This window comes from Antedon bifida, chromosome 5, assembly GCF_963402885.1.
Source record: "Antedon bifida chromosome 5, ecAntBifi1.1, whole genome shotgun sequence".
Lineage (NCBI taxonomy): Eukaryota > Metazoa > Echinodermata > Crinoidea > Comatulida > Antedonidae > Antedon > Antedon bifida.
Genome location: NC_136230.1, coordinates 17,391,608 through 17,463,696, shown reverse-complemented (window position 1 = coordinate 17,463,696; position 72,089 = coordinate 17,391,608). Strand labels below are relative to the sequence as shown.

Genomic DNA, 72,089 nt, shown 5'->3' with positions numbered 1-72,089 from the left:
AGTCATATTTTGGACGGCGCCCTCAATATTTCATTGCCATGCGAAACAGACTTTTACTGGCTTACGAAAACGAATACGTGTGCGTGACGTATCCGTTTTCGTTATCGTATTCGTAAGATTGCAAAACCTCCCTATTGTACCGTTTGGTATCGTTGCATAGCTTTTTAAATTCTGAATCTATTTTATTTTTAGTAGTCTAAATTTTGTTTTCGTAAAAAGAAAATGCTACGGGTCATGGTATCATTTGCGTAGCGTTCAAAAACATTTGTATAACAGTGTTATTTTGTCAAAGCGGGTACCACACAATATAAAGTCATCTGTCGAGCAGGGGTCGTGAAACACACGGCCAGTCTGTGGTTCTTTTTTGGCCACCCTGTGGTCCGAGGGCGCTAGACTTTTGGCCAGCCTGTGGTCCCGAGGGCGCTAGAAATTGTCAGCAGCACGCACGTTTTCTTTAAAACTATAGAGGGCGCTACCCAACGTTTATTAACACAGTTTTGAATCCCATCCAAAATTGGCATCAGTTTATGGACTGATTATTTTTTTTTTAATAACGATTAGTATCAATGTTTCAATAACAATTGTCAATCGTAATTAGCTTTTATAGGCCTATAAGAATGATTTTAATGCTATATTAAAATCGGCTTGGTTAAGAACCAGCAATCTAAAATAATAAAAATATCCTCTATAAACATTTATTAGTAATTACTTCAGTTCAGTTTTTATTGACATTTTGTTTTTGCATATTAATTATCATTAAAAATGTAATATTTGAATCGTCATCTTTGGTTATTAGTTTAGAGATGTAAGCAGCCAGTTTGTAGTTTAAACGGAACAGCACGTACAGTCAAGCAATTATTTTGAAGTAAATTTAACGTGGTATATGATATAGCAGCCAAGAACACAAACATAATTTATTAATTCATTTTAAACTTTATTTTCCTTCTTTGTAGTTTAAGTTAGCTTTTACTCTAGAAGAATGAACAATCAATTACTAAGAATATATGCAAATCATTGTAATAAATGTTGAATTGACATATGTTCTAAAGTTAGCTTTTACTCTAGAAGAATGAATAATCAATTATAAGAATATATGCAAACCATTGTAATAAACGTCGAATTAACATGTTATAATGTTCTAACGTAAGCTTTCACTTTAGAAAAGCATGGAAAAGTTATCTCTAGCGCCCTCGAGACCACGGGCTGGCCGATATGTCTAGCGCCCTCGGACCACAGGCTGGCCGAAAGAAAAACCACAGACTGGCCGTGTGTTTCATGCTAGCGCCCTCGGGACCACAGGCTGGCCCAGAGCCATATAGAGAGAGTTTCGACATTGAATGGATTAGAAGCCGTGTTTGTGTCCAACTATTCCTATGTAGCGTATGGAGTTAAGTCGTTTGTTTTAAAAATGTATAACGTTAAAAAGACTTTAACTATCGAATTTAATATCAAACAATTAATTTGTTTAAAGGTTTTTGTTAGAATAATAACGAAGTTATAAAGTTACTGCGAACATGATTTTAAACAAAAACAGCTTTAATCCATTCAATTTCCGACTCTTTCCAATAAATTGCTCTGTGCGCTCCATGCACGCTCTACGCGTGCGCGTTTAGTTTGTACAGCGATTCTCTATACTAATGCATTGTTTTTACATTTTGTTGATCATGTTTGCAGTAACTTTATAGTTTCGTTATTATCTTAACAAAAACCTTTAAACTGATTGTTTTGATCTTAAATTCGATATTTAAAGCCTTGTGAAAGTTATACATTCTAAAAGCAAAGGACTCGACTCCATTCTCTACATAGGCATAGTTAGACACAAACATGGCCGGCGTGCACACCACGTGACTTTCTAAAATCCGTGAACGCAATGCCGTAACTCTTTATATATATGGCTCTGGGCTGACCAAATGTCTAGCGCCCTCGGATCACAGGCTGGCCAAAAAAGAACCACAGACTGGCCGTGTGTTTCCTGACCCATTTAGCATCTGTCCAGAATGTCCAATGTTATTTGGCATGCCTTTCTCTTTCAACGTCAGATGAAATGCAGCAAACAAAATGTTTGCATTTAAATTATGCACATGGCTACATATGTTTTGGGAGAAATCAAATATGACGTATTTTTTATTTCACACATATATATTTCCATGGCAACGGGCAAATTTGTGATTTTGACAAATGTTGTCCTTTTTTAAGGTCTTTTTTAAATGGATATTGGTAGTATTTTGATGAACGATATTTTTGTTTTGTTCATTTAATTATAAAAATAATTAGTGTAAGCATAATAACAATGCATTAATGTACCTATTTCATATTTGTTTTATGTTTTTAATTTCATACCTTGGGAGATACCATTTATTTAAAAAGGGTGTTTTCAGTTTTTTAAATTGTTAAAAACAATGATTTATTACAAATATGTAGTTCTAATGTTTAATAAGTGATTTCTAAAATAAAATACAGGGGCAATTTAAAAATCTACAAGCTGTGTTACCAGAAACATTTTTATTTTAAAAAAAACATGGTATACAGTATTAGTAAAAACATTGTGTTTTCTTTGATTATCTGATTATAAACCCATTGGTCTGAACTATTCTTATTGTTTTATATAATTCTAGTTGTGTTGTGAGATAGTTGTGTTGTGAGAAAAAAAATATTTGTAATTCCCAGTTTTAGTGTCATTTTTCTAAGTTATATCCTCTGAAAATTGGAATAAATTATACCACCCCGCCAAATTTAAAAATTGCAATGCAAAAGATAGGACATAAAGTTAAGTTCAGATCTTTACTTTTAATTGTTAAAACCCTCGCCTCCAACCATCCCCATAACTATTTCAAAATCTGGATCCACCACTTTCCCCTCCCCAAAATTGAACCATTCAAAAGTCAATGATATGCTCAGGTATGTTAATGCTACATAACAAATATTAAAGCTCTGATGTGAAATGCATTTTTATCATTAAATATTTAATTTATTATAAAAAGGCAAATAAACGTTACTGTTTCAATGCGAATTAAATGTAGGCCTGGACCTACCTTTATTTAATCTGATTCAAATGACAGGAATCTACTTAGATGTTATATAAAACAAATAATTATTTGTATAATATTTCACAACATATTAAATTAATAGTGTTGAAAACTAATTGTTACTGTACATTGTGTCACACGTGTAAAACACAGGAGGTACAGTAGAAAAAAATGCCTTTAAGAATAATACAATCACTAAGTTTCAGGAAAAAATTGAAATTACTAGATAATGAAATTACACATACTATTTTAGGTTCATAACATGATGAATATGATGAAAGTATATTTTAATAGATTAAAATTAAATTAGCACGTATAAAAAAAGAATGCTTGTAAGAGAAATACAATAAGTTAAGCTAAGTTTCAGAACATAATGAAATGACACATAATATTAGGTTTATGTAATGATGATTTTTTGTTAGGTTGTTTGTCTTGTTAGTTTTCTTTTAAATTGTATTGGTTAATTTTTATATGTTTTTCTTATTTGTATTATATTTTGTAATAATATGAATATGAAACAAATAAATAAATGATAAAATGACTTCATAGTTTTATATGTTTGGTCATTGGTCGAAATCTAAATCATTTTCAAAGCAGACCGATGATTGCACCGTACACATTAGGAAACATCTATATAAACTAAGGAAGTTTAAAATGTGGAAATTGTAAAATTTAGATTGACGGTTTTAAAAGAATAGGATTTAACATGAAGACGAAGACCAAGCTTCAACAATTATTCATTCAACCAAACTTTGGCCATGATCCACAGGTTGGGAAATCCTTCGGCGGTTTTTGAATATCATCTTCTTCCCCTACTTGCAATACCATCGCCATTCCATCCTATTGTGAAATTAATACAAATGAATGAAGAAGAATAAATAAGATGCAGATCTTTATGCTGTATCAAAAATTGATTGATTTCTTTATTATTATAATAATAACAACGTATAATCAAATTATGCAAAAACCAGGTCAAATAAGAGCCAAATTGGTTGATATCCGGATATTTCAATATAATAATAAATGTATTTCTCATTGCTTGTAGGTTTATTTATACTGTATTTGGTTAGGCTCAAGTGCCGTTTTTTAATAATCATAGATAAATAAGAAGGAACAAAGAATCCCTAAAATAGACTAAATGTGGTGAAATTTTTGAATATAATACCGTACTCACCTCTAAATGGTTTTCTATGTGGCAGTGAAAAAACCATATACCCGGGTTAGTAGTTTTCCACCTCATGATTGCATAACCATTGGACGGTATAATCACGGTATCTTTTATAACAGCATCTTTAGCATGGATTCTTGTTAAATTTCCTATAAAGGTACATAATATAACATTAGTGTAATAAAATAACATGTAGGCGCATAATGGAAATACAGTATATTGAAACTATCAAACTCAAAGTTTTATAATGGTAAAAATGAAATCAATATCTTGTCAAGTTTGGGGTATATTAACTTTTCAATATTATTTACTGAAACATGTCAGAATATGTGCATTTATCCTCTATGCCAGAAAGCATGGTATTGTTACCGTTTTCGTCAAGTTGCACAACTTCTTCTAAAGACTGTGGTGTACCATCGAATACTCCAAGACCAACAATACGAGTGGCTTGACCATGGATATGTGTAGGATGATCAGCTGACAGTCTTTCACTCTTGAAGTTAGCTATAACAAACTCTACAACCTATGCAGAATTGTGAATAAGAATACAATAATACATTTATATATTTTATGGCTTATCACTCTCATTTTTATTGCTCTTTTTTATTATTTTATTTATTTCATGAATTACTTTTATTTTATGTGAAGCGCATAGAGGATGTATGTATGCTATGCGCTTAAAGTCCACATTTATTGTTATTGTTATTTTGTTCTTATTATTGTTATTTTATTGTTATTCGATTTGCGGGGTCTGAAGGAAGTGGAGGGTACAATTCCCTTTCCATAAAATAAAATTACTGTGCAGAAGGCCTACACATTATTTTTTTTGTTAAATTGATTGTTAGTCCCGATCATCATCGAAGCTGAAAACCCTTTGGCTCACCACCACAAACTTATTTGAATTTGATAGGATAGATAAACCAGAAAATGAATAAGTTATGTTTCGACCTCTGAGCATTAAAGATGAAATATTAGCGGCATTAAAGAAAATCAGTGGCTTCCAGTACTGGTGGCTCAGGTGATGTTGGGGTTTGGACTATTTCCTTCTTTTTAGGCATTCTGGCTTAAAATTTCACCGTGTAATTAAGATGTAGTATACTACAAATGAAATACTCACAGTACAAATATACTTAAACTTGATGATAGTTAAATATTAGTAACGTTTTAGAAGATATTTAGCGGAACTGCTATGATTGACCGTTCAATTCACATGCCATCAACTAAAGATATGGGAAGATGGAAACCTATTTGAAATTGATAAGATAGATAAGCCAAAAAATGAATAAATTATGTTTGGACCTCCGAGCATTAAAGATGAAATATTAGCGGCATTATAGAAAACGAAAAGCGGCAAAATGTTAAGTGAAATAGCTAATGAAGTAAAGAAACATCTGTATTGTTTTACAAAGTCATGCACGAAGATCTTTATGACATTATAAGTCAACCTGATTTGTATATTAAAGATATTCGGGTTATACGCAATTTGTATTGGAGGTTGTTGTACGACGAGTCAGTAATAGAAGACATTTTCAGATTACATCTCAATCAATTAGAGGACTTAGACCAGGTTGTGTGCTGTCCACAGACTTATTCCTACTTTATTCTACAAAAACGATAAGATCCATTTAAAGATGTATTGTCCCTTTGACTAATTCCAAAAAAATGTGTAAAAAAAATATTTCGAAAAAAAGTGAGTCATTTTGAAGTATCATAATACAGACGTTTTTTTGTTCAAAAAATAACTTTGACTTCCAGTCAAAGTTTTTGATCAAAACATATCTCATAATGCAACGCGCTTGTTTGGCTACTCTGTATGCATAATCATAAAACTTCCTCGCGATCTGTGTGAAAACACCTTCTCAACCGTGACGAGTAAGTTGTAAACAATCTATAACGCATAGGCCCCTACTCGTACTCGAAATCTTTGTTTACTTTTGCTCGCGATTTTCTAGACGAAATGTAATCAAATTAATTTACCTGTTAATTACGTAATTTAAGTACGTTCATTTTCGACTTAAAGTGAATAACTTTAATATTACTTTGATATGGCCAATTTAAATTTAGAATGTGTTGACCTTCAATTTTTGTATTTCAAGAGACAATACATCTTTAAATTAAAAAATCATACCATACTGAAGAAAACATCAAAGCTAAAGATATCTAGCTCGAGTTGGTAACAAGTAAAACCCATTCATCACATAATCCATAAATGGGAAAATTATTGTAACAGTGTAATTAACTGGAATACTGATGTTATTAAAGCATACATAATTAAAGAAAAGAAGTTGAATGAATTTTAGCTATTATACATGTCAAAATGAAGAATAACCCTAATTACGTCATAAAGCGAGCTGACAAAGGTGGTGCTACTGTTGTTTGGAGGAAATATTTGTATATTATGTCAGAAGGTAGTGACAATGACAAGATAATTTTAATTGTGTTTCTACCAATGTGATATAATTATGCTATTATCTGTACGAAATTTAATGTAATCTACGTTGGAGAAACCAAAAGAAGACTTGGGGGATAGATTTGTAGACATTTACGTTCCTGTGGAATTGAAGAACATTTTCATGATAGCCACAATATTAATGATATACGCGTTACTTTATCAAACAAGGCAACTCATCCGAACGAGACCGTAGACGACTAGAAGAACGTATTATTTGTCAACTTGGAACTCTCAAACCCGATGGACTTAGGCCTATCGTTTAGGAATTAAGTACTATCTTGTCTATCTGATTGACATGAGTAATTATTATGTAATACCTTTTGTTTGTCAATGTTATTGTCAATTTGTTATTTGCTTGTGCATTGTTACGCCCATAAAGCCCATAATAGACTATTCTACCAGTACCTGATGATGACCTATGGTTGAAAGTACTAATGCAATAAATATTTTATTTTGAGGCTGATTATAATCATATGTTTGTTTCATGCTGGGATGTAGTAACTGTTCCTACACAAGATAAAACTACCATATTTTTATTTCCTTGTGTACACTCATATGAGTCAATACTAAAATTGATAACTTTTTATACTTAATATTTATTGCTTTCTTTACAATTTACAAATTACACTTGACCTAGTGTTTCAGTTTGTTTTTTTGTACTGCCCATTATTTTTTATGGTATTTTTATATATATAGTTTGAATGTTTTGCTAACTTTTTATTTTTAAAGTATATTTGTACTGTATATGGAGAAATCTGAAATAAATAATAAAAATACAGTAATTGAGTTGAAAGAAAAAAGCATGCCATCTGCAGTTTTTGCTTTAACAAAAATAATGCATCTCATTCGGCATGGGTAAAGTCCGACGGTTACACTACGAAGAGTTTTCCCCCAAAACCGCGAGAATTGTTTCATATAATTATAGGCACAACTCAGCACTATAAGCATATAATAGGATGGCATGGTTGGCAGCCGTCTGTCTCGAGAGACAATAGGTATGCGCCCTCTATCTATTAAATTCTAGTTCTATTTGTTTCTGTTTTTTAAGGAAAACCAACTTAATTCCACATTTTGGTGTAACCAGATTATCCCAAATAGTTGGTTGCTACTTTGCTGCCACCAAAAACTGGTGTAAAAAACATTTCACTAAATACGTGGGTAAATTTAGTTTTTCCTGGCCGAGGAAACATCCACTTTCGCAAAGTGGGAAATCAAAGTTTACTCCACTAATTAGTGGCAGCCACTTTATGGGGTAAACTAAGAATATATTTTTTTGCAGTGTATGAAGAAAGCATGGTTGAACTTACCTCTCCTAGCTTTAATTTTACGATATTTGTGCAATAACAATTGCTAAATTCACACTCTTCCATCAGAGTAGTATTAAGGTGCGGCTCACATATTTTCTCTGGCATTTTTAATAATACTGGTGTTTCTGGAATTGAGAAGCCCACTCTGTTGATTTTCGGTATTGAAAATGAGAAATTGTTGCCATTGTTTGCATTTGTAACAGTGTTTGTAAAAAATGAAAACAGAAAGTAATGCCGTGAATCTACATAATCCAAATCCGGATCCATTTCGTCTGTGGAAATAACAAAGTAGAGAGATAAATACATGATACCGTCGGTACAAGGAAATTATATATTAAAATCACAGCCTTTTCAGTGTTCAAGTGTGGAAAATGTTGATTTTGAAGTAGGCCTATTGAGATTTATTTTTCGTTCTGATAATTAGTACGGTCGTTCAAAATTCCTAAAATAATATGCAGAATATTCCTGCGCTTTGATGGGGTTTTCCGCTGTATTTCTTAGCCTCGTATCAATGCTTCGGTTACGTCTTCCTAGCTGAAAAATGATCGCTGACCATGTTTATTTCAATGTAGATAATTGCTAATGAAGTTTCAAATTCAGGAAAACGGAATTTGTTTATTTTCACTTTTTTGTTTCAAAATAGAACTTGTCGTTATTCGTTTTGAAAAGCTTCTTAAATGAAATGGAGACTAGAAGTTGTTGTAGTAAGCTGTGATACTGTCTCATTGTGATAAGTTCAAGTTGAGCATCAAAGTTAAAGTAGTACTTACCTAACGCATGAGTATCAAATAAATTCAAGACATCCGAAATTCCTTTTCGATATTTAAACATATTGTGTTCTACAGGAAATGTAGAGAATACGCTTTTAGACTGCAATGAATGTATTGGTGGTGTGGGATCGATACAAGGAGCATCGCGATAACATAACAGTGCCTCACCGGAAGTATTACATAAAACAGATAACCCCTCAACACGTATGAGATATGATCTTGGTATAGAAGATGCAGCTATCACAAAATCATACCTAGAAATAAAGGTAATGAAAGAAATTTGAATGCATTTAAATCAATAAATTAAAAACAAGTATAAAATCAACTATTATTTTTGTCATTGTTATTATTATTGCATATACATAATGTACATTTTGTGTAAAAACAATTGCATGCATTTACCTTTCACCGGATCCAATGATAAACGAATCGACTTTTATCGGCTTAACGTCTGATCCATCCGTTGCTACAATCCATATAAAGTGGCCGTCTACAGATATTTGAATGTTACATGCTTCGATGGCGCTGCTGATGACACGAAACCGATACCGTAAACCTGGTTTTACGTGAAAAACAGAACGCGGCGTATAAACAACATTTCCGTTACTATCCAAAAACTCACGCCCTCTACTCTTTCCATTGACCAAAATCGTCGGGTCAACTTCATGTCGCTCACTTGAAGTTGTTTGTTCAAGGTATGATTCTAGTGCTGTATTTAACTGCCACTCCGTGAGTAGAATTGTGTGCTCAGGTAAATCCAGATCGTAAAGATACCAATTGTTTTCTTTCTCTATTGGTTTTCTAATAATCAATGAGCCATATATGCCGTCAGCTCTGTATAATCCGGAGTGACCATGCCACCAATGCGTGCCAGCTGGGTCTGCGAGAAATTCATACACAAAAGATGTAGCATGCGGTATAGGACACTGCGTTACCATTGAAACACCATCCATCCAATTTGAACCAACTTGATGCGGTCCATGCCAATGTATTGTTAGACCACCATGATCCTGGAGTTGGTTGTTAAGTTTCACCCGAATTGTATCACCCTCGCAAACCTACAAATAAAATAAGAAATACATTTAAAGTTGGCCTATAAATGTAATGCCTTGTACAGAGTATTGTAAAATTACTTGGGCTGGTACGCATTATTTTTTTTCCTACGCAATTAAGGCAGAAATCATGAATAATTCATTAGAATAATTATTACATAATATGGGACATTATAGAGGGCGCTATATAAGCATGCAGAGATTTGTGTAAACAGCGTTTGCCAACCGAAATGTGTGGTGGTAAATGATTTGACCTATTACACTGGAGCCCTCGGTTCGGGGTCTTTCAAGAACATGTTTTTTTTAATAGTTGAGAGATATTATTTAGAGCGTTAGGTTTATTATATTTAGGAAGTAGATCAGCTATCTTGCAATTTTTTGTAATCTATATATAAATTATGGTTAATTCTGACATAGGCGAGCACAATGCAAAAACTTCGGTATAAATCTCAGCCTTGGATACCTACCTTATCTATCTCAGATGCACCGCGAAACGTAGATTTGATAACATTAATGTGCAGTTCGACGCGATTTTTCCATATTTCTAACTTAGCAAGATATTATAAAGAGTTTTTTAACAACATTTATGATTTCAACAGTAGATTTTCTACTCAATTTCAATTTTTGGCGGTCAAGTTATTTCCGGGTTTATGATAAGTTCAAGTACCTTGCAGCAACTTGGTTTCAACTATTTTCTCTCTTTTATACACAAGGGAGCAGTTAAAATAATAGATTTGACCCTAAAGGTGACTGGAAACAGGCACTTTCCATCAATCAATACAGTGTCTCTTTGGAAGACTAAAAAAAAAAAATCAGATAGGACTGGAGCTTAAGTTGGCCATTAGTCATAGCCATTTTAGTTTTTTGTTTATTTTAGGAACGGACCGCGCGTGTGAAAGGTACAGTAGTTAAAAAATAAAAATTATACTGCAAATTAATAAAGATCAAATTAAATATACGCCATAAAGAATCGGAATATATTGTGGGGAATATTTTAATATTAAATAGGGAGATTTGATGATAAGACATTAATCGAGTGAAATCCCGATAGCTGGCAGGAATAACTGTAGGCTATCTGTGTCCTGTTAGGACCGAGATGTCTGCCCATGTTGCAAGCCGTAATGTCTTCTTTCTTGGGCCGAAATGGCCCACTCTGTCACGGCAGTTAGTTTCAAAAGATGTTTAAATTAAATAATGTATTAATACTTATTAGGATGATATTTATTTGAATAAACGCCTCTCCAATAAAACATCACTTTGAATAATAATCACCCCGCCCCCGCCAACCCAACTATCTAATAAACGTCCATCCCATCCACATTTATAATAACACAATTATACTATTTGTAGTAGAATTCATCGCACTGTTATCTACAATTTACCAAGCATTTGTTATTCTTTTTTACCACTTTTCATATCTATTAGATTAGTTTTACCAATGTCAAGCATTTTCAATAATGGTAACCGACAGAAAACGTAAAAGAAGAACATTATCATTCCGAGAACCATCGTCTACACTTCCTAGAGGGGGAGCGAGCGAAGCGAGCTCACCCTCTAGTAGAAAATAATTAAGGTAACGAATTATTCATGATTTCTGCCTTAATTGCATAGGAAAAAATTATGCGGCCGCTACATTCGGAAACTTATGCCCCTGAACAAAATATTCAATATGTTTTGGGGGGATTTTTTTTAATTTAGGCTACTTGTCATTAGCTTTACAAGCTTACAACTTGTAGTAAGTAAATTGTACTTAATATATGTTGACCTCCTTTCATAAATTGATAATCTTATTTGATAGTCTGGCTATGGCTTGCGGCGACCCTGCCTTGTAATCTCACGACAACTAGACTTTTTTTTTATACGGTTATATGTTCATCTAAAGCGTGTGCTTATGAATAAATCGATTTAATTGATCAATAAAATTGTCTTAAAAGATAAAATGAGATCATAAATGTTACGGAACGTGTATGCAAAGTATAATATTAGAGATATTGAAGATATGCCATTTATATACATCAATGGAAGAGATCGGTACCTTCCACACCATATCGCAATCATGTTCTACCTACTACTTAGATGTTCTTAGTATTATACTGTTATTAGTTACTGTGTTTATTAATTATACGTATATTTTCGTTGTCTTGCCCACGCCTCACATCTACCCTACCCTCCTTGATTATGTTTAATTTCAGGATCCACCAGGGTGTGTCTTTGTGACGAATACGGTACTGGTTATAATTAAACGCTGTCCATGCGGTAGTTATAAGTTAGAAACATGTTCGGTAGTTCGGAATGTAAACGCGTCAATGTAAGTTAAAAATAAGTTTGAGACATGTTAATCATAAGTTAAAAACACGTTTTATGTACGCTGGAATATTATCTTGGCGTCTGTCAGCGTATGTCGACTTAGACCTACTTATAACATATTTCAAAATGAATGTGAACTTTTCTAATGAAGGCTGATGGGCCTTCTAGGACTGCAGCATATCGCCGAAGTTTTGTGTCGTCATTAGTTAAAAAAGTACCTTTTCTTGTAAATCGTTAAAATGTCAATGTTTACGTAGAAGATCGCCGATTATTGTTAACGATAGCGTCGAATAACGTCGACAGGAAAACGGGTTTTAGAAAGAAATATGAAACAACATCGCAAAGGCCTGGTAACATGTTGTAGAATATACCTATCGCGGTACACATGGAACAGCAGTAGGGTGAGTAGCTGACACGGAGTTGGTGACACGCGTTTTACATTGTGTCTACCTATTCCAGAAATAAGCATAATTTATATATAAATACAATAATTGTTGTTATACAATAATTGTTGTTATACAATAATTGTTGAAATTAAAATGAATACACATTGTTTATGCTAGACAATAGGTAAAAGTCAATACCTGTATACTTGGCCCAGGAGTTGTTCCATTGGTGACCGCTACCACTCGGGATTTACCGTCCATTGTAAGACAATTTGTAAGTTTACAGTCGTCGGGGTTTAGAGGACAATCGAAACAGTATCCTGACATAGAAATCGTCCATTCTGCTGTAAATTCATAATCACATATTTTCGGTTTTGCTGGATTTTCACAAGTTCGATAACATGGATGATTGGTATAGTCGACGTTTTCAATTTCGTCTCTATAATCATAACCGTGACTGTCCCTCTGTCCAATGTTGTCAGCCATTTCCTTATTTTCTTTACATTGTAAAGATGAACTTTCTACAAAATAAATAATAAAATAAAGATTATTAATAATTATCGAAAATTATCGACAGTAATCGATAAATAGTCCTAACTTGTTTATAGACTATCAAAATGAACTGATTTGGATTGATTGTCCCCCGGAACCACCGGTAGGTGGCGTTGTACACTCTAATTACTTTCGTAGCGGAAAATCAGGGAATGACTTAAAATGCCGCAGATATGTATTTTGTAGCCAACATTTTGACATTGTATCGCATGGAACGCCTTACAATGGTTTCAAGAGGGTTGGAAACTCTGAAAAACATACGAAACAGTACATATCTGCGCCAAAAAGTGAATTTTATGATTTTATTTAAAAGAGCCTTGACGTCACAAAGAACGTCATCTTCGGCACGTCTTCGGAAGCATTAGGACGCTCGGAAATGTCAAACAAAGTTCAAGAAAAGACGTCAACCCTGTTCTGATTGGTCGGTTAAAATGTTTACGTATAATGTATGTTTTATTCATTCATATACAAAGTAGGCTTGTATTGAGGCTATATCGATTCTCTACTTGACATTTTTTTTTTAAATATTTTTTTTTAGTTTGAGAGAGATTATTTAGAGGGTTAGGTTTTAAATATTTAGGACGAGTTTTATTATTTATGTTTTTCATCAAGACAAGTTCATAGTTGATAAAATCAAGCCGTCAGACAGATAGATTCACTATTAGACTAAACAACACCGATGCCACATACATGACCAATGTGAGTACAGATACTATCCCAGCATTCACTTCCAACAAAATCATACGGGGAATGCATCCTTTGTCAACTACAGTCATTCTCCAAGCACAGGAACATAACACAAAAGTATGTGCAACATCAAAACAGTTCAAGACATGTATCAGTAGATTGAAATCCCTTCACCATGCCTTCAACAAACACTGCATGTAGCCAAAGTAATTGTACCTGGTCATTTTGCTAACACCTTCATCTTTTAATAGCTGTGCAACGGCACAACATCTATAAATGTACAGGTAGTCCCTTTCATCTTGCCAGACGCAACATATGGCATCTAGTTCCGAAAATCTCTGGATATGAAACTCATGCTGTGTGAATATTAATCTAGGGTGCACGTTGAGAGGGACATGCATGAAGTCTGTCAATCAGTCGGCAGATTAAAACATTTTAATGATAACAATTAATTAGTAAAATATAGAATTAAGATTAAGATTGGAATAATAAAACTACAGCTGCTTGCGGACTTTGAACACAACACAAAAAGTACACATGGTGGTAGTCGAAATTAGATGATGCGCTCGGACACAAATTTTACATTTTGGGTCTATTCATTGATTGATAATATTTTGTAGAAACACCACATCCATTTGGATTCGTTTTATTTGTGTGTGTGTTTTTTGTATTTCTCATTTACATTTTTTATTTCAATGGTTTTTTCAATTTTTTTGTGTGTGAGGTTTGGTATCTTTTTTGGTAGTTTTGTAGTTACATTGTGGTCTAGTTTTGATTTTTAGATTTTGATACTTATTATTTACACTATCGTGGATTTGAACGGACTAAGCATTGATATTAATAGCCACGAGGTTTTACTCAATTCGCCAAACCGTGATTTACGAAAATCATTCTGTCCAAAAATTCGGTAAATCGCGTGTAACTTCTGGAATTTTTACACAATGGCATAAAGTTGGTACATACTGTCAATACTGACTTTTAACACCTAATGAAAACCATAACACTAATTAGGTTAAGTTAGATAATTAGTTATTGACAATTAAAACGAATTAAGGTTCAACGATTTGCCTCAAATAGGGGTGTTTTCCGATCGTGGTATACACTGTCTAATGGATGTCGATGCTGAAAAATACCTTCGCACAAGAATACGAGGATGCTTCGCATTTACCTCCTCCTTCTACGATATTTGAATTTAATAGCTGAAACCCGGTTGAACATACAGTATGAATGTAGTATGAATAAAACATTCCAAATTATTTGGTTTAACCAAGAAGGTATACCTCCATGGTTCACACGTAGGTAAATTTATGGGCCCTTAGAGAATAAACTTAAAACCTTAAGAAATATTATTGCAATACTACTATACAATACTGTAAATATCTATTAACCACTTTTGGTTGCTATTTGAATCGCAAATTTCTTACTGTGAGTGTTTGTACTGTTAGATATAGTATAAATAAACTGTATTACTGTGAGTGTGGGAGGCCCTACTGTTAGATTGTAAACACATAATATACAAATAAACTATATTACTCAACGTTTGTAAATTAAAAATTACAACAAATATAAACGTCGTAGTGGTGTATCGTCACATGTACTTTACTAATTCAATCGACTATGACAGTGACAGTTTTAACAAAGTATTAAATCGCAAATGTTTTACTGTATTTAGTGGTATATTATTTATAGGCCTATAAAACATAACAAAAATATTTCGTTGCTGAGTGGATAAAGAATATATTTAAACAAAAATTGGGTAAATGAGTCCTTCTTTCGGAAGTAATTCCCAGGGTGCTAATTTTAATTGACTGCGTAAATCATCGTGTCTATTTATTCGTTTCTGTAAACGACAATGTATTAGCCTATAGTCCTGCGTACGTACATTTAAAATCGCCAGTTTTTTTACGCTGAAATTACTGTGTATTCTGTGGCCACGGCCTAGATGGTATGGTACCATCTAGTATTTATTGTTATTGTTCCTCTTTATACCCATCCTCTTCTCCATCTCTCAACCCGAATGTTACATATAAAACACAAATTGGGTTTGTTTATAATAAAACATGTGGACTCATTTTGTGGAAGTTTCTCTTTCGTAAGTAATTCCCAGAGTGCACATTTTAGTTAACTACATAAATCATCATGTCTATTGTTCCTGTAAGCGACATGTATTATAGTCCTGCGATACGTACATTTGAAATCGCCAGTTTTTACGCTGAAATTACTGTGTATTAAGCCCCTTTTGCACAGAGCTGTGTGCCAGGAATATTGCGGGAATATACCATTACCATGCCGGTATGGTTTTCTGTGAGAACGTCTTGGCATCATGCCGGCATCGACATGACCTGCTTTAGACCTAGTAATATTTCGTAGGGATATTCCCCGCAATGCCAGACGGGCATTCTGTGAGAACGTAACGCCGTTATATACATATACATATATATGTATAACTAACAAACAAACAAACGAACAGACAAACGTACAACAAACTCTCTCACTTATAATATAGATTATTATACAGTTTCCAGAAATTGCATGGATGAATGTATTTATATAGCGCCCTCATTCATTTAGATTTAGCCTAGTGTTGTAGTCATTATTTATGTCATTAGCACAAAATCAGCTCGTTTTTTTAAGCGGACACAATTGACAGACCTATTTTATTTCTTATATTGATGATGTGCTTGGTCAGCATAAAGGCCAGTTTACACAGTCAGACACTGCACAACAGGATCTTATTCTGTTTAACTACTGCGAAGTAGCTTAATTGCGTCAGGGAGGTATGTAATTGGTCAGATGTTTGCCCTACTCTGACGTAATCTAACCCTAAGCCAGTAGTGTGTGCTTCAATTGTAACATCGCTTGCCTGGGATGATATTGCCTAGTGTTAACATTAGTTTTTCATTAAATTATTTTAAATATGCAAATGAAAAGCTAGGATATGTAGGCCTATGCTAGCCAGGCCACAGTAAAATATGCTCTGGACTATCCTTAGTCTTAGACTAGTCCAGGACTAAAATCTCCTTCAAGAATTCGGGCTAGATATCATTTTGTAGAAGAAAAAAATACAGTTAAAAAAAGTAAATCCTATCTATGAGTGTTCATATGGTTTTGAATGTTGTTACAAATATTAATAGATTGTCCCCATGGAAGAGCGAGTAATTTCACTCTTCCCTGATTGTCCCAAAAATTCTAGGCAAGTCGAGACAAATAAGAAAGTGTAACAGTCACCGTGATTGGCCAAGTCGTAGACAATATATATAATATAAAATTAAAAATATGGTATAAACAAACACGAATGTATTTGTTCAGTATACGTAACTGGAATATAAATGATTGATTTTGTTATTGTCATTATCCGCTATAATATATAAAATATACTAGTATCGGTCTGTTAGATGTTTATAATAATTCCCGGGTTGTAAAGTAAAACAATGAGTTGGCACCACATTATCCGCCTTTGTCGTCACGCCTGTATGTATGTACAATCGCAAATAAACTAGTATGAACAATTCAAATGTTACGGGAAAATTTGCTGCTCTAACGTAGCCAAATGTATCAAATGTGTTCCAGTTCGAGCATTAAAAACCAAACTTAATGAAATGAACATAATGGACATTGAAACACATCGTCTTCTGCTTATGCATATTGTAGCTATAGAAACTTATAGAGATTTCAAATTAATAACAACCATACAAACAGTTTGGACTAGTGTTATTGCTTTGCTCTGATATTTTAAATCTTAAACAAATGAATGCAAATTAAACTTACCATTACAATGCATTATAAGTATAGTAAACAACGTCCACAGACGCATCTTTGTGCTGTATTCCTTCATGTTAGATACTAAATTAGAGTGTGTGAGACGTATCTTACTTATATGCACGCTGCCATAATAATATTTTATTTGCAGTCTTTATGTGTTATCTCGAGGTTTGTTGCATGTTTTAAAGATAGTACTATAATTCCATTTATACGGGTAGAACCACGGCGTTAATGTATGATTAGGCTAAAAACTTATGTCGTATCATAAAATGTTACTATTGCAAATTCATGATATCCCATAAATCATCAGCAACCGTGATATTTCTAATTTGTAATATTATTATGTAGTTTCTTTCTTGTACTAATTGTAGATATTTATCTTTTATTTTTATAATAGATCGTAATAATATATGTTATGTTAATATGCTAATTATCTTTGTTTGTTATTTGCTAATTATGCAAACTACGTTACGCTCGGTGAAGTAATCAAACAGTTGAATTAAAAGAACCGTGTTGACGAGTCACACTTGTAATATGGTGTCAGAATAGTGGAAATTCACTCAAAATGGAATCGTTGAAATTTAAGCCGCCTCCACCCTTCGATTTTGATGGTCCTAGTGTGTCTGCTGCTTGGAAAAGGTGGAAACAGAGATTTACATTCTTTCTGAAAGCGACTGGCAGTTCACGTAAAAGTGGTGAAATAAAGGTAGCAATTTTAATTACTACACTGGAAGGGCGTGACTTAGATATTTACAACAACTTTACGTTCACTGATCTTGTAGGCGAACCGGGTCAGGAAGGTTATGTCCCAGCAGAGGACAATAATGATTTTGATACAGTAATGTCGAAGTATGATGAATACTGTAATAAACGGGACCCGATAATGGCGTTACGAGCGCAATATTGGCAATATGAACGACCCGAATGTCAGGGTTTGGATGAGTTTGTGAATGACTTAAGAACAATGGCGGTGAATTGTAAATTTGTGGATCAAGACGGTACGATTCGTGATAAGCTTTTCTTCAGTGTAACAAATCCAGTGATGAAAATGAAAGTTATGGGCGATGATGGCAACGCTACACTTGATACTGTGATACACCGAATGAGAACTTTTGAGAGTTCTAGACGCGAGCTTGAAATGGCCGGTGTTGCGAGTGATTATAAGCCGAAGGTTCATGCATTGAGAAAAACCAAATCGCATAAACATAAGCCAAGGGTTAGTGGTCAACAGAATCATCAGTTTACAGATGCAGCCAAAATTAAATGTAGCAGGTGCGGTTCTTCACATCTACCTCGTCAGTGTCCAGCTTATGGTAAAACATGCTACGGGTGTAAGGGTTTGAATCATTTTCAATCTGTGTGCACTAAACGTTTTTCCCGAGGACGCGGTCGTGGACGTGGCAGAGCTGTACATACAATGGATGAGCAGTATATTGTTGCCGAAGGTGTAAGTGATCCTAATGACTTATACATTGACACTTTAACTGTTGAAGATAAAAATGAGTACTTTTATATTGACACTCTAAGAGATAACAATGACAAGAACGCTTGGTTCTATGATGTGTTTGTGGGAGGTAATGTGTTAAAGATGAAGCTTGACACGGGAGCAGGTGTTAACTGCATACCACTGGAAACATTTAGAAAGTTACCAGGACATAAGAACATTAAAGTATATCATTCTAAAACTAACCTATATAGTTATAGTGATGAAATTGTAAAACATATTGGTAAAGTTACTCTAAATGTAAAAGTTGATAACACTCAAAATGATTATGACTTCTTTATTACTAATGTTGATGGTCCACCTATACTTGGATTGAAAGCATGTAGGGAGCTTGGTCTGATCAAACGTGGTAACAATATGATGTGTAGTGATAATGTTATAAATAATAAATATGTACGTGCACTAACTAAAGATTCTTTGATTCGAGAGAATCGTGATGTATTTACAGGTTTAGGTAAATATCAAGATCCTTATGACATCAAGTTGAAAAGTGGTGTTTCTCCAGTAGTCCATCCACCCCGCAGGGTGCCACTTAGTCTGCATACCAAGCTGAAAGAGAAACTTGACGATATGGAGAAGAGGGGTGTGATTAAGCGGACAGACAAACCAACAGATTGGGTCAACAGCCTAGTGATAGTGGAGAAACGAGACGGATCCTTGAGGTTGTGTTTGGATCCACGTGATTTGAACAAGGCCATTAGACGTGAACATCATATGATACCGACCGGTAAGGACGTAGTGAGTCACCTGTCAGGTAAAACACTTTTCACTGTCTTTGACCAGAAAGATGCGTACTGGCAAGTTCCTCTTACTGACGCTAGCGCAGATATATGTACATTCAATACTCCCTTTGGACGATACAGTTTTCTAAGAATGCCATTTGGTATCTGCAGTGCTAGTGAGGTGTTACAGAAACGAAACCAGCAAATATTTGGTCATATACCTAATGTACACATAATATCTGATGATATGATTATAGCTACAGGTAGTGAAGCAGAGCATAATGCAACAATACAGAGGGTGATGGATACGGCCAGAGCGAACAATGCCAAATTCAATGGAAGCAAGCTCAAGTATAAACAGTCTGAATTGGTGTTCATGGGAAACGTGGTGAGTGCCGATGGACAGAAACCAGACGAAGAAAAGGTTAGAGTTATCAAAGAAATGCCCGACCCACAATGTAAATCTGACTTACAACGTATAATGGGAATGTTTAATTATCTCTCACAATTCATACCTAATATGTCCAATGTGAGTGCGCCTCTCCGGGAATTGCTCAAGAAAGATGTTGCATGGTTTTGGGGTCCAGAACAAGCAGAATCCCTGAGGCAGTTAAAGGCGTTGATTAGTAGCAAACCAGTCTTAAGTTTCTTTGATCCACAGAAACCAACCATTATCCAATGTGATGCATCATCTACAGGGCTCGGAAGCTGTTTGCTTCAAGAGGGTCATCCGGTTGCGTTTGCCTCTAGGTCGTTAACATCAGCTGAAGTTAATTACTCACAAATCGAGAAGGAGATGTTGACGATCTGCTTTTCTATACACAAATACCACCAATATGTATATGGCCGAGCTGTTGAAGTTCACACTGACCATAAACCACTCGAAACGATCACACGTAAGCCACTTCATAAAGCTAGTCCTAGAATACAACAAATGCTGCTCAAATTGATAAAGTATGAACTTGATGTTAAGTATGTTCCTGGAAAGTACATGTACATAGCTGATGCTCTCAGCAGAGCATATCCTGATAAGGTTGATCGTGATGCCCAACCCCTTGAACAGTTGAAATATAGGGTGCATAGTCTGGACGTAATATTGCCCATGAGTAAAGCAAGAATTGAAGAAGCAATACGAGCTACACAGGCAGATGTGGTACTCCAAACTCTAATCCTAACATGCAAAAACGGGTGGCCTAAACATAGATGGGGTGCACCGGAGCAAGTTAGGCAGTATTGGCATCTTCGTGATGAGATACATGAAATTGATGGTCTTGTGTTTTTAGGTGAGAAGTTGATTGTTCCTAGCCAAATGAGAGCAGATATGCTGAATAAAATTCATGAAAGTCACCTTGGGATGGAGAAGTGTAAGGCGAGGGACAGGTCTATTATGTATTGGCCAGGTATGACCAACGATATAGAATCAGCAGTGTCAAGATGCCCTGTTTGTGTAAAGTTTATGCGTAGAAATCAACGAGAACCGATGATTCCACATAAAGTTCCTATGAGACCATGGGCTAAGCTGGGCGCGGATTTATTTACATTCGCTGGCAGAGATCATCTTATTGTAGTTGACTATTTTTCCAAATACCCTGAAGTAGTTACACTCACCAGCAAAACGGCTGGAGCAATCATCAAAAAATTAAAATCCATATTTTCAAGACATGGCATCCCTGAAACATTAATGACTGATAACATGCCGTTCGCTAGCTACGAGTTCAAACAGTTTGCTAACCAGTGGGGGTTCGATTTAGTGACGTCCAGTCCGACATATGCCAGAAGTAATGGGCAAGTTGAACGTTTCGTCCAAACCATTAAGCAACTCATGAGGAAGTCCGTTGATGAGGGAAGTGATTTTCATCTTGCTCTACTAGACTATCGTGATTCACCAATTGCAGGGTTGAATTGTTCTCCTGCTCAGTTGTTGATGAGCAGAAAGTTAAGGTCAACACTTCCAGTTACACATACATTGCTGCAACCACAAGTTATTGTCGGAGCTAGAAATTGCCTTCAGTCACGTCAACAATCTATGACAAAATATTATGATCGTGGTACACGTGTATTGACGAAATTAAGAAAAGGGGACAACGTGAGAATATTGAAAGGACGGCAATGGGAACCTGCTGTTGTGGATAAGGAACATGAGCTACCCCGTTCATATGTAGTGATGACCGAAGATGGAACGTCGTACAGACGGAATCGACAACATTTATTAAACACTCAACAACCGGATACTTTGCAGAAGGGCGTACCAACTTTGCAGAAGGTACCAGAAGCACCACCCTTACGTAGAAGTGATCGTGTTAGTCGTCCACCGGATCGATTGGATTATAAATAAATGTATCAATAATTAACTTCATTTTATGTTTATTTTGCAGATATCATGTTTATTTTCAAACCATCCTATAATGTATAAAACATATGAATGTGATCTAAGAAACAATTTGAAACATATGAATGTGATCTAAAAAACAATTTAAAACATATGAATGTGATCTAAGAAACAATTTGAAACATATGAATGTGATCTAAGAAACAATTTGAAACATATGAATGTGTTCTAAGAAACGATTTATGTTAAGGAAAAGTAAAGATTATTTATTTATGAGAAATGTGATATATCGTGTCTAATTTACTTTTGATATTAATTTTTTAAAAAAACTTTAGAAATTTATTTTGTTAGAAAAGGGAAGATGTCACATATGTTATGTTAATATGCTAATTATCTTTGTTTGTTATTTGCTAATTATGCAAACTACGTTACGCTCGGTGAAGTAATAAAACAGTTGAATTAAAAGAACCGTGTTGACGAGTCACACTTGTAATAATAAGTATAGTAAACAACGTCCACAGACGCATCTTTGTGCTGTATTCCTTCATGTTAGATACTAAATTACAGTGTGTGAGACGTATCTTACTTATATGCACGCTGCCATAATAATATTTTATTTGCAGTCTTTATGTGTTATCTCGAGGTTTGTTGTATGTTTTAAAGATAGTACTATAATTCCATTTATACGGGTAGAACCACGGCGTTAATGTATGATTAGGCTAAAAAAAAAAACTTATGTCGTATCATAAAATGTTACTATTGCAAATTCATGATATCCCATAAATCATCAGCAACCGTGATATTTCTAATTTGTAATATTATTATGTAGTTTCTTTCTTGTACTAATTGTAGATATTTATCTTTTATTTTTATAATAGATCGTAATAATATAATTATATTGTGTCAACTTGGTGATCTTTTTAAAGAGCCTTATTATTTTTTGGTGTTCAGATAACTACCCTACAGAACATAAATAAAACAATTTTAGTTTTATTGAACGCAATAGGCCTACACCATTTGTGTATAAATCTTCTGATTGAACTCTTCAAATGCATTGCTATATTTACCACTTCACGTGATCTACGATATCATAATAAATAAGGGGTAAGTAGCAGCGTATGGAATACATACAACCAACAGTACTAGCGGGCATTAGATAATGGACCTACTTAATTGTGTATCGTATGGTAAAATTGATTTTAATTGTGTACCGTATGGTAAAATTGATTTTGCCGTTTTGCAAAGCACGCTCGTTGAGTTTGTGCACTCTTTGTGTTCATAATCAGTGTACCATGTCCCACATAACTAGCTATATATTGTGCCAGTTCTGTTCTGCGGTACATTTCATTTCGAAACCTGAGCTGCATAGACGAGATCTAATAAGATCGAAACAGTACTGTCTGCAGATTGGATATTACGCTCTTCTACTTTCTGCTATATACATATATAGTATGTTGTTTTGTAGAGCACTCTTCATTTCGAAAAAGGTGCATTTTTGTTGTGAATACTATTAGCATTTTGCAAAGCCCGCTCGTTGAGTTTGTGCACCCTTTGTGTTCATAGTCCGTGTACCATATGCTGGCTCAGCCAATTAAATTGTGCTAGTTCTGGGGTACATTTCATTTCGAAACCTGAGCTGCACTTACGAGATCTAAATAAGATCGAAACCGTACTGTCTGCTGATTGGATATATATATATTTAACATATTTCTCAAGAACACCCAACAAAAATAAAAAGAAATAAATGAAGACATAAACGTAATAGAACATTAGGTTCCAATCCCTTTTCGTGATTAGCCTATCAACTTCCGCCAATGTTACTAACAGGGTATTGTGTTTGAATGATCGCTTTCTAAATCTGCCATTACAATAGCCATATTACAACAACGTAAACTTCACATTAAATGAGGACCTAATCATATTACATTTACAGCATTAACTTAAAGTTCATACTTTTTATTGTCATCTCGAGGTTTACACTGTAGGCCTACGTGTCTATTTTTTAAAATTATAGATTAGATTATATTTCTACGGGTAGGACGCAGAACATGGGAAGTTCGTGACGTGTTATTATTATAGTGTCGCAACAACAAGATTAAGTAACGGCGGCCGTAGGTCTAACGCGTCTTTTTATAATTATTATTCTATAACTATTTCGGTTTAATAATACAATTCTATTTCAGTTCTAATTGTCATAAAGACTATTATGTTTTTACTTTTATTTTGGCTAACGAATGTTATGGGGTTGTGTTTTTTTTCTGTTATCTGAGTAGATTTACTGGGAGTCACGTAACCGGGATGTAATAATTGGAAAACCATGTGACTCGATTCTTCTATTTTTTTGTTGTTTTTTTAAAATTAATATTCATAACATAATCGTATTCATAGCGTGACATTATCACAAAAAATGAAGTTATTCATAAACATGAACAAAGTTAAAACCTTTATAAGACCATCAATTACATTGTCGTTTCAATCAAATGAACACGCCATAACAAAACATCTTGAATAAATCGGACCTACTCTTATGCTCATAAAATTAATTTTAAAATAGTGTATGTTTCAACAACAAAGAGAAAATTAACAATATATATATTTATTTTCCTTGGATTCGTACAATACGAGGGAGCTTAATGAAATGTTTACCTTGTTGCTAGCCTCTAAAGTAAATAAAGTCTACGAAAAAATCAGCTCAGGCTTCGTTTCAGACTGGGACCGGGATGAGCCATCAAACAACGAAGATGAGCATTGTGGTATGATGAATACTAACCTTAATGGACTTTGGAAAGACATGGTGTGTAGTTGGTCTAGATATACTATCTGCGAATTTAGTAAGTTATAACTAATTACCACGTATATAGCATTGAAACGATTGACTGACTATGAATAAATATCATGTTTATTGTTGACGTAATTTATTTATTTCAAGAACAGTTCGTTTATTTTCAATAATGTACCAACAGAGGGAGTCATTGAGTTTATTACGACAACGTTTGGGGCAGCATTTGTGGCGATAATTTTGGTAAAAACGAGGCTGATGTATTGTAGTTTGTCGGCAATTATGACTGGGTTACATTACGAATTAGAGATACTATGGAACATCAGAAGAAATTTGTCCTAAGTTTTAACCACTCTATGAATTGTATTATTTACTTAGTCTTTTAGTCCACAGCTGTCACAAAATAGGTACATTAGTCCTGGAGGGGTCTGGTTTAACATCAACGTGGAAATGGTAAGTTACTGACGTGTTATTAGGTTATTTATGTCAACTAGAAGGAACTTCCTCTAGGAAGTGGTTCTCGGAATGTTAAATAATGACTCGGGTAGAAAGGTTTTAGAAGGACAATGAAATGCTTGATATTCGTAAAACTAAACCTACTCTGTTTCACAGTGTCTTAGATGATTAATAACATTTTAAAGTACCGTGTCATTGATTGTTTGTTTTAAGGGTTGGGAGGCGGGAGGCGGAGTTCATTTGAGGGAGGTGCTTATTCGAAGGAAGCGTTTAATTTTTAGTTGTAATAATATGGTAAAATTTATAATCAAATCAATCAATTCTCCTAGCGGATTTGAAAAGTGGTAAAAAAGGAATAACAAATGCTTGGTAAATTGTAGATAACAGTCCCATAAAATCCCCTATCTTTCAGAGAAAGTCTTTGGAGAAAACAATTACGCTAATGGAACCCAGATGCCCGCTTACTCAACCATCGGGGTTTCACTCGATTTCAAACAAAAGGTCTTATCATCAGTTCTCCCGATGTAATTTTATATACTGTTCCCTACAATATACTCCGATGGTTTATGAATATATTTAATTTGATCTTTATTAATTTGCAGTATAATTTTTACTTTGCCAACTTCTGTACCTTCACGAACGGCCAACTTAGTTGAAACCAGGAAGTCGCAAGGTGATGACTCACCGTGAACCCGACGGCGGTTAAACATCTACCGATGAAATCCAATGGAACAATATCATAAACGCCTACTAAAATGTTGAAGAATATACCTATCGCCGTACACAAGGAACAGCTAGGGTTAGTAACCGACACGGCGTTGGTCACAAGCGTTTTACATTGTGTCTACCTATTCCAGAAATGATCATCGTACATTTCCAAGTATGATTGATGGAAGTGGTAATTTAAGGCCACGTCTTTTTAATCGTTGGCGTATGCCTCCTTTTCTCCCCCCGTTTTCTAATTGACCGACTGCTACTACTGGGCAGTTTCGAATCCAAGTTTCTGGGTCTAGACCCGGCTTTCAATCGGTAGCTCAGAAGCTCGTCACGCGTATACGTTTTTCGTTGTTCTGCTGGGTAATCGTTGTTGTGCAAATGCACTTTAAAACCTAAACAAAATTAGTATTTCAATTCCCAAAACGATGACACAAATTAAAACGGGTAAAAGGTTAAAACTAAAAATTACTAACATTTGGTAAGACAATCTCGAAAAAGCTGACGTGTCGCCACAGAGCAACGCCATCCTTTTGATGTTGTTTCATAACCACCCTTAAAATTACTCAAAATTGTTTCAATTACACTTCATCCAACCTACTCACGGGTTATCTAAAACATCCTGTGCCAACGTTGTAGTATTATGCTCTTTACGCGCACCATACTTATTTTTGTTGTTTTTTAGTTGTTATACCTTTACGGTTGATATTTTACATTCAATGAGTTATTGGTTATAGTTGATTGTTATAGTCTTATTAACCGTGTCTCATTGATTACTGTGTGTGGAGCGTTGATCACAAGTTAGCGACTGTCACAGGACGAATAGGCGCTCGCTACTGTTGGATCTATTTGATAGCTTTAGGCTCCACCGTAACTGCTCACACTAGAGAGCAGAAATAACGCACACAGCTACTGTGCATTTGATACTACCAACATTAATAATAATCGTGCTCCAAAACAATGGAGCCTATGACGAAAATAAACAATAAGTTCATTCGAGTGTTGGCGAAACAACCTCGTATATACTTTGTCTTTAGACCAGACTTTTACTCCTTTCCTCGAGGAGGTATGGCAAAAGAAAAGCCGGTCCCAACCACACAAAGGGTTTACAGATGACAATGAGAACATACCATGATTCCATTATCAAGGGAGCCACCTCACTCGCCGCCATATGGCAGCTCATTAGGCAACACTATGGTTTCATAAACAGTGGAGCACACTTCTTAGACTTTGACAATATAAAACTGGACCCGGATGAACGACATGGAGACCTGTTTCAAAGACTATGTTCATTCATCGAAGTCAACCTTTTAACGTCAGAGACCAACATCAGACACCATGGCCAAGCTATTACAGAGGAAGAAGATGTAACACCTTCCCTAGAGAATGTGATAGTACTTACTTGGTTACGCTTACTTCATCTTTCGCTGCCTAAGCTAGTAAAGCAGCGCTATGGTACAGAACTTAGATCCAGGACTCTTCTTCTTCTCGTACAACCAGCCACACTAACAGACAACCATCTTGCCCTCTTTACTTACAAGCAAAAAGACCAGACACACGACACTTTTAAGTGCAAACATCTTCCTGAGTTCATGGCGCGTGCTCGCGAAACAGACATAGATGAACCAGAAAAAAACGATGAAGATGCGTTTAAGCCAACGGACTCTGCATGTAGAGTTCGCAGCACATTGTCCATACATAGATATGTTCCTTGGTCATCTGGCCGTCCGAATTACAATAGACAGAGGCGCCACAGGAAATATGATTAAATACACTACAGCCAAACATCTCGTCAGCAAAGTTGCCAAGTCCAGTCAGTCAGCCAGCCAGATCTTCACCATCAAACCAAATTTACCCTATACCGTAACAATGTTGCTTGCTCATTCGAAGGCCTGGTTATTGAAGACATCGACACTGACATAGCAGTTAGACCATCCAAGTGTGTTATATACATCAATGACACCAAGTTTACATATGGTTCCTCCAACCCAACCTCTAATAGCCACGACGTCCGGCGCACACACTACTGTTTGGCCAGGTGAATTTGTCGAGTTAATGTTACCTCATACCACACCTGGCGATTGCGAGATAGCGTTGGAACCACGACATGATACCCACTCGAAAACATCTGGCCGCCTCCTCTTGTCACTAATAGCGTGGGAGGGAAAGTCAGAATAGTCAACGATACACAGTAACCGCACACATTATGAACAACTTTGCCAAGTCACACAGACATAATCCTCTGGGGACAAACATACCACTGAAAGTACCACTCCCTGCCAAGTTAAGACCACTACGTCGTCAGTGGAAGACGTTGTCATCGATCCAGACAAAATACTATCCGATACGGTAAGACAACAGCTACACAATGTCACTACTGATTTTTCCGAGATATTTGGCTCAGATTTAATTTACATGGTTACAATGGAGCAGAAGGTTCGTTCACAACGACCATCAACATGGGTCCTACCCAGCCACCACACCGGAGAGGCCGATTGCCCATGTATAACAAGAACAAGTTGCTTGAACTCCAACAGAAATTTTACGAGCTGGAACAATTTGGCGTATTCATCCGTCCAGAAGACATCCCAGTGTCTGTGGAGTATGTCAATCCTTCCTTCCTAATTAAGAAGCCAAATAGGGGTTATCGTCTCGTCACCGCATTTGCTGAGATGTCGGAATATTCAGCCTCAACCATCACTGTTACCAGATGTGGACTCCACTATCTGAAACATTAGTCAGTGGCGGTACCTTATTAAAACTGACCTCACAAGTGCCTTTTAACATAGCCCTCTATGAAACACTGCGGTTTCGTCACACCTATTCTGTCCAAGGTCAAGTGGAACGATTTCAACAAGTCTTCATCGTCTTGCCACTCTGGCAACGTGCTCCATCCCGAAGACAGCGAAGGGCCTCCGTGCATTTATTGGAGCATATAAAGTACTTTAGCCGTGTGTTAGTGATTCTTTCACCACTCGATAGTGCCACCGCAGGAAAGAAGTCACACTACTCAGTAGTCTGGTCAGATGACCATACACAAGCTCTTATCAACGCCAACATCAGTCCGCATCAATTGTTAGAGATGGTTCTGTAAAGCAACACAGCGTCAGTGCCACTATGTACGTACCACGCAATGACAGACTCCTCCTTAGTGTATTATACAGTTCAAAATTACATAACCACCAACCTACCTGGTTACCTTGTGAAGTGGAAGCCCTTTCTATCGCAGGAGCCATCAAGCATTTCAGCTCACCGAGTCCGAACTCCACCCTGCCGTACTCACAGACAGCAAACCGTGCGTTCAAGCGTACGAAAAGCTTTCTAGAGGAATGTTCTCAGCAAGTCCTAGAGTCACCTCATTTTTGCCCACTGCTATCTGTTCGCCATTTGTCTGACAAAGCTAGTCGTAATGCTCAGGAGTGTCACCATCCTACTTGCCAACAATTAGAAGACACTACCGTTCTAAGAGCAACCACGAGCGAGGTACTAACTGGGAAAGCCAATTACCATTCACTAGCCGACCAGCATGGGAAAACATTCAGAGTGAATGCCCTGACCTAAGACGGGCACATGCACATTTACAGCAAGGGACTCGACCATCCATAACGTATTACCAACATCTAGGATGTCAAACGCTATCTCCAGGTTGTTATTATTGCCAATATTTTCAGAGTTATGGAATTTTATTTAATTAATAGTTCAAAGGTCAACAGCTGTAGAATCAACCATTTATGATAAATCTAGGTCAAAGGTCAAAATGTCAAAAATAGCACTTCCATTGATTTTTGGACAAAAAGTTTCATTAAAGTGAATATAAAAACATATATTTTAAACATTTTGACACCATAATTAATTATCTGTGACTAGCGGTTTTCAAGATATAGAGTAATTATAGAAAATGGCCGCCATTTTGAATTATGCAAATTAGGCTACTTCCCGTTGTCGAAAAACGTCCTAACGTTGATAAATGTGTTCAGTAGGGTCTAAAGAACACATTTCATCAAAAAAACCTTTTCTTGCAATTATAGCCCACAGTTATTCCTGTCAGCTTACTCAACAACTCGACTATCGGTGTTTCAATCGATTTCAAACAAAAGGTCTTATCATCAGTTCTCCTGGTGTAAATTTATATACAATTCCCCACAATATACTCCGATGCTTTATAAATATATTTAATTTGATCTTTTGTTAATTTGCAGTATAATTATTATTTTGCTAACTACAGTACCTTCACACGCGCGGTTTAAAAATAAACAAATAACTAAAGTGGCTGTCGCCACCAACGGCCAACTTAGTTGTTGAAACCAGGAAGTCAGTAATCTTTGTAAATTTTAGTTAATAGCAGGCAACCATGTTGAATGTATACTTTGTGGGGTGACAAAAACGATAGGGGTGGATGCCATCTTCAGATTTGTGTTTTAAGGTCAGTTTATGTATTCAAAAGGTCAAAATATAGGATTTTTATTTTATTCATGGAAAAGCATGACAGACAGATAATGAGGAAGAGCTTATATTTAATGTAATAACTTATTGAAAGAAAAAACAGTATTTTCATTTCATTTATTTTTGTCTCCATAAAAATACAATATAAAAAATCGTAGACAAAGAACAAGGAAACATTATACAAAACCAGGCAGAGACAGGATTCCTAAAAAGCGAACTTAATCACTATCTTGTATAAAAAACATTTAGAATAAAATTTGTAATTAAAAATGCATATAAATACTATATAAAAATAAATTAAAATATATTGCAATATCATTAAAAATCGTCAATGCATAGCAAAATCTTATTTATAAAAGTTTTAATACCTGTATGTAAAATTAATGAATCTCTTATTTCTTCGGGTAGTTCCTCCCATGCACGGAGAAATATGTGGAAAATTGAGTATTTTAAAGAATTTGTCCGAGCAAAAGGGTGTACGAATATGAGATGATCACCGTGACGAGGGTTGATTGAAATATGGTTTAAAATATCCACAGTATATATGCCATAAAGACATTTGACAATAAATGACATGGATAAAAGTTGGAAACGTTTTTCAAGTGAACTTAATCCTAAAACATTAAGACGCCGTTCATAGGAAATATCGTCCCCATAGAAACAAGTTTTAGTCATTCGGCGTTGGACTTGTTCCAATGAGTAGAGATGTCTTTTTTCGTAAGGTACCAAGCAGGTATACCATATATTAAAAAATCGGACGTATAAGAGCACAGAATAATTTTGGAATTACAATAGTGTCCCTCCAACGAACAATGCAATAATACAATAAAATCTATTAATTTATACGCTTTTGATCTTGTCTGAGACACATGTAATACCCAATCTAATTTTGAGGTAAAAGTTACCCCAATGTACTTGTATGAGGTAACTTGGCTCAAGGTGTCAACACCTATTTTATCATTATTATCAAGCTAGTTTACTTAACCTAGATGACTGATCCCTGAGGAACGCCAGACTGGACAGTAGGCCTACAGGTATTAGAAGCAGTTCCTCGAAATAATATTTGTTGTTGTTTAAACCATTGAACTTCGTAATCCATAGTCATGTAGCTTTTAAAGTAAAATAGGATGACTTATGCGATCGAAAGCTTTGTTCCAATCCAAAAAAATTACATCAATTGGAGGAGGGGTTCTCTCATCTAAAATTTTAGCCCAATAAAAGTAAGTGGTGCTAATATAAGTATCGTTTGACTAGACCTTCCAGCTACAAACCCATGTTGACAGGTTGACAATAGTTTGTGAGAATCTAAATGATCGAACAAGTGCCTACTGACCACTCTTTCTAATAACTTGCCAACTGTTGAACATAGGGAAACCGGTCTATAATTGGTGATATCATTGGTTGTACCAGCCTTGTGTATATGAATTACATTTGTCATTTTCCACTCCGAGAGGAAAGCTCCTAAGGAGAGTGACAAATTAAATATTTTGGCCAGATGCCCACAAATGTATGCAGCTGCTAATTTAAGCATTGTATCGTTGTGGTCATGGTGTCATTTGAATATTAGAAAGAGGACGTAGGCCATTGAGATTACTGCAATAATTAATACTAACGTCAAATAAGGTTACACAGTCTTGGGTAAAATTTGATTCAAAATAATCATTAAATGATTTGGAGATTAAAACAGGATTCTTAACTAATACATTATTTATTTAAGTTTTCAGAACTTGGTTTTGCTCTTGATTTGCGTACAAATGACCAAAAACCCTTATCGCTATCATCGGATTTCAGAGCTAAGTTTCTAACATAATGATGGTAGGATTTATTTATACAGGACTTTAACTTGTTTCGACAACGTTTATAAAGTGACCAATTACGTGGATCATGCAAAGATTTGCTTTTTTATACAGACGGTTATTCTTTCTAGAAAGTTTGATTATTTCCTCAGTAATCCAAGGTTGTTTAGGCTTTCTCTTTTTTTGTTTTGCGCTTAGGAACAAGAGAATAGATCGTTTGAAGAAACTCACATTTAAACTTCTCCCCGGTTAAATTTATATCATTAGAAAGGAAACATGGTTCCCAGTTGATTTCCGAAAACGTTTTTATGAAATTTGGCACATCTATCTTAGAATACTGAAGGAAATGACCAGCAGGAAGAGCATTATTTGGAAAAGTAAAGAGATGATCAATTATGGTACCATCATTACTTGTTTTATTATGTCTTCTATTTATAAAAGGGACAACTTGAGTAAAATTAAAGTAAGTTTCTTAAGTAAATTACATGAGTTAAAATAATTGTTTGTATATTTCATATTAAAATCACCAGCAAGTATTACGCTATAATACAGATGCACATCAGCAATACAGCATCCATACACATTTCAAGTTTATCAAAAAATTTCTTGTCAGAGCTTGGGGGTCGGTATAAGCAACCTGTTAAAATTTTGATTTTTTTTGTATATACGATTGACCATACGTCTACTTCAATTCCATTAATATTGTATTGATGTGCTGAAACTAGATGCAGGTCATTGTGAGTGCCGATAAGAACTCCACCCCCATTGCCATTCCTGTCACTGCGAAATATAGTACAGCATCTTGAACTGGTACCAGTTCAGAATCCAAAATAGTGCTGTCTAGCCAAGTTTCAGTTAAAAACATTAAGCTAGGAGCTTCATTGGCTATTGTAACTTGAAGTTCGCTTAGTTTATTTACAACACTACGGGCATTAAAATATAGCATGCTGGGTCTCAATCCAATTTTTCTATTGTCACCGTTTAAAACAGGACCGGGATTATGATGAACTTCTCCAGACATTTCTATATATCTATCAAATGTAGCGGTATGTTTGCTGTAATATAATGTTAAGCCGAGGATTTAAAACATTCCTTCCTATGTTGGCTTAGCCTGGAGAAATTAAAAGTCAACTGCTGTAGAACTTCATGACCCACTGAGAAAGCATCGCTCTAAACCTTTGCTTTCAGTGGGGGATAGTTCAAATTACACAGTAAAATCTCTTTTGTACACAAATGTTGTAAATAGAGAAACATTTTTAAAAAACTCTGAAAAATAAACGGTGTGGTAAAAAATGTTATCAGACGACTAAATATAGGTAAAATAACTTGAATTTTACGTTTCTAGTATTTTTATTCAACTTTGCTGTAGCAAAAATTATCCACCGTATATCCACCATCTTTTTTCACCTTCTGGGAGTCACCAGACATGTTATTACATTACATTAGGTTAAACTACCTAACTACTGAAAAAACTTCTTCCTGGTTTTTAAAGCAGAATTTTGTCAAATTTTGTATTTTAAGGGAAATTTTTTTGTCTTTTTTTACAAATATTTGATTTATGTACAATTAATCAGATATTATATTTAAAATTAATGCCTGTACATGAGCATTATAGGTTGCAGCACGTCATTATTTGCTGGTTATGGGAAGAAGTCATACCGGAGTGAGTGGCTGATCAAGTGGTTAAGACAGTGGAACCGTAATACCTTGCCATGTTAACATCGGCAAGGGTTCGAGTCTCACTCACTCCATGGTTCTGGTGGTAGCATGAGCCTTCTCGGATAATAACTTTAAACCGTAGGTCCAGTGTACACATCGGCCGCACTTTAAAGAGGTTACCCCGGTGTACTAGTATACACACAGCCACTGTCAATCATCAAGAGGGTCCTTGATTGTCAGCATACGCTGTTTAGGGTCACCCTCTATAAATAAGGTGTAAAAAAATAAATAAAATGGAAAACGCATCCATTTCTTATAAATGGAATTGAATAAGATTATGAATTTGCACTTACAATATATGGTACTCTTGAGCAGATAACTGTATAAACATAGTCTTTGGAGGGTCTTGAAATGCTACCTCTAAATAGACTCATCGATCACACTTAAGTGATATATTTCCCTTAAATATTAAGTATTTCACTTTGTACTCACATTACTCACAACCCATCTGTGACAGTTTTTAAATGTAATTAAAGACATTCCAATTCCGGTTATTTTGATACTTTAGGACTTATTCTCCTCGCCCCTGAACAATTTCCAGGAGTGATTCAAATACTTTCAAGTTTAAAATCTTCCCAGTACAATTCTGGTCTTTTTGACACCACACTATAACCATCAGCCCTAACCTATCCTCATGAAAATTATATTTATTTCAATTATTAATACCGATTATTTAACAGGTTTGTGCTCTATTTTGACCTTGAAAATGGCCTTTAAACTTGTAAGTTGAAAATTGAATTAAACTGTAACATTGTGGGCGGTCCGCGGTCTGTCGGCGAGAGTCAAGGAACCCTTGATCTCACGTCGATGCATATCCTTCTATTCTTTAATCCATGGTTTAACCCACTAGGCCTATATCGTTTCGGACATCATACATCAAAGTTAGTTAGACTATTAAAGAATGAAATACCGAAATCGGGAGAACGAACCAGAAATTAATGTGGAACAGCCAGGACTATTTTTCGAAAGCTAGCCTAGACTACTAGACACTCGATCCACCAAAGGCATCATGCACGACCTTCTTACGAAAAGGCTGACACACTGCTATTAGTATTTGCATGCACGCCGCATGCATGAGATTTTTATAGTTAAAATCATGTGTTTTGAAACCTAAAGTTCTGCAAAATTACGGAGTTATTAGGGAGGTTTCGCAACCTTACGAATACGAAAACGAAAACAGATACGTCACGCACACGTATTCGTTTTCGTAAGCCAGTAAAAATCTGTTTCGCATGGCAACGAAATATTGAGAGCGCCGTCTAAAATATGACTGCGGTAAATTTGAGCGAAGCGCGGGTACGTGTTGCTTGGTGCTTGGCTGCCTAGGCCTAGCGTAACATCAAAGCGAGTGAGGGCTTTAAAAACTGCTATTTATCAAAACTGACCTAGCATTTTAGTAAATTACTCTAGTAGGCCTAAATTACTTTCAATAAATCTATAATTATATTATAAATCATGAATCGTTCCTGATTCAAATGCAAAATGTGCAAAATAGATCAAAAACTATACTCGTTTTGTAGTTACGAATATGACTGGTGATATTCGTCAACACGAATACGCTTTACGAATATAAAATGGGGATCAGCTCAAAAGTTTCACAAATGTGTGACGTATCCGTTTTCGTTATCGTATTCGTAAGGTTGCGAAACCTCCCTAATAAATATCATCATCGATTTTGAACGTTCTTTATTACTGCCGAAATTGTAACAACTTCGGAAAGGCAATTCCGTGAGTGAGGTGAAATTAACAGACGGGCCAGGTTTGTTTTCAAATTAATTCACGCTCGCTACTTAGTTGAACATGGTTGAACTTTGCCGATTTGACTGCGATGAATCGGGGAGCCTTCCCGATTGCGTCGGCGACATCTGCGTGTGTAGCGATTTTAATGGAAACGCTGTAGCGACGGTGTAGCGATTTTATGAAACCAGGCTTAAAATATTGTTTACTGCACATGCTTAACAACCGTTAATCTTGTTGGCTATGCTTTCGCGCTCTCTTATCTTGGTGGCATGATTGATATTTCATATCTTAACTATTTTTAATTCGAATTGAACGATCTCCCAGAAATATTTAAAAAATAATAATAAATGTAATTACAAAATTAAATACAAATTGTTTGTAAATTGTAGTACCCTTTGGGTTTAAAAAAATCATTTTGCCAAAATGTTTTAAATCTGGCGCGATTGATCTACACGAATGTTTTTATGACCTTAAAGCCAATTTTCCACTAGGCGAATTTGTTCGCGCGAATCCAACGTTTCGAAGAGAAAAAAATCGCCTACTCTCTTTCCACTACATGAGCGAATAGCTGTGACGTTCATGTTCCTCGCGTGGTTGCTGAGCATTTCGATTCGCATGAGTGCTCATGAAAGCGTCATAGCTCATTTCCTGAGCTCTGATTGGTTGCGCAATATTTCGCTTCGCAAAAAGTAGAAACAATCGAACAAGTAAATTTCGTTGAAGCGCAAAATCAAAGGAACTAGAATTCGTCGAAGAAGGGAGTATGACAGACAGAAACTCGAATACGCATGCGCATAGCATGACGCTTTCGATTCGCGCGAACAAAGTAGCATTTTATGACCTGTAGTAGCCCTACATCTGAGACAACTAGTTGTCTCAGCCTACATGTAAAATTACAAAATAATAATATTATTAAAATTAAAAAATAATAATATTATTATTATTATTATTATTATTATTATTATTATTATTTGTTTGTTTGTTTATGATGGTTTGCCTTGCGTCTACTTTTCAAAAAGAGTATTAGAGTCAGTGACGCATCGCAAACTATACATAGCTAGCCAATCCCGGATCAGGGATTGCAATTTTGATTCGATAAGGCCCGGTGATTGGCTGTGATATGGATGACATAACCACTAGCTAATCACCAGGCACTACAACTTAAATATAATCACTTCGATAATTAAGGAGATTCATGAAGAAACCAATGCTTAGCCATAATATTAAAAACACGTTTGTTGTACTGTAAACCACAGCAGACGGTAACAACATACATGGTCAAATGCAAAATATAATATTCTATAGATTAACGCAATATTTAATTTCAGGAGGTTGCAGGACAATATGATACTGCATAGAAATTGCATAATTTATTAATATCAACTACTTAAAATTACGGTCGTAAGAAAGTGAACTTTTCGTAGTCTGATTGTGATAAAATTAAAACAAATTGTCAGCCATATCTTGTTGTTGTCAATTAATCATCGACGCAGACATGTCAATAGAAAAATCACACTGCGCATACTATTTCTACATGGCTACGTTTTGTTCTAAAAAATGTAACAGTTGATTCGCAGCATCCTATAGAGGGCCGCGGTTAGAGACACGTTCAATAGCGTATTTGTTTGATTTTGCAGCAGAGCTTTAGTATAGGCGAGCGCGTTGGAAAATCGTTTGATGTCTCCCTCGATGTATATCCTTCTATTCCTTAATCCATGCTCTGATGAAGAAGTGTTTCTAAAGCTAGGTATATAATTTATCTATCTCTGTCCAATTAAGTGTAAATAAATAAAAATGATAGGTAAATAATATCACATCAACAAGATCTTTGATAATATAAGGCCGGTTTTTTTTTTTTCTCAGATCTCAGAATTTCCTTCATCGTTTTAAAACACACAATATAATATTAGTATACAGTACCATAATTGCCTATAACTAACATTAAATTGAACATTGCCTATCAATAAAAGATACATTTTTCATAATATAACAAGGTCATAAACATGGCTGGCCCAGTCGCGTGACCAAATTGAGTTAGTGTTTACCGACCGACCGACATAGTGAGCTATAGAGTCTAAAAACGGAGTACTCACTCGAACGTTTCGATCTCTGTCAGAGATCTTTATCAACTGACTGCTTGTTGTTTTTTTTATATATACATCTTTCAAAAAAGAAAATTTTATTTTTTTACTTAGAAGCTAAATTAAAGTTAAAGAATATACTTGATTGCTTAAATGGTGTAATTTTTAGTGTGAGATTGTCTGGATAAGCATGCAACCGATACGAGAAAGGTATGCAGTAGTAATTAAAAAATAATGCACAAGTCTAAATTCGTACGTTAGGGTAGTGGAAATGCGGCGCACTGTCGGGTATTTACCAGACCAACATGCAGCAACATTTTAAATACCCTTGAATGCGCCGCATCTCCACTAACGGACTCTGACTTGTGCATTATTTGTATAACGTCGAATAAATCGAACGTAATGTAGAGAAAGGTATGCAGTAAGTAATATCGAAAGAATCGATAAAACAGCTGTTTTGGTAATTTCAGATATTTTATATATGGGTTCAATTTTATTTCGAATATTTATCATGAATATATTTTTCCAATGGTTGTAATCGAATACACTATGCAATTGTGCAACATTGTACGTACGCTTGCGGTTCTCATTTAATATGTGTCATTCCATACTATCATTCTGAGTTTCTTATTTCAAATGTTGCATTTCTTTCTGTTCATCTCACATCTCCGTAAATCTTTTAGTTCAAAGAACACCTTTTTAATAGAGGGAAATTTCGAAAGGGATTTCAAATAAAAATGTGATTAAAATTAATTGGCCATCTGAGGGAAATGACTTTTTAGAAAGAAAAAAGGAAGAGTGTAATGACAGTTTGTTATAGTATTTATGATACATTCTGTGGAGTTGTTGGTTCTCGGCGGCTACTGCAGGCTTCAAATTCCGTTTGTCTAGATTTTTGTCATCACAAAAAAACTCCGTTGTGTTTGCCACTTTTTAGTTATGACGTCATTTATTTATCAATACATATACAGATGGACAAATATAGTAATAAAAAAAATTGAAAAGGATGTTAATAAAAAATTGAACATCTATACATCTATATAGTACTTTCATAAAGATAAAGCCATGCATGGCTGCTTGATTTTATAACTTTATCTCTAAATTTCAATTTTAGATTTCGGTGGGTCTATTTCGTGCATTTTAGCTTATAAACGCATTATAACGAATGAATCAAATGAGTATACTTACACATTCCGGAAATGATGTGCAGTCGTGGAAAACTGACATATATTTATTTTAGCATAACTACTTACTCCGAAGTTTAATGATTGCACAAAACAGAATACATGCATAAATCTCCACAATACTTACATAATGCTCCCTAACGGTATGCAATATTTATAATACTCAATTAGCTTTTTTAACAGCGTTAACTCTGACGTCTTAATAAGGTCTACATTGCATTTGACTTAGATTCATTTAAATAATTTTACGTGATGCCTGGCATGACAGTAAGAGTAATAATAATAATGTTTGCTTTGGGACAAAAAGTTTCATTTATACATTATTTTATTCACTGTCTGAAGATTCTCCAAAGTGATTGAATGATTGTAGATAATATATAAATTTGATAAAAGATTAAGCAGGCTTACAAACTCGCTATATTCATTTTTCTTAAAGACTAATGTCATTGAAGGTGAAGTCAATTGATTCATTTGTTGTTAGTAATTTAATTAGATTTAATTTACGACATTATTGACTGGAAGTAACTTCATTAGTAAATTGACTGATTTTGGATGTCAATCATTCATGTTCTAATGGAGTGAGTGGTGCACATATTTGGATAAAATTCATAAGTATTCCTCTGGTACAAGTTAAGCCCTAATAAACTGACTAATAAGGTCTACGCGTTTTTCTATACAGTATTACAATTGCCAATAAATGAAAATAGTTTGTCGTGTGACTTCTAAAATGTTTTGAAAAATCCTGTACATGCCCATTTATTAAGCAATTGTTATTATGAACAATACCATTAAATGTCGTGCGTAATGATACGATGATGGTAATGATGCTGTTGATGGAAAAAACAACAATTGTAAAAAATGACAATATATTAGCACAATCATGATAGATTTAAAGTAGCCTATATTAATTTGGTTTGTTTTTAAATTACATGAACTCTATGTTTCTCTTAATCATTTATACATGTTATATATTTTCATTATTAACATTGATTTTGTCTTTATCATTTATATGCCATTTATGTTTTGTAATCAATATTTTAATTCATCACCTTCCAATTTACTATTATTGCATTGTTGTATACTTCTGCTTCATTTGAACGAGTAGAGTTAGCATGGATATCTTTTAGACATTTTAAAGGAAGGCGTTATTGGAATCAAACAGACCACATTATTATTTATTTATTTATTTTATATTATTTTATTCATTATTATGTAAATAGGCCATATAATATTTACATGTTATAAAAGATTTTCCGTAAAAGATCTATACCTGAAATATTTATTAAGCACAATAACGAGAGATAATGAGATTGTTCTAAAATAGAATAAATTTCAAATTCTATTGAGAAGTTGCATATTACCAAATAACAGGACACATTGAATATCCAATGAACCATGAATAAAGATAAATGGTAAGTAAAGTACTGTAAGTAAATGTCCTACGACATCGAGTAGTTAAATATTGTACAGTCAAATTCCATATTGCATTCTATTGCATCGTGGTCGTGGTTTGACGAAAAACTCCTTTCTCTGGCTTTGCACTCGTGAGCATCATAGAATATAATTGTTTATATTTGCCAGTGTTAATTGCTGTGGTATCCTAAACTGTTCATTAATAAAACAACAAAATATTGTTAACTAATGTAAAAAATGTTATTCGCAGAGACATGTACTACGTATGTATTTCGTAGGCCTATAGCAATTCATGGATGAGATTGAGAATGAGTCGAATTTGAATTAAATCAAGGACCATTGTTAATACGGTTGTAGATAATGAAGCTGGATTTGCGTTGCCTGAGGTTCGATCAATAAGAAAGTGGTAAAGTTTGGGTCACATAATATCGATAGCTCGCTCATGCACATTATTATCTGTGTGTAAAAATAATAGATGTGAAAAATGATTTATAAACCAGATTAAAAAAATAATTTAATGTTTGAATAGGTTCATTAGGCCGTTAGATACATATACCGAGGAATTCGACCGACTAAAAACGTATTTATTTATCAACACATCAACGATACAACGTTTGGTACCTTAAAATACCTTTTTTTTTTACATTTTTTAACTGTTACGAACATGGACTAAACTTGATGACAAAAAAATGCTAAAGCCATAATATTTATTATTCGAGAAAAATGGGTTTTTTTTAATTAGCCTACTAATTCTGAAATGTTGTTTTGATGTTGTAAGTTCTTCTTGTAGGTTCAGGTGTTTTGCCCTACTCTGACGAGAGTACCACCTGTAGAGTATTCTCAATGTAGATATAAAGTTTGCGATACATTCTCTCATTTATGATACATGTTAAAAGTAGGTCCCATACATTAATATAGCTTATACTGTATATACATAAGATGATTGATTTTGATGTTAACAACCACATTTGCCTTCATTTACATTTTTGTAAATATAATATTAATTAAAATATATAAATTGACAATAAAAAGACGGTAAAAATGTATTACAAACGTACTTATGAAATTATACATTATTCTATTCTGTTTAGAGAGGCTATAAACTCAGGGGAGGAATATAAAATACTCTCTCTTTTCACCAAGACAAAAATGGATGAGATGAATGAGAAGAATGCAAAAGTTTGAGAATAAGATATTTAGAATGGATAGCATGGAATGATGTATTTAATGACAACCGTAAGGTTAGAGCCCATACACAGTGCAAGTCACAGATAGTAGGAAGAATGTAGGCCTACATTTACACTGAGCTTTAAAGCAGTAACACTTACTTTAAATGTAATGCTTTACTTCAGTAATAAAAAGATTCCAGATCTTTTGTTAGACCCATTGGCTGGCAGCCAATTTGACTATTTTTTGCATTACAGTTTTTTCAGGTAAATATAAATTGTTTTCATCAAAATTTTGGTCAAAATGACCAACTATTATGTGACATTAAAATGGCATATTCAACAAAAAACATTATAATAATTTTTCAGGTGGATAATACATCTTTAAGGGACCGCTTCTCATAATCAACCACCTCTCTTAAACGACAAACACCTCTCGTAAGGGACCGCGTCTTATAATTGACTACCATTCGTAACTGTGACCACTTACCTCCTCTCGTAAGGGATCGCGTCTTATAATCGACCACCTCTCGTAAGTGACCACTCACCTTCTCTCGTAAGGGACCGCTTCAGATAATCGACAACCTCTATAAACGACCACCTCTCATAAGGGACCGCTTCTCATAATCGACCACGTCTCGTAAGCGACCACCTCTCTTTGTGACCACTACCTCCCGCCAACTGAGTTTAAATAATTTATAAAATCTTATTAACGACAAAAATGTGATTATGCCTGTAATAAAAATAAGTTTGACCTCATTCTGTTTACTATTAAAATTGGGATGAATCATTTTATTTCCATTTTACCAGTAACATTATTAGTTCAGTAATTTGTGTTGATTTTGTTATGTTCACTTAATTTTTGTTCAATGACAAATATATTTTGTTGATGGTACAAACATTCGCCCATCTCGGCATCATCAAGAGATACAAGCTTAAGATCGCATCATTCCTGTGCCAGGAAATTTGATATTAACGTATATCCAACCATCGTAAAGATTAGTGTCATAAATCCGTATCTTAAGTATGTACTCCATTGATGAACTTGAAATATCAGATAGGTCAACGGGTCATTATCTGCGTGTCAAGTAGTTTATCAACGGAAATCGTAGATGTACATCTAATCGAATTAGATATTTCCTACAAAATACGCTAAAAGCCGACTAAGCATATATTAATGAAAATCTCTTTTTGGTCTCGTTACACAGATTTTATGAATGAGCAAAACCTTTTATTGGTTAACGCTTAGATTTTACAATCTGATATCTTTCTACGCTCTTACAAAGTCAGTGTATAAAAAACATGGTTAACCAAAGGGAGACATAAACAGTTATAGTGTCTTTAACACCAGTTATCGAGAATCCTTTATGTAGGCCTACACGAATAAATAACCAATATTACTCGGGAATCCAAGAATTTATTATAATAAGCCGGGAAGAGTAATTTCCCTCTTCTCTGATTATAAGATAATCGATTTGAATAGTGCACCGTACTGAATTGTTATTGACAAAAGCTTTTATTCATGGCTCAAAATGTAGAATCAGTGTTATTTTCTTATATTCTTCTTCTAACCTTTGACTTCAATTTGTCAATTTGCTGATTATAATAATTCTTATTTATAGTCCTATCCTGGTTTAGAAGATTGTTAAACAATCATTTAAATAAGATTGTTGAATGGTCAGTTATTACTAAACTGCCATTACATTAAATGCTTCAACATATTCAGCTGTGTGTGACTTGATCTAGTTGTAAAAACCCACTTACATGCCATTATTCCATAAATTCAGTATCAACAGAGAGATTTAATGAATTAAAATTACGTTCATGTCATTCTCATGTACATAATAAAAAGGCAATAAGGTTATTGTTTTAAGGCGAAGCAAGGCAATGACTTGGTCAGCAATGCGAAATCTTATAAGCTCCGGAAAATATTAAAAATTGCACTTGCACTGTTGCTAACTCAAATAACTGATCACCAGATTTTAACTTATTATTTAGGCCTAATTCATGTATTCTTTTGTATTACTCCAATTGGTGGTCTAGGATGGTTGCAGTGAAAAATAATTAAAATTGGTATAACAAGTTATAATTAATAATGAGAACATGCTTTGAAGTCTAGTTTTAGTTAAAGTTTAGTTTAAGTTGTTTTAAAATTATGTTTAAATGTGCCGTAGGGCCCCTCGGAAGAGCAGTTTTATTTTATTACTGAGAGGGCTACCCTACTGAAAGAAAACGAAATAAAATAAAAATAAAATAATTGTAATTTATGTAATTATCATCATCGTAATCGTCGTCGTCATCATCATCTCCATCATCATCGTCGTCGTCATCATCATCATCCTCATAATCATCCTCATCCCAATTATAATCATTTGAAATCTTTTGTAAGAGGACTACTATGGTGACTTGCTACTCTCGCCATAATGGACAGCAGAATACTGCACATTTAAAACGCTCGTTTGGATGATATACACGTTAATGACATCATTTGATATTCGTAATAGTCCGCAGGTAGTAAGCGACTTACAACTAAACGATACGTTCACTTTCACATATTATTACAGTAGGCCTACGGTATAATACTATACAGTACGCTTCTAACACGCAATCATACTTTCCCACAAAGTCAATTTGCGTTTAAGTAATCGGTGGCTGATGTGTCCCTCTCCAGTGCTTTAAAATATTCAACCTAGCAAACGTAGGCACTGCCTAATAATGCTTGATTTACATCTATACACATCATTTAATTCACTAATAATGACATTATTAGTGAAGTGGAGTTGTTAAGATGCATGCCTACTAATATCAGGTTCATGGGTTCAAATCCACTCAGAAGCCGGGATTTTTTCCCATGACAAAAATAACTTTTACGCCTATCTGCATCTTGTATACCTTGTGTTTATATAATTGTCACATTTGAGAAGGACAGTGAATGGAATCACTTAGGCCTACATGGTTATTTTGGTAATATAGGCCTATGCTTAAATAAGAAGCGCTCTAATAATAGTGCTGGTATCAAAACTTTCCAAGGCTACAACATAATATTATTATTTACAGTGAGCGATATTTAATAGAACGGACACAGTTTCTTACACAGCTGGCTGTGGTTGAAGATTGACAACGGATAATAATATTAATTAAAACTGACTCGTCAATTGTGAGTTTTCTTTCGGTTTATTCTAAAATGATAGGTGTTGATCCACCACTGGACATTTAACATCCAAATTCTGGGGCGGATCCAGACATTTTTGAGAGGGGGGGTCCGCCGATAAAAAGGGCACATCAGATATTGAGTATTTGAGCCACAGCCCCCCCATGGTGGGGGTTGTGGCGAAGCGAATTTTGTTACAGGACACACTTAGATGGCCGGAAATGGCACTCTCGCACGCAAAATCCATGATAAATGGCACCTTTCTAGTTCGCCGGAAATGACACTTATTAGCAGGGTATATAACGATGCAAAATTAAAAGTTGTTATTTTTCAACCAATTTAAACATTATCTGTTGGTATTTTGTTTCAATATTCCAATAAAGAAAGAATTACGAAAATCTGACTTGTAGTTTTCGAAATATAGGGTCTAAAACATTGCCGAAAATGATCGTTTTTAGCCACGAACGTTGTAAACAAATTGCGCCATTTTTCGCTAAAATAATTACATATAATTACGTTTTATAGTAATTTCTTTTATATATCAACATTGGAAATATCAATAAAATATGTTATTAAATGTTTATAAAATATATAGAGTTGTTTATTTAACGGAATTCGTACAAATTCATTGCTCTAGTCTAAATTTGTGTAGTACCGTTCAGTACAGAGAGATCACGTGACTTCTTGGTACACGCGAGAGAAAACATTCCGCTGTGGGTGATTCGCGTCCACCAATCAAATAGCCAGAATCCAAAATCATTCAACCGTGAGCTCTGCCGATCGCGGGAAAGCTCAGCTTTGATTGGCTTACGATGACATCATATCACAAAACGGTGGTTTTGTAGTTGAGCCTCACGTAATTTTCACAAATATTGTTTCAAAAATGAAATAAATGAACCTTCGTTATGGTATGTGTGATTTTTCTTTAAAAGATTTGAATAATAAAGGCTTCATATCGAGAAAAAAACATTTTTTTTGGCACTTATAATAAATATTTCTCAGAGAAAAAAGCACATGGCTTCAACTTGTAGAACTATATTATCTTGGCATAGGAAGACAAACAAATCCCAGGTCATGAGAGGCTCAACTACAAAAACAAGGTTGAATAGTCTAATTTCGATGATTTTTTAGTAAACAATCTACCGCGTATGGTCGTACGCGCTAGATAGTACGATATTTTAACTACATTTTTTACATGTTTGGTTGGATGTAATGGAAATAAAAAATAGTTGATCTGATGGAATGATATGTAAATAAACAAATACTCAAAAGAATTATGTTTACAGTTCAATTATTTTCAGAATAATAATACATAAAAATGTGTTTACCAATGGACAAATAATCGAGTCAATGACATAGCGCGCATGGTAACGTACGCGGAGTTGAATCGTAAAAAGTTTACATGCGCCCTCTGTAGTATGTGAAACGATCTATTTTTAGAAGTTTAAGTAGAGATCATCACGCGTCACCACCTCTCACGATGCTCTTTGATCGGCCGCCGTAACTTAACATCGCGCTCATTGTGATAAATTTCTGTTTTTATTTTTGGGGTTAGTGTAGCCTACTCTGTGCATACTAATATACACACAAATATGTCACACAAATAAAATATTGAACCTCTAAAAAAAGGGCACCCTTAAAATTTAGGGGGGGTCCGGACCCCGTGGACCCCCCCTCTGGATCCGCCCCAGAAATTATAGTAGACCTACAAGTTACGTCTGCATTGGTAGTGAAAGTATAACCTCACAGCAACCCGCTCTGTGATAGCCGGTGTTGTTGGTACTGCTGTGATAGAACTTGGTTTTGAGTATATCACATTATAATGATAAACTTATACTTTCCGTCTCAATATTTCGTTGAGAGGATAATGTGGAGTTTCAGAATATAATTTGTGTTTATATGATTACTGTAGCCATGATTATTATCGTTTATTATTGGTTGTAAATCAGGGAAGTAGCCTGGGGATGAGGACTCCCAAAAAGGGCAAAAAGTCCACCTTTTAGGCCTCTAGGCTAAATTATGGCAATAATTTAATGCAATTTATGAAGATCTGCAGCTCTATTTTTCAAAATTATCTTAGCTCAGCTCCAGCCATAGAGTGCTGGTCCTGGTTACTTTCAAATGTCTTAGCTCAGCCTGTAGACTTATTATTTCGTTTCATATATTAATGTATCAATGTATCAATGTGCAATTTCCGGGCACCTAGTAGCTCTATTTTTCAAAATGTTAATACATACATCCAACAAAGACCAACCACTCCCCCTCCCCTTGACAGCTTCCCCTAGATAAGACTCGCTGTGAGCATGTAAACATTGGGTGTGCATTCTAGGGATTGAGACTAACAATATTGAAACATTCGAATGTATAGCCTACACATTAGGCTCACCCATAATACAATGCTAAATGAGTTTTTTGCTTTTTGCACATAAAAGAGAGGTGACCAGCAGATACAATATTTGTTAGAGTAACTACATAATATAATCTCAAGTGTTTTATTCCCATATGTATAGTAGTTTATTTGTTATTGTACAGTTCATCGTTCTATGTGTTATGTATATTGATGTACAAATGTGGTTGAACGCGCTTATAGTATTACAGTCATTTGTTGATACTTTTTGAAAATAAGTGGGTTGCAAGAATAATTAGGCTGTAATGGAAAGAGTGTCGGAAGTACACATTATCCGTTTAAGCCAGAGTACTTTGCTTTTCTAAACCGATTCGGATGATTTGATACATGCAATCGTGGGATAATAACGCACCTGTATTCAGTTACCTAAGCCTAATCCAGCATTAAAATTTAGCCTTGAAACGTTACTTATGTAAAATAATATACTTTTTTAATAGAGCTAAAATTGATGTCAATTTTAGTCAGCTTTTATCTGTTTGAAATTAATGATATTGAGTACCATGACCCAATAATCCCGGTTTGCCCTTAAACAAAAGAATGAAAATACTGCTAAAAATGTTTTATTAAATCTTGACACTCTAATTGTAGATAATTCAAAATAATCTCACATTGTCACCCCCAATTGTCAATACAACCATGACTTTCTGATTCAACCTTGTCTGAAAATTGCTTAGTATACCGCCCTCTTCGATTTCCAAATCCTGGCCCTCACAATATAATTATTATCTACATTGATAGATTTGCCAATTTTTTGGGACATATCATTCTGATCGCGTTTGTGATGCAAGTTATCACGGATTTGTTTATTAATACATTGTTGACTTTAGCAGAAACCATGAAGCAATGTATTTTCACCGAATGAATGTTCAGTGATAGTAGGCTACCCTATGAATTGGCTATCTTCACACAATATAACAAACCGAACCTGTTTTTTAAGTCTGACTGCGCTGCCGCCGCCAAGTTGTGTTTAATTCTTTTAATGATCAACTCAACTGAAAGGTAAAAGAACATATCAATATAGTTGCTAAATCAGTTGTTTTCTTACTCAACATAAGCGTTGGACTATCTAGACGCTACAAACATACATCGGAATTAATGAACATTTGGATTCGGAAGATGTACTCTTTTGGTATGTATGCATTAATTTCGACAATTCTTTTTTTTATATGTATTAATATTTGTTAATACTATAACTTCCATTACTCCTTTTTCACACTATCCCTGTTATTATGGTCGCTATAAAATATTTGCTCCGATATACTTCACATGTACTGTATAATCTAATACGCTATATTGCCGTATTGTTTACAGTAAATCAGTTCGAATTTCCGAAGAGTAAATTGAAATGTATGTATAGCAATCCGCTTTCCTGTGATTTATTTCTAATAATTCTTATTCTTAAATTAGCCTTGAATTAACAACTCACCGAAATCACTACAATGGGTACCGATAATTCTATAACATGACCCATTATGTAGTGTATCCAGTAGACATGTTATTTCTACCTACCATAATAATAAAATATTAAGTATATATATACGAATTATCAGTGTTCATTAAAGACGGTTTAGACTTATTGGAACATGCGGAGGATACAATTAGCCAATTAGAAATTTGCAGCGGAATGCAGCTGGATGATCGAGTGGCGTACGAACAGTTGGATCACTAATTGCAAAATGCCAAAGTTCTTTACGTTCGACGTCCTCATAGCTTATAAGACAAGAATTCGGTTCACATCAAAGCTTAGTCGGTACTCAAGCTGCGTCCGTTGTCACTACGACCCATTGGATCACTACTATAGCGTTAGTTGACACAAATCTATTTTTACTTAAAGCTTCACACATGCACAGGCTGCTGAATTTGTTTGCGCAATCAATAAGCGACCGAATGTACTATATGCAACATTACTATCGTAATTAGTGTTATTAAATACAGTCATCACGTTAAAACATTTCGATATTGTTGTACCAAAAATTATATTTACATTGTTCTTCTTTATTCAATACGTCTATTAAATGACTGAAATGAAAGTTCATTATAGGAGGTGATTGATAAATGAACTAGGTTGACATACACTTTGTACAAGTGCTGTTCATTGATTAATTGCATCGCTCCAGGGAAGCCCCAACGTATTGTGATTATTTCTGTCAAAATTCTTTATAGTATCGGCTCTGAGATAGTATTTCTGAAACATGCAGATCAGTACAGTCTATTCGGATACAATAACCTCACTACCTTAAGCTGCGCTGTTTAATTATACATCATAATGTTGTGGATGCTATAACGTAGGCCAAATGATAATACAAACCAGTATGTAGCTTTCAATACCGATTAATTACCCTTCTAATTTTGCCAATCAATAATTTACAACATTTTCCCTATAGTTTTTTTTAATGGAATGTTAGATTTGAAGAATCTTCAAGTAATATACTGTGTGCAGTATTATGGCGAACTACTACAAGTTATTTCGAACAAGAAAACACAGAACTTTAAACGCTTTAATGAAAAAAGTACTAATTAATGCTGCACTTGAAATTAACCGTTTTAACGTGTACCGCTAACCAAAGACATTTTTTGTCAAAAACGTCTACTGATAATCAAAGTGTGACTTTTGGTGTTTACATTACAAAATTATAAACTTTTACACCGAATCTCGGTCTGATGAATATTTGGTTGAGTTACAGGAGGATTATTATCTTGAAACGGTCATTGTAGGAACATGGCATGTATTCTATAGTCACATACTATACCTGTACACACGTAATATAAGTAAGTAGAGTACATTTGACGATAGGCTTACATGATTTGTACACACGGCTCAAATCATTCATCTATATCGCTCTTAATGGCAGTTGATTTATTACCACGCCTAATTAAATTGTCAATTGCAAATACTGTGTACCACTTTGTTTAGTCCTCCATTTCCTATTTCATTTCAATTTTTAAAATCTTAGTATTACTGTATACAGTGTATATAGTAATGTCGGAGATAAGCTCACCAACTTCAAAGTATAAAGTAATTTCAACGGTACGAGAAATTGTGTATCAGTTATTATGCGAATAGCCTATTGTCGGTAGCCTCTCAAATAAGTGTAGGTTCTTATTAGACTAGTCCAGATTTTCATATTTCGACTCTAATAAGATGATGTAGCATTTCATGTTAAAAGCGAGTAAACATGTGTTTTAGGCTCATTTTGGGCTGCTAATGCATTAATTTATTTACCCGGCTCAATTTTTAGATCTTCACTCTAAAAATTCGAGAGAAAAAAATGGCCGCCATTTTAGACTTAATTTGGCTTATCTTGACTTTAAGTGACATAGCAGGTTAAAAATGTTGTCTATGGTTGTAAATAATGTGGATTCCAAATACATAGTTATTAAAGTTGAAAATATTCGCCATGTTGAAATTCAAGATGGCCACCATTTAAACATATTTTGGCTCTTATAACTTTACTTTAAAGTAACACGTTAAAATTTGTTTCTATAAACTGGGGGTTCCAAATATATTGGTTTATAACTTGACTTGACCAAGATAACTAAACATAAACTAAATATTATAATGAATGAAAATCCGTTTGCGGTAGACATACTGAGTATAGGATGCATTATATAGCTACTTGAATAAAATGTATACAGTATTCACATTCCTTAGTTAAGGGTAATATAAATAGCAAAGTAGTTTTATGTTTAAAGGCGTTGGGAAATAATTTATGTGCAGTTTGGTCTAATATTCAGTATAAAATCGAATGATTCGGATTCACGACAGAATTGCGCTTTCTTTAAATCAAATTAACTCTTCTTTAAATTGATATTGTTCAAGACTACCAAAATAATGATATGAACGAGCCTTCAGATAACATCATAAACAAAAATCAATAGCAAACCTCACTAATTGATTCCTGATTAAAACAATGTTTCCGAGTCGCGTAGGCCTATACGTGTATAGTATTTTGGATACAGTGATAATAACATCAAACCATTTTCCATCTCTTTAATTGAATATAATACAGATGAAATAAGCTATATTTTCTATTTCTAATAAATAATTTCTATAAATGGCCGCTTTTCAACCCTTTTTTAAAAGACTTCACTATTTTATGAGATTCAGAGGTTTGTATACCTAGGCCTACTAGCAATTTCGTAAGGTCACTATAATCTTATCATTCCTTATTATGGAAAGTTATAAGACATATAAGAAAAAAATTAAATATGCATATACTTATAGTTCCTCAGAGAGGTCTTCAGTATCAAACGAGATACACTTTTCAAAGATCCGCCCATTTCTATAATGAATCCATATCAAATCCTACATGTTTTTATAAATTTCCAGTAAGTGAGTGAGTGAGTGAGTGAGGGAGTGGAGGCTATAGAAAATGTTAACAAAAACACGCCTGTTGACACCAATATTGAAACAAATTAAAAGAGACTTTCTTTCTATAGTGCAATTCACATTAAATATCAAAATATGAATAATGATCTTCTAATTTAATTTAAACTTAATGTCTATCTTTTTATCATACCGCATAAAAAGCAAGAAATCTAAAAGACACAATATGCCAACATGTTGAGACATTATTTAATTATTTATCGGAAATATGTACGTTATTATACAACTCACATTTTCTGGGATGTCCCAACTATGCTAGCATTTACATTGCTTTAAACATACAGTATGTTTCGTATTCCTTAAAAAATTAGCAATACATAATTTTATTCAAAATTATTTTGGATTTGAACATTATGAAATCTATGCTGAATGTGCTGTGGGCTCAAATGATATTTCAACTTCATTCATCCATGATTTATGCGTTGTATCCGTAACGTAATCCGATTTTACCTTTTTAGACACTGAAAACAACACCGATTGATAGCCTCTGTATAGTTAGTATTCATGGATTAGGCCTACTTTAAAAGAAAATTATGGAAATAGTTTGTTCTGTAATGACATCTACAACGAATATGTACTGTAGTTAATAATACGCTACGAATCGCCTTATCCATCAACCACTCTACATTTATTATTCTATGAGCTAGTGAGTACTAGTGTGTGAGGGCGTGTTAGTCCTATTTTACGTGACGCGAAATTATTCATTTATACAGAGAACAACGTCCCGGCGCGCCATACTGACATTTATTCGGAAATAGGCCTACAGATATTGTATCTTTTTAATGTTAAAGCTCAGGTACATGCATGAATTTTACATATAATATCTCGTTAATTGTACATAAATCAAATATGTGTAAGAGAAATCACGACGAAAAAACATAAATTTCCCTTTAAAATGGTAAAATACAGAATTTGACATCTTTTTTCGGTAGTTGTAATACTAATATCTGGTGACTCCATAGAAAGTTAAAAAAAAGTTGGTGGGTATAATAATTGTGGATATTTGAAATCTAAAGTTGAACACCAGAAACGTAATATTTAAGTTATGTTGCGTATTTAGTCATCTCATAACATTGTTTACCACACGTTTTATTTCCATATTTTGTTTTAATGTCTACCGCTCTATTTACAACATTTGTGTACAAAAAATGGGAATATTTTGAACTATCCCCACACAAAAACAAACTTGCGCTGTAGAAACTGTGTAACACAAATAAAATCCCAAACATTTTGAAATAGAAGGGAAAATATAGTTCGATAATTATTGGAAAAATATAGATCGATAATTATTGGAATGTATGATTTCTTTTTTATCCTTCAAAATGCATTAAAAACTACGACTTGGAGAAAGACGATTGATACGGTAATATGTGGAGCATGAACAATAGTTGAAAAGGGTATAATGAAACAAAACAAAAGCGGCAATGGTAAATTAGGGATGCAGAAATTATTCCACGCCTTTAATAATTTTTCATATATATTTTTTTTTACAGAAGCCAGCATGTTTGCTGTAAACGTGACAGTTTCCCTTTTGTTAATAAGTATTGTAGCAAGTGAAGATGTTTATCAAGAAACAAATGACGGAAATATTCTGGGAAAGCGTATACGTGTTTTCGAAAACTCAGTTGATGTATTTCTCGGGATACCTTACGCTGAAGCACCTGTTGGAAACAATCGTTTTAAAGGACCTGTGAAAAAACAAGCATGGTTAAAAACGTTTAATGCGACAGCATATGGCTTTGGTTGCATGCAGTTACCTGATCTTTATTTTCCAGGATTTGAAGGAACCGAAATGTGGAATCCTAATGTGGAGCTCGATGAAGACTGTTTAAATTTAAATGTATGGGTACCGTACCCACGACCTATTGGCGCCGCAGTGATGGTATGGATATACGGTGGAAGTTTTTTTGGTGGTGTTGCATCACTTGATGTATATGATGGCAAAACACTGGCTTCTGAACAAAATGTTATTGTTGTGTCAATGAATTATCGGTTAGGAGCAATAGGCTTTTTAGCGATGGGGGATGAAGCACCGGGAAATGCTGGCTTATTTGACCAAGCCCTTGCACTTCAGTGGGTTCAAGATAATATTGCTAGATTTGGTGGAGACCCAGGTGAAGTAACATTATTTTCAGAGAGTGCTGGTTCTGCTAGTGTTAATTTTCACCTCTTTTCTCCGATTAGTCAGGGTCTTTTTAATCGTGCTATAATGCAAAGCGCAACAGCCACGTCCCCATGGGCATATTATACTAAGGAAGAGGGTACTAGTAGAGGAATAAAGTTAGCTGATGCGTTAGATTGTACTGTAAGTAGCACTGGTCATCCTTTCAATGTAAATGAAATGGTAAATTGCTTGCGATCACGAAATGTACTGGATATATTAGCTAACATGTGGGTTACTACAGAATTTCTCAATTTTCCATTTGTGCCGGTAATTGACGGCAATCTTATTCCTGAAACTCCTCAGGAAACTATTAAAAAACAAACGTTTGTAGAGCATGATGTCATTTTTGGTAGCAACGCGAACGAAGCAAATTTTTTTCTTATTTATGATACTCCGGGATTTAGTAAAGACACCGAAAGTTTACTGAATAAAGCTCAATTCCGAGAGGCCATTGAATTCAGCTGGCCAACTGCCAATGAATTTACTCATGACGCAATTCAATTCCAGTATACTGATTGGTTAGAACCTGACAATGAAGCAAAACTTCGTGATGGAATTGACCAATCAGCAGGAGACTATCAGTTTATTTGTCCCACATTTCAAGTAGCAAAAGCATACGCTGATATGAGTTCAAGTGTTTATTATTATCGATTTACTCAGCGGGCTTCGAATAGTCCATTCCCAGAATGGATGGGGGTGTTACATGGAGATGAAATTGCTTATTTTTTTGGGATACCACTTCATCCAGAAAATGGATTCAGTGACGAAGACAAGCAGTTAAGTCGGCAAATGATGGCTTACTACGCCAATTTTGCTAGGACAGGGTGAGTTTGATATCTAGACAATGATATATAACAGATTAGATAATCCGCCCAACATTCACGCTAAAATGTATGCCTCAAGAAACACACAGTCACAGATCGTAAATATTCTACAAAACCACTAAAATATGCTTATTGTTTATAAACATCTTTCAATCAATCATATTTACTTAATCATAAATAATAATAAAACAAAGAATTATTGTTATGATTTATAGTATTGTGTAAAAGTAATTGTAAAAAAAAAAATTTGGTGCTCAATTCAATGAATCTTGGTTAAAGGGTTCATTCAAAATGACTCACGTAAAAACTCGTTCAAAATATAATACAATGCGAGATTCCTGTCACTTGTCAAAGTAAATGGAAATTACATTTCTCATGCTTGTCACAGTAAATAATAATTTATATTCTCTCATCCCAGCTAGACAGAACGAGTACTAACTGTCCATGTGTGCATTTACTGCCGTTGTTGCTAGAGCGGGTCCGAACAATACTATGAAATGAAAATATTGCAGTGTTCAAAATGTCATTTCTCAACACACAATATGTATGTTTGTAATTCAAAAGATAGAGAATCAATTTTCTGCCTTTTGAACTGACATGTTTTTTTTTGTTTCAGAAATCCAAATATAAAATCTGATTTCCAAAGGGAAAACAATATATGGCCGGTTCATTCTTCTGAAAAACTAGAGTATCTAGTTTTGAATGGATCCCTAGTTGAAGGAAAGACAATTGTTGGCAGAGGTCCAAGAGCAAATAACTGCATGTTCTTTGATAATTATCTTCCTACATTAGAAGTCAAAACAGGTAAGAATATTAGGTAAAGTGTAAATCTATAGTTTTCTTTTATCAGATTTATTTTAGCTTTCAAAAATTCTAATTTAGTTTAAAGAGTAAAATAATTTACTTCTTTCATGTCAATTTACAATGTCATACTGTAAAATTGATTTTGTCATAAATTATAAAAAAGTCAGTTTTGTTATTCCATGAGCACTAAACATTGGTATGTAGGCCCATTATTTAAAAAACAACTGAAATAGGAACGTGAAACCTAATTATTTAAACCATGGAGGTATAAAATCAAAGCTCATGTTTAAACCTATTATTTCCTGGTTCAATTCAGAATATTTTATATATGGAAAAAATGTATTACAGAAATATTAAGTTAATATCAAAGTTAACTGCCATCTATTACAGTTATATCCATGTATGATTATTTTGCTAATGTTTTGTATGTTAAAGATGGTTATTTGCTGTTCAATTTTTTTTAATTAAAAAGTTATGAATGGTTATTTTTATATGACACCGTATCTTAAAATATCAGTACGATCGGATATTTAATGCCATTTTTGTTATGTTTGTTTCAAGGTAATATCGATGAAGTTGAGATACAATGGAAATCGGAATTCAATGACTGGAGTACTAAGTTCATGGTAAATTGGAAAGCGGAGTTCGATCAATATGTTAATAATAAAAATAGGGCATGTGAAGATTCGTAAATTCTCAAAAGGATTGTTTCGTATTGTGCCATTAAAATGGTCGAGTACAGTAATAACATGTGTTACATCAGACGCGGTGAAGATGTTATACATTAAGTGGAGAGCTATGTTTATGTTTGACTCAAGGTACGGTACAATACTACAATACAGAAAAGAATAATACAATTGATAAGGGCGCATGTCTATTGTATATGTCCTCTACCATAATTGGTTTACCTCTACGTAAACGCAAATTGGCTACATCCAACCTGGGGGTGAGACCAATTCCTAAAATTTAACTCATCTTTGCAAATTTTAAACAAGTTGAGACATAAATCAAATTGACAGAAATAATTATATTTATATTATAACATAATATTGTACGTTATTGCTGTCGGAAAATAGACGTTATAACCACGTTTCACTTTCAACGCATATGCATGCGAACGTCGCCTAAAGATCACTAGGCCCTACATACGGCAGAACTCTGTCAATTCGATGACTTAACGTCCAACGTAGTGGTCATCGGAGGAATATAACGTTCATTCCTGATTTAGTATCTATAAAATTTATATATATAAGGCTCAATATTGGGTTTATATATTGTGCGTAACCATTTCTTTCAATTTAACATTAGGCATTTTCGCATAGATCCCCCTCCACCCATATAAAAAAACACTAAAAATGTACATTGAATAGTTGTAAATACATTTTCATAAAATGAATCGCAGTGCAAAAATGCATATTATGTGTGCATAATGATCATGTTCGGTGGCTTCTCATAAAAAGGTAAACAAGTTCATAAATCACTATACTAGAGAGAGAGACGAATATACCGGCTGCTCGCAATGATCTCTGTCCACCTTTATCGGCAATGGAATTGCAACTAAAATAATAAAATATTTGACAATGTCAATGAACGAATGTCCCACACAGTGTAAATGTGCATATATCACAACTCACAGTTGCCTTTGAAACACAACTAAATTGTTAATACGTGAAACACTGATATAGTTAATATCAAGCTTGGTTCACAACGACAATCACAAGCGACAATTCGGGAGCCCTTACATAGTAGTAGCCTCGTCAAAAAAGCGTAGTCACGTGCACTATCCAATGCTTACTACAAACGAGCTTACTACAATTCAGAAACGTACAGCGATCATTCGGTTACGGTATCTTAAGCATTGAAGCAGACCACTCAACAATGAAAAGTAAAATTTCAACATGTTCATTGTCTAATACGTATAGGTAGAAATGTATGCCATTTAGAAAATAACTGTTTAATGTTCAAGTTTTAATGTTGGTTTCTGCCTTAATGTGCTGGGGAAAATAATAATGCTAGTCAACAGCCCGGCACTAAAGCGTGGTTCCCACTAGAGACGCATCGCAAGAACGTAGAGGAAATGCAAACGAGTGACCAATGAATGGAAACTATATTTATGTTATTTTTAGTGGGAACCAAGCATAATGGAACTTATTCATGGCTAGCTCCGTCCGACTTAATAATATGATTTGTATCCCTTGCAGTTATAGAAAAAAAACATTAAACAGAAAGTGAAGTTTAAAATATTTATGGGAAGGTCGATATAGGCTTACCACAATGTGGGTTAAACTTCGCAGCATGGCAGTAGGGCCTAACGCTCGTCGTTTCTATTTTACATATTTTTGTGTTTAAGCAGTTTCGTTTAGAATCTTGTGAATGTTAATAATATTTACCTGTATATAATTATATAATAACATGCAGTAGACATATGTAAATGATTTGTATTATCATATATATAACAATAAATATAATTCTAAATATATAAATTATATTCAATTTTGGAGATCCCGCCTTGTGAATTAATGATTGTTGATTGATTGTAACAAAATGAGGGCGTATCAATTTGATCTCTGTTGCGCGTGCGTACAATCGATAACTGGTGCTTCTCCACATAGTACATGCCGATGGTGAATTGCTATCCAATTGGAAATCATTAGTGGCCTATGTGGTGGATGCCTGCATATCAAGCAGAAGATTTCAGGTTCGAATCTAAGTTGGGACGCAGATAACAAATGTCGTTTATACATTAATTAGATAAATTAAATTAACTTCTAGTTTATCACTGGACGGTTTGGAGTTTTCTGATACGGTACAACTTCATGATTGAAATGCAAGGTAGGTTAGGAAAATGGAAAGTCAATGTAGCCTAATAATATATTTAAATACTATATATTGTAATGTAACAATTAAACGGCACAATTTGTGTAACACGTGTTTTGTACAACCGTTTAACATTAGGACTTTTACATTGTCATAGTTATATTGCCGTTTGAAGTATATGGTTTATGTTTATTGTTGTTCTTACATTAAGTCTCAAATTAAACATTTAAACCTTTTATAATAAAATCTCTTACCAAACTTGTGATGCTGGTGATGTTATGAGTTATTTAGACTTTAAATTGTAGGTCTATTGCTCAGATGAAATGCCATTTTTTAGTTTATTTTATGTCCAACTTGTAATCCGTAATACTTATCAATGATTTTGAGAGTGTTTTATTTGCATTTACAGTTTAATGACATTGCCATGAACAGATTTAGTAAACTAGGTAGTAGATTTAGTTTATTATTCTGCATTTCTACGTTTTCATATGATTATAATAAACATTTATAACTTGTATTGTTGTCATTTTGTTTTACCCACAAAAACAACTTGGTGCTTTCTGGATAATGTGTAACTTAACTCTACTCTTCTATGCCTGTGAATTGTATCTCTTCGTGAGATTCGATATCTATCTATACTATCTATACTATCTATCTATACTATCTATACTATCTATCTATACTATCTATCTATCTATCTATCTATCTATCTATCTATCTTCTTAATATAATAGCTCTAAGCCAAAGTGTGTTCCTCTAACCGCAAGTCCGATACTAGCGCCGGGGCTGGGGCTCCTTTTAATTCCTCTTTATGTATTAGTCTATATTATTAGAGCGGCAAATTTGTACGAAAAAATGTGTTTTTTAGACCAATTACTTTGCAACTGCCAAACACTGCGTTCGGCAATGTTCGGCCGTTTTCCACTAGCAAAATCGATCGAGCATGCAGTATACAATAACAATTAAAGAGCGCCACGGGCAGCAGGTCATCGTCGATCGATCGAGCATGCATTTCATTTAGTACTGAATGATTTCGAAATAAATCCCGAACCAGATGGAGGTATAGTAATCTCATGGGCCCATCAGTGGTGGATCCAGAGGTGGGGGGGGGGGGGTGTCGCACCCTCCGATTTTTTTCTAGGCAACCCACCCAACTGTATCAATACCTATTTATATATTTAATTTCTTCAACAAATTGATGTAAATAAATATTGCGCTATAGGCCTAATAAGCATTACATTTTGCGCTTTTTTCGGGGCTTCCCCTAGATGTACGTTCGAATTGAACTTGAACGCAACGCAATCAAAACTAAATACTGAGTGAATGAAATTGGCAAACAAAATAATGTTATATCGTCCTGTAATTATTCAGGTGTGTTTATTTAAAGTATGATCGTTTTGCTCATTGGTAGCATGCTACATATGAGTTATTTTATTTTCCTGCAAATTAGAGGTGCCATTTATCATGAATTTTATGTGCGAGAGTACCATTTCCGGCCATCTGGGGCGTCATTTAACAAAGTTCGCTTCGCCACAGGTCCTGTCGACGGCCCTGGACACGCACCTTTTTTCACAAAATCCTGGATCCGCCCCTGCCCATTATTTATTAAAAATAACAATACATCAATCAAAGTAGGCTACAATATTTATAAGTGTGAACAGTGAAACAACCTTTCTGTCTTCCTTAATACAGTAAACATATTTACTTTATGAGTTTCAATTTCTTTACTAGCTAGGGTAGGAGGCGCTCGAGTCCGGGATGATCGACCTGACGCCCCATATTTCAGTTTAGGCTTTTTTCCCTCAATTTCTACTGTATGATCACAACATAGTGCTTTATAACTCCTCGATATTATAATATAAATACTCTATTTATTAGACTCTCACAATGACGTGCCATATACACATATCCATTTCTAGAACATGTAGGCCATGCACTTAATTTATCATGGTGCCCGTCCATTAAACGGTTACCTGCTAGTTATTATTATTATTCGCTGCACCACGAGAGTCACTATTATGCGATCGAATTTGAACAATAAATACCAGTGGTCTAATTAAATGGTTAAGACATCAACAAATCAACACAGGCAGAAGTTTGTCTCCAAACCAAGTTAGACTCAAGAATAGTTGAGAAAGAACGCAAACCCGTGCAGCCAAGCTTGTGCCTAAACTAAAGGATCTTCCCGCTGAAGAACACCTATCAAAGCTATTACCAACACTAGAAGAAAGATGAGGAACTTATCGATGTTCAAAATCATCAGGGGTACAGAAAACATTGAGGAAAATCCATTTTTCACTCAAAGACAGTATATCATTATTAGGTAATCTTAAAAAATAACATAGTGTTATTGTACACAATCTTTCTTTCCTTATTTATTTCTCCACAGATTTTGTGTGCAGATTATCTCAAGTTCAATGTCAATGATTTTCACAATATCTTTCCCACAACTCCATTCAACATGGTCGGTCATGACAAGATGTCTGTGAAAATTTATATCACAAAGCTGTCTTTTTTATACTGCTGATTTATGTTATATAATTATTGTTCAAGTTGATTTACGGATAATGATACTGCTGAACATTATTTAGTATCAAACTGTAAGTTATGTGATTCAATTCTCTGATGTTGAAAATTACATATTTCCAGCTAGGCCTAGTCAACCCTTCAGATCGTATAATTGTGGCGAGCAACACTAAGTTGTTGACAACTCCCACCTTCACTGGCTACTATGATGATGAGCCTAGGTCTAGAGTCTATGTGACAGTCTCACACAACACAAGGATCACTGTAAAGAAAGATACTATTTTGTGGGCAAACCGGCAACCTACTACAGTAATTCACAAGCTACATTTCATGGCCAGGTGTTAGTGATTCCTGGAGATGTTGAACGAAACCCTGGACCCGAAGGTGATAATTCACGGGAAATTCATATTTAATATTATCAGAACGTTCGTAGCCTTAAGAACAAAATGGATACGTTTCATATTTACTTGCCAATTGCATAGATATAGTTGCCCTTAGTGAAACGAATCTGTTGATGATCCTGAAGTGTCCTTTCAGGATTTGTCATTGTTCAGGAAAGATAGGAGTGATGGTGGTTGGAGAGGCGGAGGCTTGCTACTACTGGTCCAAAACAAATTCAAATCTATTATCATCAGCAACAATCAAGAATTCATGTGGGTGGAATCATTTGATCACGTGCAATAATAAAATATTAGATTTGGTAATAAGTAATATAATTTTGCACTCATCAAGTGTTACTACTGGACTTGACATTTTTAAATCTGATCATGAATCTATTTCGATTTTTTTATAAATTTCAGTACAATAGTAATTATAATTGTAATATAAATCGTAATAATAGAATTTTATATAATCTTAAAAAACTCAATTATAATGATCTTGTAAATACTCTCAATTTTATTCCATGGAGCATACTTGACATGACTGATAATGTTAATGAAGTCACTATTTTATTTTATGATTTACTCCATGCAACAATCAAAGATTTAGTTCCTGTGTTTAGACCAAGGAGGAAGCGTCCACCTTGGTTTGACCATGAGCTATACAAAGCTTTAAAACTTGAAGAAAAATTATTTATAATTCAGAAAAGAATAATACTAGGATTGCTATGGAGAATTTCAGGACGGTCAGAACAAGTTTTAAAAACTTTGTAATCAGAGACACAGACATTATGTTGATGCTTTATCCAAATTAACATCAATCCTAAAATATTTTGGTCGTGATCAGAGCATGTCGAAAATCATCAGCTCTACCATCTGTGCTCCGGTATAACAACCATGTTTATACCAAGCTAATGCTTTTTCTACTTATTTTAATACATTTTATAAAGATTCTAACTCTGATGTATCCTTTGGACAATCTCTCATCGGTAGCTGTCAGCACTGATGCAGTTTCAGGTCATCTTGGCAAATTATGTGAACACAAAGCTGTTGGCTACGACGGGATTAGTAACCGTTTACTTAAAGCTGGTGCCATACCCCTTTCTGTTCCTTTTAAAAAAAGTTATTTGATTTATCTATTTCTACCGGAAAATGTCCTGATGTATGGAAGCATGTTTGTCCCATTTTTAAAGATGACATATACCTAATTACCAATTACTGTCCTATTTCCTTGCTTCCATGCATCTCCAACATTTTTGAACGCATTCTTTTTGACTAAATTTGTTCCCATGTAGGCCTATCTCCTGTTTTGAGTTCTTTCCAACACGGATTTGTTCCTGGCAGATCAACCCAAACAAATCTTGCTACTTTCTTAACTGTACTTAATGCTATTAATTTAAAATTACAATGTGATATTATTTTTACTGACTATTCTAAAGCGTTTGACTGCCTTTCCCATAAGCAACTTATTAATACATTTTGTATTACTGGGCCCCTTCTCAATTTAGTTTCTAATTATCTCTTTAATCGCACCCAATGTGTTGTCATTGATCTTCTATCTCTAAATTTGTTCCCTCTGGTGTTCTCCAAGGGTCTATTTTTGGCCTTTTTTTTTTAATTTATTCATTAATGATCTTCCTATTTTGTCAATAACTCACAATGCCTTATGTATGTCGATAACCTGAAGCTGTATCGTGTTGTCGGCTCCGATGATGATGTCAAGGGTCTTCAGCAGGATCTTGATAGTGTTGTTGCATGGAGCCAGCACTAGGGCATGTCTCCAAGTGTAAATCCATGTCTGTTTCTCTTAAACTGAAACCCATGTGTTTCTCGTGTATGGTCAACAAAATCATTTTAGACAAAGTTAAGTTTTGTAGGTTTTTTGTTAAATGTTTTAATCGTGCCTGCCGTTTAGGCCCCCCTAGGCATAGGTTGTTATTACATGATATGTTGTTTCTTTCCTTTTTAGTTGTTTGGTATTCATGTTAATTCTAGAAGTTTGCGTTCCTTTCCTATTTTTAATGTTCCGTTTAGTAGAGTTGATGTTTGTATACGTAGTTTTATTTCAAGACTTTCTTCACAATATAATTCCCCAAGTAATAACACCAATATTATTATATAATTATTTATATGTAATAGATCGCGTTTGTCTGTCTGTTACTTGGCAAAATAACATTTTGCCAAGTATAGTATTTACTTTGTGTGTATGTTTGTTTGTTAGCACGATAGCGCCTACAGTTTTCAAGTTATCATTCTGAATTTGTTGGTGTAGATAGGTATATATTCAGACCATGCCTATTGAAAATCAAGACAATTGGTGTATTAATAACTTCACAAATAACAAAAGTGATATTATTTTCTGGCCGGCTAGTGTTAAAAGATAGGAGAAAATTTTCCAAAGTCGGCGAGCAGTCTTAAAGTAAAAAGTGTACTGAAATTGCATTTTATCGAGAACAAGATAAAACATTTTTGGACAAGAGGCAAGGTTATAAATTGTGATTTGTAATTTTAAAACATAACTTGATTTAATGTACCGGCTTTTTAATACGAGTAGTAGTAGTTTCTTTTAAAATCCACCCGTCGCTTGTTTTTCGCGTTGCTATTCCATTGTTAGTCAAATCAAACAGTAATTATAAGATCTTTACCAAAATGTACAGATAGGTATGTGGTCAAGGACCACTTCATTAAATTTTGGAGACAATCCGGACCACAGTCCCAATTCTGGACCACTTTTTAGTATAATTTTCAGACCTGCAGTGTTAAAGGATAGGACAGATTTTTTTTAAAATCCGGCGAGCAGTCTTAAAGTAACAAGTAAACTGAAATTGCATTTTCTCGAGAACTACTTGTCCAAAAACTCCGTTCTATTATTTTACATCACTTATACCCCATTTACACTTCATCGACGATTTATTAGCCGGCACTTTTGTGTTTACACTTGCTTTCGCACACGAAAGCGCTCGGTACAAGTTTGCTCTTTGAAGGTCACTAAATTTACGTCATATCAGTGTGGTGTTTTTTCGACCAATTTCTAATTTTTCATACATTTTACTTGACAGTATTTTTTTTCATAATTTTTTTCAATTAACATGGTGTCCCGAAATCCCCTGAAAACGCTATGTTATTTTGGTTTTGTACGCTCGTCTGGTAACGACTGTTTGTCATCTCTTTCTGCGAGAAGATGTCTTCCGTAGCGCGAAAATCGTCTATTGCCAGCATGCAGGGCCAAGGCATCTTCTTCCTCCAACGTTACTCCGTTTTTCTGCCATGTTGTTATATTATACATACATGACTTCCTGTAAGTTTTGTAAACTTTAAACTATAAGTTGACCCAGGACGTTCATTTATGACCGCGAGCGTTTACACTATACGAAGTGCCGGCCTCGGGCTCACTAAACCTAAAGTGTAAATGGGGTCTTAGTTAACCTGTAATATCATTTTTCTATCTTCGATGTCATCTTGTTTTAATGAATTAAATTTTGTATCAAAAGTAGTTTTTATTAAGATTTTAACCAGCCTGTGGTGATGATTCGCTGTTGTTGTGGAATGAAATACAAAAAAAAAATCAAAAACTGGCCATCAGCGTAATCACCAAATCGTGACGTCATGAAGGGGGCCATTTTAAGAATTGGCCTTATTAAACATAAACGTCAGATATCAATTACAACTACACATAAACTTCAGATCAACAAGCATGGAAAATGTACGTGTACACTGGATTTTTTGCGCGATATCGTACGTCAAAATAGCGATGCTCAAAATCAATTTGTAATCAACTTAGAGCATGTTCGGGCCATTTTGAGCGTTTCAAAATGTTAAGATGTTTTCACTTATTATGAAAGCTGTTGAATTGTAGATGAATTCATGTACAAATTGTGCATATCGGTTGTTGTTAAAAAGTATAGTTTTCATCTCTTTCGTCAAAGTAATACACATTTGAGTGCGCCCGATCGACCGAGCTTCTGCGTCTAATTTGCTTCTAAATTTAATATATTTTTGCTCAGACAATCATCTTCCGAAATTATTTTCATGTTTGATTTTGATGACGTCATCATATAAAAAAATTAATAAAATAAAAATTAATAAAAAATTGAATATGTGGATCCCGTCACCTATGCTACACTGTATATTTAGTATACCTGAAGGATATATCTACTTTATATTCTAGCCTATGACGGAATTCAGCATTATAAACGTTGTGCTTCAGGTCATAGGATGGCATGCATGACTTTGTGCTCACAATTGTACGTGCATGTTGCGTTTTAGTTATTAGATGTCGGAAAATTTGTTCACATCACACTGATCACCTTAATTCGTCAAAGTGTCGAATTAAATTCTAGTTCATTTATATTAAATCGTAATCGTAATCAGTAAATTATATAATATCATGTCTTCGTATGGCTCATGATTAGATACACGGATGTATACGGTAATTATTAAAATATTAGGCCTACACACAATTTAAGCTTATATGGGTTCAATAATTCATTTCAACCTTTATTCATTTTCTATCAATGGTACAACACAAACAAATTAAATACATGCCCGATTTACGTTTTTTGTCGTAATTTGATCATGGTGTGCGATTGAAATGGAATGAATAGGCCTAAACATAATATGGATGTTCATTCATTCATATTGACCAACAAGTCATAATGTAAAATATACAGAGATGAATTGGTCACGTCAGGGAATGGTAAAGTAAACCAGATAACTACAAGAGTCAGCAGTCCCATGATCTTAACTAAAATAGATTTTTTATAAATTAATATTTTTTTCCTGGCAGCGTTATGTAGCTGTTACGCCGCGCCATTCAGTGGCGTTAATAACACTAGCAGGATTGAATTTTAAAAAGCTCAGATACAGGCATGAATTTTAAATATAATATCTGGTTATTTGTACATAAATCAAATATTTGTAACAGAAATCAAGATGAAAAAACATGAATTTCCCTTAATATGGTCAAATACAAAATTTGGCAAAATTCTGCTATAAAAACCAGGAAGACTTTTTTTCAGTAGTTAGGTAGTTTAACCTAATGTAATAACATGTCTGGTGACTCCCTAGAAGGTGAAAAAAGATGGTGGATATACGGTGGATAATTTTTGCTATAGCATGAAAATAAAAATCTGAAGTTAAATAAAAATACCAGAAATGTAAAATTCAAGTTATATTACCTATATTTAGTCATCTGATAACATTTTTTACCACACCGTTTATTTTTCATAGCTTTTTAAAATGCCTCTCTATTTACAAAATTTGTGTACTAAAGAATAGAGATTTTACTGTGTAATTTGAACTATCCCCCCACTGATAAGAAAGTGCTTATTTTCAACAAGCTCGTGTAACACAAATAAAATCCCAAAAAAATATGAAACATAGGGGAAACTATAGATCGATAATTATTGGAATGTATGATCAATAGAAATTTTTTGCCCGCACCTGGCCTTTAACGCTATGGATTACCGTACGCCTTGCGTTAGATAACAAACCTAACGCCGTGTGAGTCTGAACATTCGCTATGTTCCAGCGGTGAGCATGGAGAAGCAATCAGATTGTTTGTCCAGTGGTTATACAGTAAATACATCTTTCTAGGATTAGCATTCTTTCAGCAGACGAAACCAACGTGAAAAGGAACCCACATCTGTTGTAAATTTACCGTTTTAACTGATTTCCAAAACAGCAGTTATGTTTCAGCGTTGATCCCAAGTAAGCATTTTAATACGGCTGGGGAATCAAGGTATTTGCTACTAATATCTGATATCACTGCATTGATAGACATACAAGTCGCTATTAGAAGGACAAGAAACAATAAATCAACAGGCTTCTCATTCAAAAAACGTTTGTCAGATTTAATAATAATTCACATCAAGCCAACAAGATAATTATTTAGATGTCAGGGCATCGATTTCTGTTCGCGAATATTTACACTAATTATCACTGATAACGGATTTGAATATAGGCCTAATTGCTACACTTCACACTTGTTGCGTTTGCATTTCACGTCTAGTCTGTTCCGCCGTGAAACGGAACCAATGTTTAATTTAAAATGTAAATTGTTTAAAATGTTGCCTTAATGACCTAGGCTCCGTGCTTAATGGTTATGATATTTTACCAGATCACGTAGCGGTAGTAATTCTTGTTTATAAATCAATTTTTCAAACAAGCAAAATGTTCACAAGCAAATACCTTACTGTGGTGTCATAAGAAGTAAAATTAACAGATGTACGGTAGGCTATATGTCATAAAAATGGTATGATTTTTGTCAGTATCCGGAATAATGTTGACTAAATCAAAGAGACATTAGGCCTATGTGTCTAACTTGAGCATAACACGCTATGAATCTGAACTCTCTTTAAATGTTAGTTAATATGAGATGAAAGGTTCTATTTTGTAGCCATATTTAATCTATTATTTATTAGCCCCTGAGTACAAAAATATCATGGGTTATTTTTTATCATATGGCCATATTCAGTCAGAGACATAATAAAGTCAAGAACTTGATGATCTAATAATATTGAAATAACTTGTAAAGAAGGAGCTAAAATAAATGTGTGCTCAAATTATGCAATTTTTTGCTTATAACCGATGCCATGCGATCATTGATGCTAAACAGGTCAAATTGAAAAACGCCAAAAAAAAAAAACATGCCCAATTTGACGTGTGTGTGTGTGTGTGTGTGTGTGTAGGCGGGGACTTATGACCTTTACTTCCGGGATCCTACTTCCGTATTTACACTTAGGTTCAATGAAGCGGGCAACTCGAGAGGAGAGGCCTGAAATTGTGATTTGTTGTGGCGGCAGATATATTGCATAGTATCAAAATACTTTAGGCTTATTTTTAATTATTATACATTATTCAAAAAAGGTTTGTTGTTAACTATAGACTTTTTCTGTTCTTTAAATGACGGATAAAAACGACACATCAAGCCTAGGCCTAGGTCCAAATCCGACAACAGGCACGTCGGCAGCAGCAACAAGTTGGTCAAACATGACCCCTAATGATAATGTTGGGCGGACCGGACGAAAATTCAGTAAAGTATTTCTAGCTATACAGGCTAAGATATTACACCAGTTTAACGACTTTCCATCTGTCTCAGAAGAACAGATTGTACTACAAACTAAATACATATGCAGAGACTATATATATTCAAAATTAAAATCGCTCAAACTTGTTCAAAAAGAGATTCACAAAGATGGAAAATATAGCGACATTTCACGTGAATTAATTAAAGTAGGACAAGAATATGAAACGATGTATCCAAACTTATTCGCCGACGTATGTGGCTATCTGAAGATGAACTTTGAAAATGAAGAACATGTCCAAGGAGTGTTTAATGCTGTTGCTTCTGAGATTATCGGTAGAGGTATCAGCTGGGCTAGAATTGTATCACTGTTTGCTTTCACTGCAACCTTGGCTGTGGATTGTGTGCAACAAGAAAACACAAGATTTGCAAATCTGGTTGTTGATAGTATGCACAAATTTACCAGGAAAAGACTGGCGACTTGGATACTACAGCGAGGTGGATGGGTAGGTTGAGTACTCAATTCAATGTAACAAATACAAGAATTTTTCTGTAAATTCTTATTCTTTGTATTCAACAACCTGCCCAATATTCTTGTATGAGGCATTAGACTGGCATGGCCAATTTGTATTTGTAAGGTAATCCACGGATTAAAATTGTAAGATGGTCAGAAATAGTTTTATTAATGATTGATGTTAAAAATGGACATGGTTAAAGTTACCAAACTGAGAGATTTGAAATACATGACTCCATCATTTCTAGACGAATTTGCCACTTACAGGCTGTTATAGAACAGCAATATCATATGTTTATTGACAACTAGAAGAAATTCCTGCCCCAGAACAGAGCCGGTACCTTTCCGCCACTCCACTCAATTACCGTAATTATTCGAATGAATGCCTCCCTTGAATAAACACCCCTATAGAACATTATTTTGAATAAATGTCCTCCTCGATTAAAACAACCCGGGGTCTTTATTTCCTCGAATAAACTCTCTTTGATCACCATGTCTCTTACCACGGCCCTCTATAGAAAGTTGAGAATTTTTATTTATTTTATGTCTTTATGCAATGTGGCCAAGGATTACTATTAGTAAATTAATCACTGTCCTATCAGATAGGTGATAATCCCCCCCTGATACTGCTTATACTTTAAATCAGGATCAACAACAAAATGTACCCATGTAGATATCGTATGTGCAGTTTGATTGCTCTATTGACATGACTGCGTCTAGGGTTATATGACAATATCAAGATATTGCTGAACAAATCAAATTTCGTCAAAATGAGACTATTTTACAGAAAGTTTACTTTCTTACAACCATAGTTTTAAGTAGCTGATAATAATAAAATATGCAATTTTTATATTTGATTGTTCTGAAAACCTCAGAAAATTAAAAATTACAATACTATTAAATAATGCATTTGACCATGTACAGTATGTCTTTACCATTCAACCTAATTGGATAAAAACCTCAGTCCTGATCTGATTACCGTCGTACAACACTGGCCGAAAATATTTCTTGATGAACAAATTGCGGCTTGATGACGCCTGCGCAGCAAAGGCAACCTTTGTTTATTTTGTAACATTGTGGCCGGTTCATGTTCTTGTTAGTAAGAGATGGAACGATTGATGTCACGTTAGAAAAATGGGGCATTTAAAACCTATTTGGCAGCCTATTTTACAGATCTCTGTTTTATGTATCGCATTTAGTCCCATGCCAATGTAGGTCCTACTGTATTTATTATATCTTAATGTATCGATCACTAATGATGAATAGTACTGTATAGTATATGCTTGTTTCTATTAGGTTTCTACTATTATTATCGTAATAGAATTAATGCGAAGCACTGAAGGCCATATTCATTTGTTTTCACAATCGAATTACTTCATTGTACGTACATTAGGCACAGTTTTAATACCCTAAACAGTAGAATTTAACTGTTACAATGAAATAAACAGTGCTACATTTCTAGATTGGCATTCTTATTTTCAGTAATAAGCACAGCAAAACATATTCTTTTATAACTTTAAAATAATCATCTTATAATACCCTTTTCACATCTGCATACATTTTTTTTTTAATGTAACATTACATGTTTCCATACATGCATATGCAAACCATGAGAAATCTCGGGAGAAAGCATATTTGCGTGCTATTTGATTACTGTGATTGGTCAGTTTAATACCAGGGTGCGCAGTAACAACTTATGACATCTCAGAACAAAAACAGGCCTCTTATTGGTGGATATGTGTTTTTCTTCCAAACAATTTCCAGAAAATTGTCTTCACAGTCACACTATGCAAACCTGGTTACAACTTTATACAAGTTGTTACTTTTTGCAGGTGTGAAAAGGGTAATAGCCTATTAAACTTTGTTGTTAATCAATTTGCAAACTTCTTTTCTTTTTTCCTAGCTTGGTATGGTGGACTACTTGCATAACAATCGTCAAATTGAACCAAAGATGTGGCAAGTGCGTAACATAGCATCATTTGTTGCATTTGTGTCAGTGTCTGTGTTGACTGTCCTGGAAAATGTAGCTTGTGCCATAATAGGAGGTGATGATGAGATAATGAACTGATAACAATCAACACCTTCCAACATATAGTGGACAGTGGAAATCTTTCCCGTTTCTGGGTAGATTCATTATTACTGTAGAAATTCCATACATACATACATAACAATAAATTCAATATTTTTATTATTCAGATGTATAGATGTGCGTAATGATAATTGCTGTTGTACCAGTAATCACTACATTTACACTTTTGATTTATTATGTAAATTATAATGGAAAGGCTATACAATATATCTTGATTTACAATCATCATACAATTACATCATTCATAACAATGTTTTCAGAGCAAACATTTTCCACACTATGCTTAATTCAAAATTTCCAGATCGTCTTGTTTCTGTCACTTCGCTTACTTTTTAAGTTCATTTTCCATTCTTTCTATAATGGCATTCCGCAGACTATTTTTTTTAACAGTCGTAGGGCGACTTGAGACATTTTTAAAAATGTTCTAAAAATTGTAAATGCAATGTAAAATGCTATGGTGGCATAATAATTTGTTTTTATATAGCACCGGTAAACAAATAGGTACAGCAGAGACAACAACCAATTTTAATAAAAAGCTTTTTTAATGTTGTATTGTCTTCCTCAAAAAAAACATTTTTTTTGGTTAAATATGCAATTTCAATGTGACATAATAGTTATTCACTTTTACCGAAAATTGGATTGGCAAAAATGTTATTTACCTTAAAAAAAGTTAAAATAAATAAAAGTTAAAGCAAAAATTATTCAAATTGGCTGCTAGCCAATTGGTTTTTGGTTGAATTTAACTGTTTATTTTGTCCTTTTTATTCAAAGTATTTTTGTATTAATCTTCATTTTTCAAGTTTTTTTGGAACAATACATTAAATAAATAGGTTTTTAGACATGATTTTAAAATGCCATGATGAAGGGGGGACCCCAGGCTGCTCTCAATTTCTACTTGACTGTGGATCAGCACAATTTCTACCAGTGTTCATATATTCCCAATATTTTCTTATCTCAGCACCACCATGGTTGGACTCCAATGATTGTTAGTTACACAACTGAGTGGTGGCTGGGCTGCAGCTTGGTCCATAGGAAGCGCAACACTGTTCTAGAAGACCCTGCATACTTCATTGCGGAAAACATTGCTTCTTTAACAAACTTCCATCTATATATTAATTTTGATTAATAAATTTATGATTTTATTATTTCTGCAAGCTAAGATATTGCCAAATTGCCTAAAGCTACAAATGGTAGTTTGAATATATTTGTATTGACTCTCTCCTATTTAACAATACTCAATTTTTCTGCCAAAACTATACAGTAATATATTATATCAAATATGTCATTTCAGAGTATAATCCCACCCCACAATTAGGCTAAATTTTGAGGGAAAAAAACACTGATAAATTCATTGTTAATATAATTGCAGTATCATTTTTGTCAAATTCCATAGCCAGGCCCTCCTGGGACTATACTCGGTCATATACAGTAATAATGACTGAATATAACATTTATATTGTCAAGAATTCCCGCAAAATGTGACAAGA

The 72,089-nt window shown here is 34.4% G+C and overlaps 3 protein-coding genes across 5 annotated transcripts; 2 read left to right on the top strand and 1 right to left on the bottom strand.

The window, feature by feature from the left end:
• Nucleotides 1-3,002: 3,002 nt before the first annotated feature.
• Nucleotides 3,003-17,538, bottom strand: LOC144842649 (uncharacterized). Its single transcript, XM_078699146.1, has 8 exons — nt 17,476-17,538; nt 12,667-12,989; nt 9,126-9,781; nt 8,724-8,977; nt 7,954-8,225; nt 4,564-4,717; nt 4,201-4,343; nt 3,003-3,866 (listed from the first exon to the last, which is right to left on the bottom strand). The coding sequence occupies exons 1-8, from the start codon at nt 17,519-17,521 to the stop codon at nt 3,768-3,770; spliced, it is 1,947 nt and encodes a 648-aa protein (XP_078555272.1). The 5' UTR covers nt 17,522-17,538; the 3' UTR covers nt 3,003-3,767.
• Nucleotides 17,539-47,698: 30,160 nt separating this feature from the next.
• Nucleotides 47,699-58,584, top strand: LOC144842652 (cholinesterase-like). Its single transcript, XM_078699149.1, has 4 exons — nt 47,699-48,202; nt 52,954-54,448; nt 55,065-55,252; nt 55,814-58,584. The coding sequence occupies exons 1-4, from the start codon at nt 48,169-48,171 to the stop codon at nt 55,942-55,944; spliced, it is 1,848 nt and encodes a 615-aa protein (XP_078555275.1). The 5' UTR covers nt 47,699-48,168; the 3' UTR covers nt 55,945-58,584.
• A 7,915-nt stretch (nt 58,585-66,499) lies between these two features.
• Nucleotides 66,500-71,285, top strand: LOC144842219 (bcl-2-related ovarian killer protein-like). Of its 3 annotated transcripts, none has more exons than XM_078698629.1 (3): nt 66,500-66,684; nt 67,905-68,505; nt 70,417-71,285. In XM_078698629.1, the coding sequence occupies exons 2-3, from the start codon at nt 67,966-67,968 to the stop codon at nt 70,579-70,581; spliced, it is 705 nt and encodes a 234-aa protein (XP_078554755.1). In that variant the 5' UTR covers nt 66,500-66,684; nt 67,905-67,965; the 3' UTR covers nt 70,582-71,285. The 3 variants fall into 3 exon arrangements, with proteins under 3 accessions (XP_078554755.1, XP_078554756.1, XP_078554754.1); XM_078698630.1 differs by lacking the exon at nt 66,500-66,684 and adding an exon at nt 67,224-67,228; XM_078698628.1 differs by lacking the exon at nt 66,500-66,684 and having other exon boundaries at nt 67,389-68,505.
• The last annotated feature ends 804 nt before the right edge of the window (nt 71,286-72,089 follow it).

Coding starts and splice junctions, on each gene's coding strand:
- LOC144842649 (XM_078699146.1), bottom strand. CDS start 17,521: ATGCGTCTGTGGACGTTGTTTACTATACTTATAATGCATTGTAATG. Junction 12,990..17,475: donor ACTTATAATGCATTGTAATG/GTAAGTTTAATT, acceptor TTTATTTTGTAG/AAAGTTCATCTTTACAATGT. Junction 4,344..4,563: donor TGTGCAACTTGACGAAAACG/GTAACAATACCA, acceptor GTACCTTTATAG/GAAATTTAACAAGAATCCAT.
- LOC144842219 (XM_078698628.1), top strand. CDS start 67,879: ATGACGGATAAAAACGACACATCAAGCCTAGGCCTAGGTCCAAATCCG. Junction 68,506..70,416: donor TACTACAGCGAGGTGGATGG/GTAGGTTGAGTA, acceptor CTTTTTTCCTAG/CTTGGTATGGTGGACTACTT.
- LOC144842652 (XM_078699149.1), top strand. CDS start 48,169: ATGAACATTTGGATTCGGAAGATGTACTCTTTTG. Junction 48,203..52,953: donor TCGGAAGATGTACTCTTTTG/GTATGTATGCAT, acceptor TTTTTTTTACAG/AAGCCAGCATGTTTGCTGTA. Junction 55,253..55,813: donor TACATTAGAAGTCAAAACAG/GTAAGAATATTA, acceptor GTTTGTTTCAAG/GTAATATCGATGAAGTTGAG.